Here is a 72,089-nt window from a genome sequence, read left to right on the forward strand (position 1 = left end):
TAGAAATCGTGACGTTATCTCGATATTTTTTACACAGAACCGTTTGGCATATTAATATAATATTTTGTTGTCATATCTTATAATATTATATATTGTAAAACAAAATGAAATCAATCGAAACCTATATTTATCCGTGAATTCAAATTTGTAATTGTATATGCTAAAATAACATTATTCACCCAATGCCATACGTTACAGTATCAACAAAAAAAAATATTAAATAATAAAATTCATTAAAAGTAAACGATTTATTATTTTTATATGATAACTGATGAGCACCTGGGTAGTTAAATATTTTTAATTCTGTAAAAATAAAATAATAAAACGATATGTTGTGAAAAATATCTATTTGACTATTTTCTACCTACATATTATTTAATTTGAAATGGAGCATAGTTTCAAATGTTTTTTTGGCCAAATGAAATAAATTAACAATGTTTGTTTCAATTATTATTATATAAAAGTTTTTTTTACCACGTTTTCTATTCGTATGCTGCTATAATAATGAATATAAATTGAATTAATATTGTATAATACATCAATAATTATTTAAATTAATTTCGTGTGGCCTAATACTATAGTTTTTATTATACTCAGTACCTACTATACATTTAATGGTTATCCTTAATATACAAATATGGTTTTAATATACTAAAAGGTATTACAAAATGATGTATTTTAGCCAAAATATATATATGTACCTAGGTAATACAAATACTTTATACCTACATATAGTATTTAATATATATTCAATGTAAAAACGTGGAATTTTAAATCCAGTAGTTTATGTAATTGTATATTATAAATTATAGATTACCACGAATTTATTAGATAGTTGTGCTATTCGCAAAATTTTTTATAAATATTAATGAGCTCGAAAATAATATACCACGATATACTTTCTATTGTAAATTTGTAAAGAAACGCACAGTAAATCAAAAAAAAAAAAAAAAATGTCGAAAAACATATTATATTTTATTGTAAAATGTTTACAATGTAAGTTGTAACAAACATAACACAACATACCATGTTAAATTCTAGATAACATGTTATGTAGATCAATAAACGCATACACATACAAAACAAATGAATAACATTTACTCACTCAATCTATTATACATTTATTATAATAAGTAATCCGCTGAATAGTGACTTGACGCGATTGTGATTGAACCATTAGGAGGTATACATCAAAATCGTGCCACTAAATTACATAACATAAACGTTATTTTGTTTCAGAATCTTGCCGGAGGTAAAAACGGAAAAAAAAACGTTAACCGACGAATAAAATTAAGGCAAAAACAAAACTACTCAACTGCGGTTAGAGAAATTAACTACACATAATATTTTGTAATTCGTTTCGCACTCGATTTTTTGTGAACAAGACATGGAAATTAAATGCTCCCATTTATTGTCCTTGCTCTCGTCCTATTTTTACGCCCACAATATTTACAAACTTGTAAACACACCGATAATGTTATAATAATATATTTATACTGTAAAATCGATCTTAAATTAGTAAAATATTCAAATTTTACACAACGAAAAATAGCTGTAAATACTGAATAGTTTTACTATACATAAATATATAATTACTTTTTATTTTTTATTTTTTATACCACTCGTTCATTGGAAACCATATTTTTTCGTTTACATATATGGTTATAACATTTTATACTTTATAATCCAACATTAATTAAACCAGTTGTAGTATTACTAGAATATGCTACAAAAATAATTCAGCATGGAAAATCAGAAATTATATATTGTCGTCATAATTATACAGTAAAATAATGTATACGTTATTAAAACGAATAACGGATAATTAAAAATAATTTTAATTTTCTATAAAAGAAACAATTATAAAATGGGAATGAATAATAATAATCGATTGCATAAATTAAACAATTTTAAACTAATCTAAAAATTAGCTTTTAGCAATAAATATCAAATGATATATATCATATGAAATTAAAAATCGTAAAATAATGTTTAAGGCCTTATTACTCATTAACTCTTTTTTGATTCATTATTATCTTTTAAGTAATGTTTAAACTACCTGCGGTATTAACTATTTTTCATAAATATATATAGTTTCATAAACTAAAATAGTTTAATTAAATTGATTTAAGTCATACCAATAATATTAGCTCATACATTGTAGTACATACATCGCTATCAATAATATTATGTAATTACACAAAATAAGAGCTTAAAAAGTATATTATTTTATATTTTCCTTTAAAATTATAAAAAAAAAATTGGAATTATGTAAGCAATGATCTTTTTTATAACAAAATATATTATTGAAACGAATAAGTGTATAAAAACTATTGATTTTTAATTATAATTATTATGGTTCGAATTTAAATCCCCTAAAACACATCAATCAAAAATGCCCATTCGACGCAATAATGTCCTTAAAAAATAACCTACATTTTTTTTTTTTGGCACACCGTTTAACTATACGCAATGACTAGGAAAACTATCTGCATTAACACTTTTATATTCTAACTAAACTAACTGTATTAAGAAAAGAAAATACCAAACTTAGGCACGCACAATAAATAAACATTATACTGGAAATAAATGCGCTCGTGATATATCTCCTACTGACTTATTAACTGTTAGAGTTCAGGTAAGACATCATATCCTAAATCATACGAGATAGATGAAGACGTTATCGTATTTATATACAGAACGAGTAACATTTGGTACGAATGAAAATGTACTTAAAACTATTAAATCAAACACCATGGAAACAATATATTTTATTGATGTACGAGATACTTGTATATAATATACAGATATATATATTTCTCTTAAAATTTTGAATTTTATAATTACAGTGTAAGCTTATAAAATGCATTAATATTTACACATTACACTAAACTTAAGTTAAAATGGTTCTAAAAATAAAAGATTATCGAAAAATATAAAATAAAAGTTTCAGCTTTGAAATGTCTATCTATTATACATGAAACAAATTATATACTTTGAATACATTGTCCTAGAGGGCGGTGGTCGTTTGGGTGAAGGTAATGATTTTGATTTTTGACCTTCCGGGCGACTGTCATTTGTACCATTTGGGCGAGTGAAATTATTTTTACCTATACGAGGTAAAAACCCGGTGACAGATACGGATAATATCGTTAAACATTATTAATCACTTTTATTAAAAACAAGATTATGATTCAGGTTTGATTATGTTTAATTAATTGTAGAGTGTATGTTATAAGCATTTTAACCCGAACGGTATTTTTAGTTGTATTAATTCTCGCCCAAATGTCATAAATATATATTCCCCCAAACAGACCATATTTTGGGTCGATTCGCCATTCTACGTCCATTCTGGAGCACCCAAAAAAATAACGCACTTAGTATTAAAATCTGGGCCCTAATAATCACATATTCTAGTTTATTTTTTATAATTTTTTACATTTAATAGATCATTGTTTTTTTTTTTTTTTTTTTTTAATCAAAATTCGAAAATCACATTATTAAATTATACAGTTTAAATATTTAATATTAAAATATCAATGTAATAATATTCAATGTTATCAGATTATTTCATTTAGGTATTACATTTGCTAGATCAGAGCAGTAAGTTCATTTTTTGATTTTGATTTGTAAAAATTCTAATTTCCAACATTTGTAAGTTGTCTATGTTGTCTTTGAAAAATAAGATACAATTAAGAATCCTTTAAATTCGGTTTTTATCGAGCCAAATGGAAACTTTACACAATTATAAATAATACATCTGATTATACGTATTGTTTATTATATAATAATATTATACTACTGACTGCTATGCGTGGCGACTATAGCTATATTTAAGTTAGAACTTTTCGTAAATTAGGTAACTGTAATGTTTACATAAAATTTACATCATACAACTCGAGTCGATAACGCCCGAAGGTCGAAAGGAGCAAAAATCAAAAAAATCTCGACATTCAAAAAGACATTCAAAAAATCGACAGTTATTATAACAATATCACTTACAATAGAGTTTATACAAATGTATTAAAGTAAAATATAATATACATACACCACTCGATCAGTTGGCTATACAACCCAAATTGATTTGTCCTTATATGTTTCTAGGCCCAAAGAGTTTTAATGTTTGTAGTTCATATTATTTAATAATTTAAGTATATAGTATGATTTATTATAAATCATGAAGTAATAATCGTTTGTTTGTATGTTTTCTTCGACAGCTAAGGTCATTAATTACACACGATTTTGCTTAAACACTAGTTTTCCCCCTTTTAAATTACATGATATATAATTTGATTTTTCTTAGTAATTATGAAATATTTCATTTTTTCCAGGTCCATGACTTAGGTGCTAACGTCACATTTAAAGTGCTAGGTATTTACATTCTTCGAGCCCCACTTTGTATTTGCGACATTTCGTCAGCATCTAAATGCTGACCATTAATGCATTAGTGTAGGTAACTCCACGGGTTTCGCATTTAGGTTAGATTTTCCTTTGACATTAGAAAACTAGTGTTGTTCTGGTGTGTACGTTTTTAGTTTATTTATTACTTTTATTTATTTATTTTTTTTATAATTCAAGGCCGTTTGATGCTATTAAAACCTTATCGGACATTATTTTAAACGTTAATAATTTATTATTTTGTCATTCAATTTTGTAAATATGTATTTACTACAGTTGTTGATAAATGTCTGTTTAATCTGCGTTGGAAAATTAAAATCCATATTTTGGCGTGCTCGTAGAACGAGTATCCGAGTTTAAAATGCATTTCCAGGACCGAAAGATACCCGTACAAAACTATATGTGTGTGTATCATATACTGCAGTAACAGGATCTTCGCGTTTATTAAATATTTCTAGATTTATAACATTACGATTAATACATCGCATACACAGACACACAGCTATATTGCAAAGACGTATATTCTTGTATACAAGAAGCGATTAATTTGTACGTATTTTTACGGGTTGTGTGAATCGGTGAAAAACTTCAGTTGTAAATCATTAAAAAAAAAAAAAAAAAAGATCGGTGTGTATAGATAACCCGTTTGGTTCACGTAAACAGCTTCTCGTGTTGATTGGAATAGGAAATCGTTTTTATATTAATATTATTATTATTATCTGTCCCTCCCTGTTGTACACCTCTTGCGCGTGTTACGTGTTGTTTTAATTGCATTCCCGGGGGTCGCTTCGTGATAAAGCTATTAAACCGTTTCGGTGGCATCCAATGCGGGAGCTTCCGTAATGTTTTTATTTTCTCTCTCCTCGCCGATATGATTCTTTATTATTTTTATTAATATTGAGTATATATAAAAAAAAAAAAATGTATAATTACCGCCCGCTAATAATAGACTAGCGCATATCTCATGGGGATCCGCGTCGCGAGTGCATAGTATACCGCAGCTATGTGTACGCGCGCCGTGCATACACTATATACGCGCACGGTAAAAATAATAATATAATATAATATAATACGCACATAATATTATTACTGCGAGCGCGTGTGTGCGCGGAGAAAAGTTTGTGTGATATTATTACGATATTATTAAATTATTAATTATTTAATAATTGATGGGTGGTGGAAATCAAGCCGGACCGACGAATGGAATACGGTCCGAGGCCGATAGCAACACGATATTATATTAGTATTGTTGTTATTAAATAGGCAGTACGCCGGCGGGTAGATTGACTTGACTACGGCAAAGACGGACACCGAAATGGCAAGTCATCAACCGCGCGCGCCGAGAGATGGTAACGTGCGCTATAGAAAAACTCCCGGTCGGCGTTTGTTATAATATTATATTATTATTATTATAGACAAGTACGTCGTATGTACGTGTACGCGTATAATACTGTAATTATCGGGAGGTATACGGCCTACATAATTATTAACGCGCGTTATGATTTCGGTTATTTATCGTTTTATTTAAACAACGCAATTACTGTATGATATGGCCGCGCGTTACACGCATATAATAGCTACGTATCATACGTCGTAACACTGCAAGTGCGTCGGATCTCTATAGAGTATGAGACGTGTGACCAATAACGCTGCACAGTGTGTGGCGCATATTATATATGAATAAAATGAAACGATAAAAGCGAAAAATAACGCCGATGAGCACACTGTTGCATACTTATTATGTCTCCTCGTAATACGGCTGCTATGTGCATAGACGATAGATGCCTACCGCGCGTTGTAAAATATGTATTTTCAGATGGCGGTTATCAATTAAGGGGCAAAGGTGAGGCAATCCCTATCACTTGGATGCGCGGTGAAAAGTCACCGTAAAACAATAGGAATAATAATATTTTTGCATTGATAGTAATTTTTTTTTATCGCGTCTACGCCAAAAATGAGCTGTCGATGCCGCGGTTTAAGCGTTGGAAAATGACAATGTAAGCGATTTCAAAAACGGAAATCTCCCACTGCGCGGCGGTCGGAAAAGTTACCGTCCGAATCGGATCATATAATACACGAGAATGTATCGATACGGTACCTGATGGCCAAAGATGGGTCACTCCCGTGCCAATAAACTGTTTGATGAATTTAGATACTGAGAACGGCAAAAACAGTTCATCGCAGGTTAACGCAATATCTATAGGGTTCGGAAGTCGATGCATTTTGTATTATTTTTTTTTTTTTTTTTTTTTTTGGAATTTTTTAGACGATGCTCTACAAATGTGTTTTATTAGCATGTGAATCTGAACAACTGATTTTTATTTTAAATTTGTTTGCATTTTTTGGTGTTCATTACTTTTTAAGTCATTTTTTGACATTTCTAGGTCATTTTTCCACAATTTTAGTCATTTTTACTGATTTCACATTAGGTTACTTCTTATTGTTCCTTGTCGACCATTATAAATTAGTTAAAACTTTGAAATTACCACGGACTAAGATTAATACCTATTCGATTTTATCTCACTGATTACAGTCGTCGTTGACGTGCTGTGGTGAATATTATTGTTCCTAAATTTTATCAGTTTTTGGTAATATTTTCGAAATTCCGAAAATTAAAACGTCGGTTATTGTTCGTCCACGTCTACTATATTTGTAATTTTTTTCATTTAATTTTTAAGGACATTTATTTTCATTTTTATGTCATGTTTGGAGTAATTTGAAAACTTTAATAAATGCATATAGAATTTATAGTAAAATAGAGTTCAATTTTTTAAAGAAATACTTATTTGTAATTTTTTTAGGTCGTTCATTTTTAAAGACATTTTCTATTATTTTTGTGTCATATTTGCATTTTTTTTGGGTAATTTTTTTAATGTTTTTAAGGTCATCGACTTTCGATCCCTCGACTAATATCGATAAGAGAGTAGATTTTATTATATCAATAAATAAATAGATAAATAAGCTAATTATAACTTATTAAAATTAAATCATGTTTTTATTTGCTTGCCGTCGTAGTAAATGTTTGTGTTATTAAAGGTTAAAGTTAAGACAGTGTTTAAAACACACATAAAATGTTAATACACGTTGTGGGTAATACTCTCGTGATTTATATTGGCGGTTTCAATGGCCCTCAAGTTTAAATATGTGTCATAGGTTCAGTACGATAATAATATAATGTTAACAAGTATCAAATTATAAGTAATAAATAACAACTTTTTTATGGACTCGGATATGTCGTTGAATTCAAACGGTACACCATATACAAAATAAATAATCATACTAATCGTATATACGTTTTAATTTAAAAAAAAAATAAACTGCACGAGATAACTAATAAGCGCTTAGTTAAAATAAACATTTATATACTGAATTTGATTAAATGTTACATAAATCTAAAAATATTAAGATTTATAATATACTAATCGAAATTTTAATTGAAAATTAAATCCAATTATTAATAAAACATACTTCTGCTCGATATCGTAATAAATTGTATACCGCACAACATTTATGTTTTACGCTGATATTTTAATAATAACCGATAATTAAAATATATTTCGTAACCCTGAACTTTCAATTCACACCATTCGAGTAAAATACCTATTGATTCAAAGACAAAAACAAGTATAGCATAATGTTATTTGATACAACTTCTTGTGCTATATAGATGCAACACGACTCATCAAATGAACTCAAAATATTGTTATTTTAACGCCTTTTATTATTTCTACTAATACACGCGTACGGAGAGTTTTGGTTCAGAAAGTGCATAGATATTGAATTAGGACCTGAAAAATGTTTAAAACCATTATAATTATTACCTATATTGTTTTGTTACCATACCAAAGTTGTATATACAAATTATATTTTTCATTTTTATAAATACGTAATTTAATAACAATGTTATTTTTCAAAATGTATAAATAAAGTTATTATAATATCAATAGGTTTCATTAGGCTTATATTTACTGGTCTACTAAAATGAACTTATTTAAAAATATAACTAGTTCACTAATTAGCATGGATTTGTACGACTATTTTTGGAATTCGCACGACGTATATTATTTTTTAAACTTGAACTTTTTCAATGTAATGTAGCATTTAATGTAGATTTTGTCTAGTTTATCTATCTTTTATGACAGCTAATATATTATCAACAGATTGAAAAATTTTGACATAAAGGTGAGCTTCAAATGCATATACAAATTGTGTGTAACATGTATTTTTATTTTTTAAATATGCATATAAAATAAAATATAAAAAATTATGAGAATTTCATATGTGTACGAATAACTGAAATACATTATGTTTAAATCTGTACTCTTATGATTACAAATAGTACTGATTTAGTAATGACATATTATTTCGATTTTCAGGTATTATAAAATTTAAATAGTACATGAAATCATCTGATGATATTATTAAGCTAAAAAAAGATAGTAATCGTTTTAATACAATTTTAAATAATGTATGAACTAATCGATTTACAAAGTGAACGACCAAATATTATTTTGGAAATCAGTGACTTGAAATGTTGTCATGACCTAAAAATATCTTATATTAGAAACATCTGGTTCGATAAATGCAACAATCAATTGGTATATCAATGAACAAAAACAAAACAAAATAAAACAAAATATGATTTGTTATCATCATATTTTATAATGATAAAAAATATTGGAGTACTTTTTCAAATATAATTTATTGACTATCCCTTGGCTTTTACTGATTCAGGAGTTTGAGACATTTTAACATTTAAATTATGAACCGTTAAAATATTTTTTGATAGTTAGCTATGTGACTTAGTCGATATTTTTATTTAATTTTTGCAATTGTTTTAATAAATATTTTATTGTAATGATTCAAATTTTAAAAATAATATAAAATTATGAAGTCATACACTATTTTAATTTTTAATTTAAAACAAACTTTACATATTTGATTTAATATCATTTAACATTTGATGAGGTCATATAATATATTTATTTTATAATGATCGAATTACAATATTGCTTTACTTACTTATATATTTTTTTCTTTCGTTATGAAATACGATTATACGGAATGAAGTATAGTATTTTAACTATTGTAATAAAAAACTTTTTTATAACTAACAAGGAAGTTCAAAATTTCAAACTCAAATCCTGAGTTCTGGCGTGATGTCACCCAAGCACCCCGGTACCCTTTAAAATGATTTTATTGATTCGACATTTTGTAACCATCTTGTAACCAAATTTAATCCAAAATTCAAGATCCCTGACTTGACTCAAATCCCATGAAAACCGTTTTAAGTCAGCCGGTCATCACAGTGACGTCACACGTTAAGCTGGTATCTTTCAAAACAATAAGATTGATTCGAAATTTTCAGATCATTTTGTAACCAATTATAATTCAATATTCCAGATACCTGATTTCACTTTAATCAATCTATTAAGGATCGCTCTAAGTGACGTAAACATCGTAATATGTACTTACGTGTTAAAGGTTTTATATATTTATTTATTGGCCAATTTTTTTGCAGAATGGTGTAACATTCAGGTCAAATAAAAAAAAGCGGAGTCATATGTCTTCTCTTCTTTTATTTGGTCTTGTTATATACTTGATCAAATATTTATACTTTGATATTTATCTAAATAGTTTACTGAGTTGCTCATGAAAACAAAATATACATTAATTTGTCATTACCTAATAAAACCTTTTGAATAATATCGTTGATGAACACTATTATTTTTTATTATTCTTTCTGTTTCTCATTTACTTCTGTTATTACTGGTTATGAGTTGGTACCCATCCATAAAAATGGTCAAAAAAATTGATATATTAGCTATTTTTTTTATATTTAATTTTATTGGATTTACCTATGCTGAATGTTAGTAATTTTTTTAAATAATTTCAAATCTTACTATTTAGAGTTAATTTTAATTATAAATGGTGTTTGTATTTGGTTATAAAAAAATCTAAAAAATAGTTATCAAAACTATTGCATGCAATAGGAACTAATGACAGTAGGAATCTATTGAAATGTTTTGTTTCTATTTAATTAAGTAATATTCAAATAAATTGTTTTTGTTTTTATAGATAAACGTAAGGCTTATTTAATTAGTTTTTTAAAAATATTTTAAGTAACGGCAATTTTTTTAAAAATTTAATTTATTATACTATTAATCTATTAATGTATTGTATATTTTTGTAATAATTACACGTTATTATAATATATATATTTATATTAAAATATATTATACATATATTCAATATGAAAAGGATATACATGATATATTTTTGTGTTACGAAGTTTCAATATAAAATTTGTGTTCAGCATAACTATTTTAGTGCACTAATATGAAAACTTATATTGGTTAATGAGTTATAAGTTATAACTCACAACTATGAATATGTATATAATACACAATTTGTTCTGCTGAATTACGAATGTTATATGGTATTTAATTCCAGGATTGTTGTAATATCCTTCAACATTTATTGAACTTATAAATTAATATATTTTTTTATTAACCATTAACTATATTTTAGAGGAACTATTTGATGACTGCTGCCGTAAGTAATTTTATTTTTTTAATGCACTAATCACTTCTGTTTAATATTGAATTACGTTCATTCTGAAGACATTTTTAATATATTAATATAATTTTTATAAAAGTTATATGGTCACTTAAAATTCTTAGCTACATATCTTTATTTATAATTTATATAAAACATATTGGGTACACCTAGTAGCTATTGCAATATTAATGTAATCAGTTTCAAACAGATCTACCTTGTATTTCAATTCTAGTTTTTTAAATTACTCTCGTATTAATCACATTAGTACTAAAAGTTAAATTTTCGATACCGATAAACGCATTGGGAAATTATATTTTTATAGATAGTAAACAGTTGGTTACTGAAATGAAAATCTTGGATACACAGTAGTCGGGTTATTTATGTAGGTAGTTAAGTTGGCAAGTGGGTTACTAGGAAGGTAAAATGAAACAATAAAAATCTACTATCCTTAATGCTTTAGTAACCAATTATGTTAATATTGAAACTTAAAAGATATATAAGCTTCCACGGACAACTCTCTAAGGTGTAAAACGTTTCGATAAATTAAAATAAATAAAAGCTAAAATAAAGCTGGCATGCTAAGAACACCGGAATTATATCATCAGAAATTTAAAGATTTAGCAAATTTCTCACAATTGAATTTACTATTATCCCGCACTTTTCTTACAATACACACACAATTATTTACTGTTATTTTATGATTTATCCCATTGCAGGTCAAATGAAAGAACATGGAAATATAAGTATGAGCACTTTTACAAATTTACTAAAACACACTTATTTATACCTATAGTAAAATTGGTTGTGGTATGGATTTGCTTGCTGTCATTTGTATTTCGTCACTCTATAAATGTATCTCTAGAAAATTTGACGATCATTTTAAATGGTTACTGACATTTGGGCTGTAATTTTAAGAACCGACTTGGTGATAGTTTACTTTCCATTTATACTATTTTACAACATTTGTAGACAACATATCAACTCCGTTTCTGATCAAATATCACACTTTATTTTTTTACAACCCAATGGTTCTATTTATTATTTTCATTAATTATTTAAAAGTTTAAATAAGGAATATTAATTATTAATATATAGATACACAGTTATCTGTTCTCGATTAGATGAATAAAATATAAAAATGTTAATAAATTGAATTATATTTTCATAAATTCTGTTTATTTTTATATAAGTAAATTGTGAAAAGGGCATGGTACAGAACGCGAATTACTGGGGCAGAACAACTTTTTTGTTAATGAAAGGTAAGTACATATTATTTATTATTAATAATATTTTATTTAAATATTTTATCCGTGTTGTTGTTTTTTTTTTTTTTTATCAATTTAGATGTAGGCGATTTGAAAAGTAAGTTATTATCATCATATTTTAAAGCATGCTAATAGTCCATGTATATTTTCGACTCTATAAATACAAAATATATCGTTAGTAAATTACATAACAATGATTTGAATTACTTGATACTAATTCAAATGATTACAGATCCAATATTTTCTTTTGTAAAGCAATGGGCAACCCCAGATTCGGATATGGGCTATGGTAATTATTAATCTGGTTAAAATACATAAATCTAACATGTAATATAATTAAAACCCATTTTATATAAATCAAATAAAACTGTGAATCAATAATACAGTTCTTTTTAATCAATAATAAATCAAACTGTTTATATTTAGCCAGACGAAATAATTCAAGCCCAAGCGATTATTGTCATGACTTCGCAGAAACGACTAAAGATTTAGAATTATGTGAGAAAATTTTACACCGTCACAAAAATAGAGGTCGAATTATTAAATTGTTTCTTTTTATTATTTTACAGACAAGGAGCCCGAGGAGAGTATGTGATATTAAATTAGTTCATTATTTACAAAAATACATAATATGTAACTATTGTTAAAATTTAAAAGATATTATAAACATAAAATCCGTCATATTACTAATATACAAAAGTATATTATGTAATTATGAAAATTATTCTTTGACTTATCTGCGGGTAACACACCCAAAAAAAAAAAAAAATCCTTTTCTTACAAATGAAAATATCAAATCAAATTTGTAATCAACATAAAAAAAAATGTTTATGATAATATAATCTAGCAATAATTAACTCATCATTAAGCTACTATTAAAAATTATAATGGTATGTATGTACCTCAATTATGGAAGCTGGTTACAAAATGGGTTCTGCTAAATACAAATTTGGTATATAGTACACTTGTGCGTTAGTAAGCTGGTGTGACCTTCTCTTAATAGTTTAGTACATTGTCTTTACACCTGTTAACAAATTTAAATTAAATCAATCTATTATTATTTTCGTTTTAGGAGCACCATCTTCAACTTAACTACAAATTGTACTTTGCAGTGTACATTGGAATTATTTTTATATGTTATAATGATAAAAAATTGATTTGATTCTACATAGGTATTAACTTTTAATTACAATGTTTCAATGTAAAAAATTATCCTTAATAAACAAGATCATGTTTAAAATATACGTTAATTTATTAATATTTAAATAACATTGTTTTTTTTAATGAATTTCAATTTTTCTATATTTATGACTACAATATTAATACTTAAACTAAATATTGTTTATCAATATCATACAATATATGTAAAAAAGATTTTTTCTTCAATCATTTTACTTTGAATTTCACAATAAACTATATTATAGATATTTATTATATACTACATCATATATTTAGTAACAACTGAAGACATAAATATACAATCGAATACGTATATAATGTTATTAGAGACTATTTTAATCACGATACATAATGTTTTGAATAAATTATTAAAACGTAATATCCCAAACATTAACTTACTATTTAACCCATATAACCTGTAACGAAATAATGTAAAATATTAATAACAATGCCATAGTTAAAGTTCTAGAATCCACTATGTTCATAATGTCATTTACTTTATTAGTCAATTTTATTAGTCTGTGGTCTGTTGGTGTATATGAAAATTTAAAATTTTAAAATTTCAACAACTAACCATTTTGGTCGCGATGAAAATTATATTTATCAATAGTTGATAAATAGTAGTAGATTTTTAATTTTTCGATAATGAATGTCTTGTTCCAATTAAATATTGACATTTAAAAATACGAACTACTTGACTTAAAAAAATATGTTTAGCTTAAATTATTTTAAAATTCGGATTAAAAATATGGTTGTAAAATGGGTATTGTTCATCTGAACCTTCATTGGTATTGAGTGATAAATGAGTCACTATTATTATAGGTGTATTACATTTGAATTCAATGATACTTTTTTCACTGTATACGAAAATAAATTTGATGCGTATTAAACTTTCGATTATAATATATCCATTGTGGTGTCGTTATGTCCAAACTTAGGGTAGTTCAAACATTCTCGAATAAAAACCACTCATTCACTTTACTAAATTCGTACCAGTATCATATTATTAACCTATTTAATTTGTGTTTGTCAATACTAAGATATCCTGCGCACGGGCCTGTTTACGATAAACTAAGTTGTGGGTTCTATTCAAAGATAAAAATATAATTATTTATTTTCGCTATTAAACATACTCTACTGAACAATTATCCAAAGATTATAATCTTTTAATCTAAATCTTTAAAGTGTATATGTCGATTATCAAAACTGTAGTTAAGTATACATTTTATACCTTAACGAGTTCAACACGTATAATACGTATTTAGTACGTAAAGTACATATAAATTACATGTCAAAGAAGAAAAAAATTAGAGGATCTATTGAGTACTGTGTTTCGCGTCAGTTAAATATCTAAGTATCTATTATAGGGTCCAGGACTTAACCAGTAATGAAGTTTAATACAGTTTTAATAAGTCAATTTTTTTCACAATGAAAAATTGTATAATATTATATTACTTAATATAAAAAAATGTATAAAAAACAAAAAATCTATTTAATTAAAAACACGTTTTTGAGAAACTTTAAGAACGTTGAGATTTGAGGAGGGTGTTAAACTTATCTGAACAATCGTTAAATTATTTTTTATTAATTTTGTAAGTACCTACTTGATAAAATTGAAACGAAAAAAAATATTCTGTTCTGTTATAATAGGTATAGTAAATTAATCATTCTCTGTAATTCTAATCCGTTCTAAACTTCTATACTTCTTTAATTTTACCAAAATATTTGTTAATAATTGTATATTGTATATTATCAATAATAAAATATACCGTTGCCTATTCACGATAGGCGAAATTTCAACTTTTTTGCTTGAGGAGACTGAACACGTGTATGCCAAACTTAAGCATGAGAGCGTTCACTATCCCCTTTATAGCCTTTATTAGCCTATATTATTCCCAGCCTTTATTTTTTTAAATGTCTATTTAGATTTTACAGTAATATACTTATATATTAAGTATTTTAAATTGTAAATCTTTAAAAACTCGAATACTAAAATACAGATAATATTCTGAACGTATGTTATTGGATATTCTATTTAACGTAAATGATTCATGCACGCAAAAACAGCAGACGTGGTTCAGATATAGAGGAAACAAATATTAAGCTGACATCATTTTAATAAATAGAATATTGACAATAATGTTATATATTTTAAATGATAAATAATAATAGTTAACACCTAATCACAATGTGCCTATTGTCGTTTGTCTAATTCTTATAGCTACCAGCTGTAGTCAAATGCGTTACAAACCTTACGGTTTACAACAACTTTTTTTTTCAATTTCAAAAAGTTGATTTGCTATGAACATCTTGGTGGAGCTAAAACCTCTTATTTCTATCCTCCTTCCTCAACCCAAATAAGCCTTATACATCATAATAACTCCACGACTTCACTACAACGAACCGGTATAGATACGATATTCTGTTGTGTTTAGATCATACAGTCATACGTATTATTCAAATTCGTCAAAATACTTTGTAGTATTTTAACTTTTTATATTATAACTTATAACAATAACCTAGTGATGCACAACAAAAAAACAATCGATATCGATATTTAATTTTTAAAACTAAAAAAGTAAAAATAATAACAATACTGAATCTGATACTAAATACAAAATGTATCACTACTACCCACAGGTAATGGTACTATCTTAAGAGGTCGGTACACTGTTCATTTTCAGCGGTAAAAACTTGTCTACGAAAAACAAACAAAATGGCAGATTTAGAGTAATGGTATGAAATTTATAGAGAACAATATTTAATAGGGAACTTTATTGGTTTGTTTTTTTTTGAAATTTTAAATATTAAACAAGTTAGAGTTAAAAAAAAGTTTTTTATAACTTTAATAACGAGATGTGTATTTAGATTATTGCAAAACCCTCATAACATCTCTATAATAAACTCGTTATTGACGTTGTGATGAACTTTGTACTTGTAGTTACTAATGCCTCACAGACGTAATAATCTGTAGGACAAACACCTTTGAGTAGCTATAACTCAAGGTTAAATGAAAAATAATAATTTTAACGTTAAATTTTATAAAAAATTGCCCTAATATTCTATGTCATTTTAAATATAGGTTGCTGTTTGGAAATCAAAAGTTGATAATGATTTCACTATTTATTATAAGGGTGAAAAAAATAAGAATGGTATATAGTTATAGAAAAGCATGAAACTAAAAATTTTGAAAAAAAAAATTGAAAAAAGTTAACACTGAAATAATAAGTATTTAATGATAAAAGAATCACTCGGTATATGCAATTGACGGGAAATAGTGATATTTTTAACATTTTAGGCGCCGCAATTTTCACTCTGCCCCGAGCCCCGCAAATCATCGGGACGGCCCTGTAGGTATTTTTAGTCTAAAACCACTTTTTGATGCCGGGACGGATACAGGGATACACAGATACATGCCGTTTGTTTTCCGTAAACATGTTTACGTCGTTAGATTTAATTTTTGTTGCCGTCATGTGCTGCTACCTGCTGGACGTTGTGACGGCGCCGCGATTTCTCCAACTTTGAAAAAAATATAAATTTCAACGGTATCTGGTTCGACACATGCAACAATCAGTTGGTATAACAATAAAATATAAAAAAAAATCACGATTTATAATTATCAGATTTCATGATAATAGAAAATATTTGAGTACTCCGTAAAGCATCATTTATTGACTATACCTTGGCTTTTCTGAACCAGCAGGATACCAATAATAAATTGTCCTCGATTTGATTAACCGTTCTGTCAAATTTTTTTGCTTTTATTAATTTAAAAAATAGACCACGATTCATGAAACTATCAATTACAGAAGAAACCCGTTCAAGCTGAAACTCAATAAATCGTTTATCGAAACACATCAAGATAACTCTGAAACCATATTGTCTAGTTATTAACTTTAGATTGACTAAACTCTATTAAATTTGTATTGTGAAATAAAAATTTTTTTTTTTTATGTTGAATTGTATTATATAAATATATAATATATATATTCTGTGCAGCACTGGTGACAAAATTATTAAAGTAATCTAATATTTCTTTTGATATATCAGAGACGTGTTATTTTTACCCGAGGAACTTTTTATGGATTGGATAGGAATTTTATTTTTTGGGTAGTTAGCAATATTCGTATCTTCAATTATTTACCAGTTTAGTTTAATCATTGCCGGCTTTGTTTAGTTTTAATTGAGAATATATATTTTTTTAATAATTTTATAGTATTAGATAATCTATTTCTATATTTTAGGTATTTATTTTTTAGTTTAATATTAAAATGGGTTTTCTTCGTACATAACTGTAATTTATCCCTACGACTAATTGATGAAATAATAGCACCGATTGCAAATGTTATTAATATTTTAGTTTTTGAAGATCAAATTTTTTCAGATGTGTCTTTATCTGTTTCGATTGTAATTTAACAATAACAATTTTTGTATCTAAATTGACACCAGAGTTTTTAGTTATTGCGGACCAATTGTATATGCTTAATGTCGATGATAACTTGGAGCAGTCCAATTTTTTTTTATTGTAATTATATATTTTTTTGCCATATTTGGTAACGTCACGACAATATTTTTGCGTAATCGTGTTACGTTCCGGTCATATAAAAAAAGGGGTATATTGTGCCGAATCTTTTGTCTTCTCCTCTTTCATTTGGTCTTGTTATACAGTTGATAAAATATTTATACTTTGATATTTACCTAAATAGTTTACTGAGTTGCTCATGAAAACAAAATGCACATTTATTTGTCATTGTCTAATATAACCCTTTAAGTAACGTTGTTGAACTATTATTTTTATCGTTCTTTCTGTTTCTCATTTACTTCTGTTATTACTTGTTCTTAATTTAAAGTTGGTACCTATCTACAAAAATGGTCAAAAAAATTAATATGTTAGCTATTTTTTTTATATTTAGTTTTATTGGATTTACCTATGCTGAATGTTAGTAATTTTTTTAAATAATTTTAAATGTTACTATTTAGAGTTAATTTTCATTATAAATGGTGTTTGTATTTGGTCATAAAAAAATCTAAAAAATAGTTGCCAAGACTATTGCATGCAATAGGAACTAATGACAGTAGGAATCTATTGAAATGTTTTGTTTCTATTTAATTAAGTAATATTCAAATAAATTGTTTTTGTTTTTATAGATAAACGTAAGGCTTATTTAATTAGTTTTTTAAAAATATTTTAAGTACCTTAAAATTTATATAATTTGTTTCAAAATATATTTATTATACTATTAATCAATCAATGTATTGTATATTTTTGTAATAATTAAATGTTGTAATAATATATATATTTATGTTAAAATATATTATACATATATTCAATATGAAAAGGATATACATGATATATTTTTGTGTTACGAAGTTTCAATATAAAATTTGTGTTTAGCGTAACTATTTTAGTGCACTAATATGAAAACATATTGGTTAATCAGTTATAAGTGATAACTCACAACTAGAGTATGTATATAATACAAAATTTATTCTTCTAAATAACAAATGATATATGATATTTACTTCCAGGATTGATGTAATATTCTTCAAAATTTATCGAATTTATAAAATTATATAAATTTTTTTTTTTATCAACGATTAACTATATTTTATTTGTAGTGGAACGATATTCTCAATGCTGCAGTAAGTGATTTTATTTCACAATGCACTAATCACTTCTGTTAAATATTGAATTACGTTTATTCTGAAGATAATTACAATGTATTAATATAATTTTTATAAAAGTTATATGGTAACTTAAAATTCTTAGCTACATATCTTTATTTATTATTTAGATAAAGTATATTAGGTACACCTAATAGTTATTGCAGTGTTAATGTAATCAGTTTCAAACAGATCTACCTTGTATTTTAATTCTAGTTTTTTAAATTACTCTCGTATTAATCACATTAGTACTAAAAGTTAAATTTTCAATACCGATAAACGCATTGGAAAATTATATTTTTATAGATAGTAAACAGTTAGTTACTGAAGTGAAAATCTTGATACCCAGAATTGAGGTTCTCAAGTATTAGTTAACGGGTGGGTTACTTGGAAACTAAAAGGAAACAATATAAAAAACTACTATTTGTAATGCCTCAGTAACCAATTATGTTTATATTGATACTCAAAAGATATATAAGCTTTCGCAAACAACTCTCAAATGTGTAAAACGTTTTGGTAAATTAAAATAAAAGCTGGAATGCTAAGAACTAACATGATATAATCAGAAATTAAAGATTTAGCAAATTTCGCACGATTGAATTTACTAATATCACGCTCTTTTCTCACAATACACTTATATAAAAAAATTTTACTGTTATTTATGTTTTATCTTATTGCAGATCAAATGTTCTATAGTAAATTAATGAGTATGAGCACTTTTACAAATTTAAAAAAAAAATACACGTATTTATATCTATAAATAAAATTGTTATTAAACTGTGAGTTTTACTAATGACTTATGAGTATTAACTATGAAGGGAAGAATCTATGAATGTATTTATAGTATGCAATAGTTACTGGTAACAAATGTGTTAGCGGATGACGAGGATCCGGACGGACAGCTTAAGGTTTTTGCAAATATTGCACCGTATGGTAGGTGAGCAAGTATGAGCAGTGTACACTCTATAATATAGAGTCTATATATTCATAATATAAACTAGAATTAAATGGACCGAATATGACTATCGTTTCCAGTTCGCTGTTTCTTAGTCCGTAGCATTAAATAACTATAATTTAGTAAGTGCTGGTCGTCGTGTCGTCTGTCCAATGTAATGGACCAGTAAATGAAACACTCAATTAATACGATTTATCATATCGCTTTCGATGGCTCAAATGTTCACAACTAAAAAATATGAAATATTAATTATTATTTTATTATTAGTTGTGGCATGGATTTTCTTACTGTTATTTTTATTTCGTCACTCTAGATGTATCTTCAGAAAATATGACGATCATTTTCGATAGTAGCCGATATTTGGGCTGTAATTTTATTACAGACTTAGTGATAGTTTACTTTACATTTACACTATTTTAAAACATTTGTAGACAACATATCAACTCCGTTTCTGATCAATTAGCACACTTTTTTTTTAACAACCCAATGGTTATATTTATTATTTTCATTAATTATTTAAAAGTTCAAATAAGGAATATTAATTATTAATATATAGATACACAGTTATCTGTAGTGGATTAGATTAAATGATTTAAATATAAGAATGTTAATAAATTGATTTGTATTTTTATAAATTCTGTTCATTTTTATAAAAGTAAAATGTAACATTGGCGAACCATTACATTCATTAAACGCGCCAGATTGGTATGAAAATGTTATTACGAGAAGTGTATGTAAGTAGATATTAATTGTTATTAATAATGTTATATTTAAATAGTTAACCGTGTTTTTTTTTTTTAAATAAATGTAGCTCTTAAAGGTTTGGAAAGTAAGATATCATTATCATATTATAAAGCGTTAATAGTCCTTATATATTTATGACTGTATAAATAAAAAATATATCGTTAATAAATTACATAACAATGATTTGAATTACTTATTGATACTAATTTAAATAATTTCAGATCCAATATATTCTTTTATAAAGGAATGGCACTCTCTAGCAAAAAATCCGGATTCAGGTATTTATTAATCTGGTTAGAATACATAAATCTGACACGTAATATAATTAGAACTAAAAATTTTTTTTAGATAACCAAAATTAAACTCTATATTGAATTTATAGTTCTCTATAGTATTTAACCAATAATAAATCAAACTGTTTATTTTTAGTCAAACAATTAAAATATAGCCCATCTACATTTTGTCAAACCTACGCAAATACGTCTAATGAATTAGAATTATGTAAGAAAATTTTACACCGTCACAAATTCAGAGATCGCATTACTAAATTGTTTCCTTTTTTTATTTTACAGACCCGGACCCCATACCGAGTAAGTGATATTAAATTAGTTAATTATTTACATAATTACTATTGTTAAAATTTATAAGATATTTTTAATTATAAATCCATAGTATTATACTATATAGTATATAAAAGTATATTATATAATTATAATAATTATTTTTTGACTAATATTTTGTCATATACAAATGACACATCCAAAAATGATATCTTTTTCTTACAAACATAAATATTATATTATCAAATTTGTAATCAGCATACAAACAAATTGTTTTTACTGACATGATATAGATATTAAATAACTCATAATAATAAGATATCATTAAGATAACAATATTATGTCTGTATCTTAATTTAAACCTCATGGCTCATATGAGCATTTTACCTAACATAACTGTAAATAAAACAAAATGTGTTGTGCTAAATACAAATTTGATGTGTTATACACTTGTGCAATAGTAAGCAGGTGTGACTTTCTCTTAATAGCTAAGTAGAAATGTCTACTTAGAATTTTAAAACTAATATATTTATTATCAATTGTTAATATATTTAGAAAAATTTAAAAAAAAGCTTACTGCAAGTATGTTATTTTATATAACTTAAGTTTTAGAATAAACTTTTCAAATCTTGTCCACTTTGAATTTGAGAACAAATATATTTAATATTTATTATCAATTGTCAAATTATTTAAAAAAAGTTGAAGAAAACGATAGTGAAGGTAAGTTATTTAACATTTCTTTTTTAATAGAACAACTTTTTCAAATCTTGTGCACTTCGAATTTGAAAACTATTATATTTATAACCAATTGTCAATATATTTAGAGAAAAACGATACCGCAGGTAAGTTATTTAGTAGCAGAATATACTTTTAAAATTTATAGGCATGCTAAATATCATGATTAAAATTTTCATCGACAGGTATGGTTGATTCTAAATAATCTGAATGTAATAATTATTGAAACTGATTACAATACATAATATTATAGTACCAATTAAATGTATTAGTTTAAAATATTAAGTAATAATCGGTATTCGGTACTATAACAGAATATAATATATTTATACATATATTATTCAATACAAAATAACAAATTTAAATTAAATCAATCTATTATTATTTTCATTTTAGGAGCACCATCTTCAACTTAACTACAAATTGTACTTTGCAGTATACATTGGAATTATTTTTATATGTTCTAATGATGAAAATTGATTTGAGTCTACAATAGGAATTAACTTTTAATTACAATGTTTCAATGTATAAACTTATCCTTTATAAACAAGATTATGTTTAAGACATACGTTAATTTATTAACATTTAAACAACATTGTTTTATTTAATAAATTTCAATTTTTCTATATTTAAGACTACATTATTAATACTTAAACTAAATATTGTGTATCAATATCATACAATATATGTAATAAAGATTTTTCCCTCAATCATTTTACTTTGAATTTCACAATAAACTATATTATAGATATTATATCAGTTTCGTTTATCAATACCTATTCGTCGGGATGCTATTTGAATAAAATGAACAACGAGTAAGACCAAAGTGTATCATCGAAAACCAAGTTTTATACAGCTTTTGATGTATTACAATATACAATGCAATATAGCAGTATTCATAAATGTGACATTTAATATTCATGTACTAATTGAATAAACCCCTAGGATTGTATACTGTAGTATTACATAGATTAACAAGAACATTTTCAAATGAAGTGTAAATTAATTTCAAAGGAACACGCTAGGATTTCGCTAGAAGGACATTGAGTAACAACGGAAGACATAAATATATAATCGATTACGTATATAATGTTATTAGAGACTATTTTAATCACGATACATAATGTTTTGAATAAATTATTAAAACGTAATATCCCAAACATTAACTTACTATTTAACCCATATAACCTGTAACAAAATAATGTAAAATATTAATAACAATGCCATAGTTAAAAGTTTTAGAATCCACTATGTTCATAATGTCATTTACTTTATTAGTCAATGTTATTAATCTGTGGTCTGTTGGTGTATATGAAAATTTTAAATTTTAAAATTTCAACAACTAACCATTTTGGTCGCGATGAAAATTATATTTATCAATAGTTGATAAATAGTAGTAGATTTTTAATTTTTCGATAATGAATGTCTTGTTCCAATTAAATATTGACATTTAAAAATACGAACTACTTGACTTAAAAAAATATGTTTAGCTTAAATTATTTTAAAATTCGGATTAAAAATATGGTTGTAAAATGGGTATTGTTCATCTGAACCTTCATTGGTATTGAGTGATAAATGATTCACTATTATTATAGGTGTATTACATTTGATTTCAATGATACTTTTGTTACTGTATACGAAATACGATTTTGAGTGGAGACGATCTGCAACACAAATCACTTTAACTATATTTTGTGATATGTTTTTTTACCCACATCATATTATCTGATGATATTATTAAGCTAAATAAAGGTTTTTTTTGTTTTAAAACAATTGAAAATAATATAAAAGCTAATCGATTTACATAGCGAACAGCTAAATATTATTTTGAAAATCGGTGACTTAAAATGTTGTCATGACCTAAAAATATCTTAAATTCAGAAACATTGGTTCGATAAATGCAACAATCAATTACTATATCAACGAAGTATGAAAAAAAACACGATTTATTATTATCAGATTGTATAATAATAGACAAGTATTGAACTACTCTTTTAAGTATCATTTATTATTATTAACTATGCTTTCAATTTCTGAACCAGAAGCTTATAGATTTAAGACATTATAACATTTAAGTCATGGGCCGTTAAAATATTTTTTGATACTTAGCTATGCAAATTAGTCTATTGTTTTACTTAATATTTGCATTTGTTTAAACAAACATTTTATTTGAATGATGATTCAAATTTTAAAAATAATATACAATTTTGAAGCCATTCACTATTTCAATTTTTAATTTAAAACACTTTTTAAATATTTGATTTAATAATATAATTTAATGAAGTCATATAATCTCCAACTTAGATCCGTCTAAACACCTCTTCGTTGAAAAAAACTTAATACATTATTATAGTCTACGATTAATTTCAATATATTAAATAGAATATTTACAGCTTAGAAAATCAATGAAATACCACAAACGAAAACCGCTTCAACAAAAACAAAATAATCTCATTTATAGAAAACGTTAATCAGTCCCTGTTATGGTTTTTTATAAATTACTAATAAACAAGAGTCGTGTAAATCTATGCTAATTAATGACCTAGTGTTTTTTTTTTTTAAGAAGTTCTTTGAGTGTGGCAGTGTAATGTACGTTTGATATTTATATCGTATCAACAAATCAGAAAACCGATAATATTAATTATCATCACGGTAAATGTTAGGATTAGGCAACCAAATTTAACATACATGCATTTGTATGGCAAAAAAATGCACGAGGGTTAGTTAGTATGTTATATATATATATATATGTCAATAAATTAATAATTTAATATTATAAAATATTCATATTTCCTATAATAGGTAGTATAGTTTTTGTCTATGCTATTCAGTTCTCGAACAATGATGCGGATCAATTATTGTGATTGTCCATGTGCTTGAGAAAGAAAGAGAAAGTAAGACAGAGAAGTTTATTTATATGTATTGATATTTAATATTATAAGTTTACACACCGGAAATACAGATAATCTCACTTTATAATCAATAGACTTTAAAATGCATGATATTCAAATTTGATGTGTATTATACTATCGATTATAATACATCCATCGTAGTGTTGTTATGTCCAAACTTAGCCAAGTTCAAACATTCTCGAATAAAAACCACTCATTCACTTTACTGAATTCGTGCCCACATCATATCATTTACCTATTTAATTTGTGTTTATCGATACTAGGACATCCTGCGCACGGGCCTATCTACGATAAACTGAGTTGTGGGTTCTATCTAAAGATAAAAATATAATTATTTATTTGCTATTCAACATACTCTACTGAACAATTATCCAAAGATTCTAAATCTATTAAGTGAATACGTCGATTATATAAACTATAGTTAAGTATACATTTTATATAGTAATGAGTTCAACGCGTATAATATGTAGTACGTAAAGTACGTATAAATTACAGGTCAAAAAGGAAAAAAGTATAGGAACTGTTGAATACCGTGTTAAGCGTCAGTAAAGTATCTTTTATAGGGTCCAGGACTTAACTAGAAATGAAGTTTAATACAGTTATAATAAGTCAATTTTTTTCAAAATTAACTAGGAAATAACCACTATTATGGTTAAGACGACATTCTATAAATGACATATTAGCACACTATATTATATTTTTTTCCCTCCCCATAGACAATTTTCGTTTGGCTTAACCAATCCTGTGTGTTTATCTGTAAGATAAGAGTGAATTTTTATATCTTCAAATTTAAAGTTAAAAACACAATGGGTTTTTGTACATTGTTTTTTTAAATGCTTATTTCGATTTTACAGTGATATACTTATATATTAAGCATTTTAAATTGTAAATCCTTAAAAAGTCGAATACTAAAATACAGATAATATTCCGAAAGTATGTTATTGCATGTTCTATTTAACGTAAATGAGTCATTCACGCAAAAACAGCAGACGTGGTTCAGATATAGTGGAAACAAATATTACGCTGACATCATTTTAATAAATAGAATATTGACAATAATATTATATATTTCAAATGACAAATAATAATAGTTAACACCTAATCACATTGTACCTATTTTCATTTGTGATTTGTCTAATAGCTACCAGCTTTATTTACAATTGGTTAGCAATTTACCATTTATTACCGTTGACTACAATTTTTTTTTTTTATCAATTTCAAAAAGCCGATTTTTTATATAGTATATTTTAAAAACTATTATGTTATAATATAAACGGTTTTATCAGCTATAAACATCTTGGTGGAGCTAAGTCCTCGTATCTCTACACCCCATACGTGCCTTTACATCATAACAACTCCACGACTTCACTACAACGAACCGGTTGTATAGGCATGATATTATGTTGTATTTAGCTTATACGTATTATTGAAATTCATCAATATACTTTATGCTCTGCAGTGTTTTAACTTTTTATGTTATAATAATATACAAGTATGTATGAATATACATATTGTATACAATTGTAATATACATATGTTCGTGTATTCACATAGTACGTCAAAATTTAAATTATATGACAAACACTCTTATACATTACCTTTTTTTTTTTTTTGTTTAAAAAAAAAATACTAATTTAGTGATATTGATGCGAGTATAAATAATAGTTTTAATATTAACGACCTGCAATGGTTACATTATAATATGTGAGTATCGTGTTGCGGCAATTATTCGTCCTTCAACTATCATGTAAAATATATCGTACACAAAACTACAAGTGCACATATTGTACATAAAATAATAATGTAGCAAGTCTATTTGTAATTATTTAGCAAAATAAATACTGCATACTACATAATCATATACTTGTAGATATAAACAAAATAACGATGGATGTGATGTATTACGTTTTTAATATTTTAAACTATTATAGGATCCCAAACCAACAACGAATATTATGTGTTGACAAAATCACTTTCTTAGTACATATAAATAAAGTATTTGTAGGTATTATATTAATGCAATATGTTGTAACTCTTAACTGTTTATTGGTAAGAAGTTAATAACATTAGTTAATACTATTATTCCAGTTTGTTTTAACTAAATTAACCGTCACCTATAGATATAACACTCTATGATATTATATAATAAATAATAATAAATAGTAAATATACCTTCTGTACGGTTTTTGTGGTTGAGTGGAGTGGAAAATCGCATAACATATTATTATATTAATATGCTTATCGTCTATTAGGTATACCTGTTAACCAGTTACATTAAAAACATATTTGAACTTTAGAATATAAAATTAACATGTAACGTATATGAATGTTAAAAAAAAAATCGTAATATTATCGTATTAAAAATGTACAAACTAGATTTTCATGTTGTTTTCGTGCAATGTCACAATAATAATAATAATTAGTATAGCTGATTAAATTGATTATCCCGTATAACAATTTTTCGATACCAATCAAGGTTTTTTTTTTTTTTACATATTATTGTATTAATAATTAACCGTAGACTTAACTCATTATTAATAATCCATACTTTTAAGGAATATAAATTATTGAATTTTATAAACGCACGTTATAACATAAATCATTATAGGTTTGATCGAATCTAACTCGTACATTATAATACAAATTTATTATTTTTAAATTTAACACTCAATGTTTCTAAAACTATTCAAATTTTTAAACTATGCGAAAGCAGTCGTAGCATCGTCGGTTCAAATCGGAAGAAAAAGTGTTTACTTTTTTGTATAAAAGCATAGTAATATATTAATTATAAGTATTTAATATTTTGATGAGTGAAATAAAAAATTTTTTCAGTATAACAGGGATAGCACGAAAAATTTAAATCCACTGACCACTACCCCATTCATTTAAATTTTCTACCTTTACCTATAATTTACCACTCATTTTAAACTCGACATAAACTAAAAATATATTAAAATACTCCGAAAAATATTCAGCTTCTAAATATGAAATTTTAAATGGTAAGTTGTCATTAGTCATTCTTTTAAAAGTTATAAAAATACATAATATTTTTTTTTTATCATATTTTAATAAAAAATATTTTCAAATTTTTATTATTTTTTGAAGTAATAATAAGTCTATATCAAGAATATCTTATTGTAAAATGTACATTAAGATCATAAAGGCACTTGTAACTATCGTGTATGAAGTGTACTCCTTCAATTGTTTCAACTATATGTCCGTCAGTTATTATAGTATAATATTATCTTGGAAAAAAAATTCATCCACAGACTAAAAAATTAAAATACGACATGCTATCGTATACATACATATTAAGTATAGGGATATTAACTACTATTAGGTAATTTCTCAAACAATACCTATTCCCCCGGGGGCCTGTTCCCAGAGAAATAGAAAACACATGTTCGATCGAAAGTCAGTGGAATACACCATATACTCTACGTGTGCACCTATATTTTCGATTTTCAAGACATATTAATATTCAAACCATTTTCTTTTAACTATTTGAATATAAACATAATATATAGTTCGCTTATATTTTATTATTATATCGTGCGTGCTCTGCGACGATTTGTTATCATGGCGATCACCCGGTCGCGTGTGAATCTGCGACGAATTGTTATGGTATAAAACGTACGAGTATTGTATATATTACCACTGTTACCAGTAATTATATATATATACTATATTGATTTGTCCGGTAATAGTGGGATACGTTTAAGACACAATTTTTAAAATCGACCAACACTTAATGTTTTGTTTTTCGTAAACCATAACAGTTGGTGGCTATCGTAATATGGCGTATAGGTTACTAATTATTGTACACTTAAAAATTTCAAACAAAATCGATTCGATTTCGTGACATCGGATTCTCTTTTGCCGCGCTCTTCTTGCTCGTACAAGTCACGCGCCGCAAATCGGTCCACCGGCCGTATAGTAGTAGTAGGTATCTGCCAGCTATAATATAATTACCATCGCTATATTTATACGTACAAGCCAGCGATCGATCGATCAATCGTCCGGCGAAATAGTGCGGAGCGCGTGACGCGAGTTTCCGGTGGAAATTTCAATTTGTCGGACGGCCTCCACGCGATGGCACCCGATAAACGGCCTGCGGCCATATCGCCCGTCCGCCGTACCTATTATGTCCACACGCGCGTGTGTATATATATATACGTATTGCGTCGGATGTTAAATAATATAATAATAACGGGTTGTGTCGCGGACCGCGGTGTTGGCTCTCTGCGCGCAGTTGTTGTTCTCCTCAGCACTCGATCGTCTGCTTTGCCGCGGTCGCCTCCACCACCACGACCGTGGTATATGTACCGCAGTGGTTCATCGTCGTCGCCGTCGTATATACCTACTACATATACATATAAATATAAAGATCGAGATCTAAAGATACGCTGCAGTCCTGTCGGGAACGGCCGCCGTCTCCGAGGTCAAAAGGTGCGCACAGTCTCTGAGAAGAAGAAGAAGAAGAAGAAGAATATAACACTGCCATCGCCACTCCTCCTCTCTCGCCGTGATGTTCACCGTCACCACTGCACTACGAATAGTTATACTATGTATTATAATACGTATAGGTACCGTTCGCACGCCACCACATTAGTTATGCACCTCCCCAGCATCCGTCCTGCCCTCTCCCCCGTTGGACCGCGGGAGCCTCGGGACGTGCACATATGTTCTTCGTATTATACCTGTTTAGAAATAACAATAACATAACATGCGTTAGACTGTTAGAGAGACACGCGTGTTCGACGTTCGTATCTATAGCAGCTGGTGCGACGACGTGACGCGGGAAAACGTATTTGCGTCATTTATATAATACAAATTATCTATATACACACATATAATATGATAGATGTATGCAATACAATAATAATTATCGTGAATATACCCACACACGTGCAACAGGTGTGCGAGAGAAAATCAACGAAAACCGCGCGATGTTAATATAGTATATTATTATAGGCGGTCCTCGTCGACGAGGCCACACACTGAATACCTATATATGTATACACAATAATAATATAAGATTATTGCCAAACATTGAAATAGTTACGCATATTTTGAGGTACAATTTCCGAGCCACACCATATTGAATTTTCGAAAATTAACGTTATTCATTCGATTGCGTGCTATACGTTAATACCGTTTGTACTTCCAAGTAAAGTCCCGAGTTTGTACTAAGTCACTACTAACTCAAAAAAATCATAAATATATAGTTTATATATTATATATCATAAAATATACTTGTTAGTAATACCGCATTACTAAATATTCGTATTTGCTGACATCTCGTCCTCGTTGAGATTCGTTTTTCATTGATTTATCGCTGAATTCAAATTTAACAGATATTGCGGCGACTTACTCAATGACAAATATTATACAGCTAAGTGGTTACCTAATCATCCAACTACTTTGACAATAATATTTAAAATTTAACTATCGATTTAATCTATGATAACTATATCTATATCGCCTCAGAAAATTATTAATGCATAATGATGATGAATCATTGACGATAAATGATTTGGTAACAATAAACTGCTGAACTGTGTACTTAAAGTAGTAATCTTTTAAGGAAAATGTATATATGTTAGTTCGATTTTTAATAATTATTATTTGTTATTCGTGTTGTTGGGTTGTTATTAGTTGCGTCCCGTGGATAGCACAATGGCTTTCTGCTTATTGAAGTTAATCATTTATTTTAGCGTACATGCGAATCTTACATATTTTTTTATGAAAATATACAAATTAAAGATTTAATTTTTATTATATATATATATTATGTAGGTATTTTAGAACTTCATTTTTCTTCCCATTTTTACATAAACTGTATTCTGTAACATTTATTTGGGTTAGTATTCCCGGGAACAATCCCGCAAAGGAATATTCTCAGGAATATTAAATAAGTACCGTAAAAATGACAATTTTTCAGTAAATATTGTTCATTATTATTAATAAAATAACTTATTATATACACAGTGATCGGTGTTAGTGTTAGTCACGTCTCTTAATTTAGATATTGTTTCATAAATATAAGATAACCAAATTATTTTATTTATTTCAATAATTTCAAAGTTTACCTAGGTATTATAAGACCAAACTTTGGATTGTTACTACTGTAGTTAGTCATTATTAAGTAGGTACCTACCTAAGTATAATTCAAATTTTAAGTAGTAAAATGAAGTAATTTCGTTCAGTGTATATAATATAGTATAATATTTAGCTATCTTTGTGGCCATGTACTCATAGGTACTACTCAACTACCTACTAATAAAACCTTTTAATGTAGTTTTTACTTTTTTTTCGGAGTGAAATTAGGAAAACATAAAATAAAACAATTTTTTTTTCTATACCTACTTGAAATAAATCTATTGGTAATTTTTTTAAATTTATCATAGTTTAGACTTTCGGATCCGGACTGATGGCGCGCTCTATTCATGAAATGTAGTTGTTAATAACTTATTTATAGAATGTTATATTATATTATAATTTAATCATTCATCATCATGGTCAGATTATTTATTAATTAAGATTAACGATTGAATGATAAATTATAATGTTAGTTATAGATATTGTTTTGTAATTTATTTGATTTTTCATTACTTATTTTACAGTTGCCGATGTTTTATTGTAATTTTACCTATTTGGTTTTTCAGAGTTTAGTTCTTTAGTATTAATGATTAAGTAGCCACCAGCTTAGTAGCTTATAATAGGTTGTAGGTACTTTAAATTTTAGAATTATTGTAGTTTTATCACTTAATCAGTTTTAAAGATGTTTAGATAATAAAATGTTTAAATTAATATATTTTCAAATTAGGTATTACAAGTACTGGAGGTATAATCAAAGTAAGATATTTAATTTAAGTTGAAAATTTTTAAGCAATACAAAATTGAAAATTATTAATTTTTGTATTTTATTTTATTTTTTCTTGAATAGATTATGTACTTTGTGCACTTACCTACTGTCTTTACTAGGTATGTATTAAATATAACGATTATATTATATAATTTTCAATAAAATGTATACAATATTGATTTAAAATTTGTTGTTGTTTATGGTAAGCAATTTAGAAATTACTTAAAGTAACACCATTATAATTTCGTAAAATATTAATATAAAGAGTTTTTAAAACAGATTATAATAAATTAATTAATACTATTGAACCTGTACTTAGCAATGTCACTTTTTATCATGGTTTTATTAATAGAGAGCGCCACTTAACTGGACCATGGAGTATGGACAATAAATGCACATACTCGTTAATAATACACATTGATTATACATCGATTATATGATCAATACCTAACAAACGTGTTTAAAAAAAAACGATATTTTGGTAAAAATATATTAAGCAAATTATTAATTTTTATGTTTACTTAATTGTAATAGAAAAACATGTGCATTTAAAATATGCACATGTCACACAAGACACAATGACTACCATAATACTGGTTCAGTACTAACCTTTATAATGGTAAGTGAATAATTGTATTTACTTATCTTAATATCAATAACGAATATTAAATACTAAATATATTTATTGAAAACATTAAAACATTTTAAATTTTCTATACAAGAAAATATTTTAATATGTATTGTATTATTGTTTTAATATCAATAATAATAATATCCATTCAATTTATAGTATCATGAACTATACGCCAATACTTTTAGACAAATGTGACGATATAGATTTACGTAGGTATGTTACACGCATTTTTCGTTTAATGTGTAGAGTCGATTTTATTTTTGTAAAGAGTGTATAGTTTTTTCATATGAAAATTAATTTAAATCTTTTTTTTTCTTGATTTATAAGTATGACAACATTCGTGCTGAATAATCTTCAAGAATATATCGTGATTGGATTTGAATCATTCTGGTTTTTTGGTTCATACCTTTCTAAGTATGTTCATAAATCTAGCTATTAATTTCAAAAACGACGAACAAGATAGCCAATTATAGGTACAATGAATACGTAACACAAATTGTCAAACAGTTAAACTTTGATTAAATGAAAATCGTTGAGTTATGAGGATAGTAATAAATGTTTAGTTTAAAAAATATTAATATTTATTTTTAGAAATACATTTTACCTATTCTAAACAGTCTTAACCTGCAAGTTAAGGTAATCGTCTGTACTCGTATTTATGTTTGTCTCCGTTGCAGAATAGCCATATTATTTTTATTAAGTAAAGAAAGGTATACCGAAAATTATTGTCGACATTGTCGTCACACCTTAACGTAATATATGGGCAATTGATGTATATTCGTCGCCGATAAGTACGCACACTCATCCACCCACACACACACAAATACGTACAGGCATAATAACCTAATTACTAATTACCTATCTGCTTTGTGATGTATTTTAAGTATTGTGATAATTATGTGCAGACGTGCAGTATACATTCTGTATAATTATTGTTATATAGTATTAGTCAGTTGTGTTCAAGAATAGGGAGAACTATAAAATCGGTAATCGATTTTAATGATTATTTACAACGATTTTAAAAATAGAAAGTAAGGGATACAAATCTAAGTTAGGTAGGTAGAAATCTTTAGTAACCAATATAGTATGATATAATGAAATATAATATAACATAATTATTAATTTATTAGTCTTTGTATTCCTAGTCTTAAACATTGATTATCTATACTCAATGGTCTTAGTTTTTGTATATCAAAAAGTTATACAATTGTTATAGTTAAAAGGTGTCCACAAGTGTCGAGTTTCCCGGAGTTCAATCGATTGTTTAGTTTAAGAATAGTTAGCTGTAATATATTTTTGGGTCAAAAGACGAATAGGTACCTATTTCACGAATAGTATACATTTAATAATCATCAGTGGCGTGCTCAGCTTTTTTGAAAGGGGGTGATATTTATTTTTGACTTGTCACAGACCCTAATTTTTTTTTTCATGTAGATTATTATCATAACAAAAAAATCCAAAGATGGAATGTGACACCCTGATCTCTCCCACGTGAGCACGCCACTGATAAACATTAATAACCTTATCAAGTTTTGAAGTTTATCAATTGTATAACCTACGTAAAGATTAAAAAAAACATCATGTACAATATTTTTCATGTAACCATATATTCGTGTAATTTATACGTATATCTTTCATATGGGTATATGATTGCCGATCTGTGTAGAATGTATAGAAACAAATATTTACAACGTATATTTTCCGTGTAAAATCGGTATAGATCCAAATATTTCCTACGTATTTTTTTCGTATAATATTGGTATAAAATCCAATATTTCCTACGAATATCGATCGTTCTGTATACACGTAAATTCGACCAACCCCCAATTGTCGACGTTAAACACATGTAGATATCAGAGCCGTAGCAATGTTCATTTGCGCTCCTGGCCATTAAACATATTTCCTCCCTTTTAAAAATTATTTACCCCCTCCCCCTCCCCCCATTTACTTACACATATGAAGACATTCGTAATTTTATTTTGTTTTTATTAGCTATTATAATAATTATTATATTTAATAAGAAAAAAAAACACTGCCAAACTTATTATAACCTTTTATAATAATTTAAAAAATAATTGTACTTTTATACATTTTAAAATTTCACTTTTCGTGCTTTTTTAGTAGCAAATTCATCTATAACATTTTTAAAATTAATGTTTGAATGTTTCAATTGATATAACACTCATAATCGTCAATTTTTCTTGTAACATTGTAGACCTTAGATAGTTCTTAATAATTTTCAGTTTACTAAAACTTAACGACTTCACATACCACGAAGTACCTACCAGTGTACAGTACCGTATTTTATATATAAAAAAAAAATAATAATCATAATCATAATTTATAAAAAAATGTATTAAAACGTCCGAAAAAATTTAAAATAAAAAACTATTTATTTATTTATTCAACTATGAATTACACTAATTTCATTTTTTTTTTTTAATATATCAATTTTTCCCGATCGTACCACATTGCCTAGTTATTAAGTACAATTTTCGAAAACATATTATTTAATTGATCTTGTCATGTAATATATTTTTTAACGATTTACTTACACTTTTAAAATATTATAATTATTTTTTTTTCTACTACGTGAGAAATTTCACAGACCCTATTAAGCCCACTGAATATTTGTTTACTTTTACTTAATAAAAATCTATCTGAACTTATTTAAGGTCGATGCATTTGATTATGTGGGCGTAGTGGCTCATGTGTCGGGATATGTCAGACGATGGTACATTATCGGGCCAACTTAGAGATAGCGAAGGCCATGAATCGGTAGTGTATATCTATTACGATTCGGAAACTCTAGATGATAACTTCCCTCGGGATTATTCTGATGAAGTTCCGAACGATGAGTCCATTTTACGCAGCGAACGTTGTAGACAAAGTACAGTACATGCAGTAGTATATACTACTACTAGACAGTCACTATAACTTGGTTATTCGTTTATATCATTGTAGTTTATAAATAATAAATATGATTTTTTTTTCCTAATCATCAATATACAATATATATATTATATATTTTTTACCAAATCACAAAATACTATACACATTATTTAACCGTATAGTATGCTGGATATTTGGAAAATGTGATCGCTTGGAATTGTGATCCAACGATTCCTTATGCGTATAGTTGGAATAATGACGAAAGTGTTATCCGAGGCGATGATATTGGCGTCATAATAGGTCTTACAGTGGACGATGACATAATTACCGTTGTGCGTAAGTACATAATTATGATATATTTTATTAATACTAATATCTAAGTATGTTTATTTTAAATATATATTGTTTAGATTTTCGTAACCCAGTGCACTCAGGGTTAGTCACTTTTATATAAAATAGGAAAATAAATATGTTAAATACAGACATTTTTACTCAAACCTTTTCATGTAACTTCAAGCGTCCCTCGAGGTCACGCATTGCACTGCTTTTATTTAACCTGTTCATAAATGATATTAATTTGCCAATTCACGAGGTATATCATTACTATATGCCGACTACTTTAAATAATTATTTCGTATTATTAAAACCTTCATTTATATTACTACAAAATAAATAAAGTATTAATATAAGTTAAGGTCACACGTTTTCGTTTCGTCCTTTAATTATTGTATGATATTTATATATTTTTTTTTTATACTTTTGATTCGATTAGATAAGCTCGAGTGAATTGTCTACCGTCATTACGTCGGCTAGTCAGCATATGAAATACATCTTTAACATCAATGTAGACGATACAGACTCTGATGACTCTAGTTCTACAAAAGTATGTATATTATAATATTGTATAGCCATATAAATTGTTTACTTTTTTATTGTATTGGATGATTCACCTGCTGCTCAATCGACCATTCAAAAATGAGTAAGTTTATTATATTTATCTGATATTTCTATCCATCCACCCATTTTATAATCAATCACCACAGTGCACATATTCTTGTCAAGTTCCTTGTTCCAACCTATTTAACGCCTACGGAAATACAATAGATTCAATACTTTAAATTTAAACCTAATTTTAAGTTTCTATATTTTATCTTATAGTTGTGTACTTATACACTCTTACTTATTTAAAAAATAACAACAATAATAGTTGATACATCTATTCTGTGAAATAAAATAATTCAATGGCATAAATTAAAAGACCCATAATATTAATCCATCAAATATTATATAAATGTATAATACTGATAATACTTTTAAAATTGTAAGTAAAAGTTAAAATTATATTAGCATTAAAAGGAATTTACTAAAAAAAAATACAGTTTAATAATTGAAAATATACCTAGATTAAAAAATAAGTTCAAAATGCTATATCTAGGTACTCATCTATAAGTGACTAACATAGGTACTTATTTTATGTTTGAATGACTATAATTTATGTAAATTTTTTTTATTTACAGGGAATGGTCCAATTTTTCGTTTTATTAAGCCAATTAATCCTGCCAACACCTAAATTGTCACTATAACACAATATAATTGCAGTATATTTACTGGAAAGATCAATTATCTATAATATGCACACACAGAAAGCAAAAATTCAATAAATATACTTAGATCAAGTTTAAACAATTTTTTTTTTAGTTTCACAAAATGCCCTTGCATTAATGTAATTATATATTAAATAAATAATTATGTTATATATTAAGTATATATATTTTTTGCAACTGAGCTATTTTATAAACATAACTTAAGGAATAACAACTATAAGAGCATCTTCAATAAATAATTTGCATAATTCACGTGTTCTTGATCATCATACATTTAAACAAATTAAAAAAGTCCACTAAACGCCACTGTGCCACTCATTCCTCACCTTATATAACTATACTGTGCCTACCTGTGCCAATACAAACAAATAAACTTAAATAAAAAACTGTATACATCATGTTTTGTCTAGTATCGTACATATTACTATATAATAGTATTTATTGTTATCTTAGGCTAATGATCATTGTCATTGATCCTTAATATTAATAACAAAATAAAATACCCATGTATTGGATAAAGTAGATTAAGAAATCATAATATTTAACTCAAATTATTATATTATATAATTGATTTTAAATGTGTGAACAAAACAGTATAAATTATGATTTGACAATTTTTTTTTTTAGTCTAACTCAAAAGTAAATAATTGTAGTTACCTTGAAATGTTTACCAAATGTTTGTATTAGTATTATTCCATCTATTTAATACATTATCATGTCATATTCAAAATTTGTTGATTAATATTAATAGAAAATGTATTTATGAAGAGTGTGTTGTGTTTACATAAGATTTGAGTTATTGTGTTATAAATATATGAATAACTTTAACAAAACATATCTAAACTTCTTAGAATTTGATATTCAATAAAATATCTATTGTGTATTTGTGTGTTTATAAGATTATTAATTATTCAATACTCAGTGATTGCTATAAACTAGGTATGTTAATAAAAAATAAAAAAAATGAATAAAACCACACATTATTTTTATCAATTTTAAATGTACTTTATTATTCAATAGTACAATGAAAATTAAATTATGTGTTTTACAAAATTTTTTATATATTTTGTATAATAATATTAAAATACATGAAATCTATTTTTGGGTAACTTTGATTTGTTTAGGTTTAGGGTCTGGAGCTTTAACTGTTTGTGCAACTTGTTTCTTCTTTTTCGAAAGAAACACTTTCTTGTTATCCATAGCCAATGATCTTAAATCCTCTTCAGCCATTTTGTTTACATTTTTACTTATCATACGTTTAATCCGCTGACCTTCTTCATATTTGTGTTTTTTTGAAGGCATTGGACATGCTATACAATAAAATGCATACAATTAGATAGGAATGCAACTTTGTATACAAATATATAATAGGTATGTAGAATAATAATAATTATTAATGAAATAGTTAAGAGAAAAATTACCTTTTCTACTTTTGTTTGGTTCGTTCTTCTTTTTCTTCGAAAAAGAGACTTGTGATTTATTTTTGAATTTTCCCTGTGGCATAATGAATAAAACAACCAACACTAATAATTAATTAACTTTTTAATAAAATGTTGCTTTTGTACTAAAAATTAAACACTTAAGATTTTTTAAAGATAACAATAATCTTGCTAACAGTAAGTCATCACGATTGTGATTATCTCAAATCGTGCATTGAAATTTATAGTAAATACTATAGAGTAAGAATAGCACAGATATAAAATAAATTTTATATATTATATTATATATCTGTGAAGAATAGTAAGCACGGACTTCTCTTTTTCTTAATCAACAAAAACACGTGAATTGTTATCAATTTTAATTTATAGTGATAACAATAATGTAACGTTGTACCACGATTATTATTATTATTATTATTATCCGTGATGTACAGCGAAACTAGGCGGGTGACCGCCGCGCACCCGGTGGCAAATTTCCAATAGGGCTTCTATGACTACTTTCCTGCATAAAATAATTTAAAAAGCCCGCGTGTCCAAAGTCGTTACAAAGACTAAACACTAAATATTTCTGTATTTTAATTTAATTATTTATTTATTATTTTAAATTAAATGAATAATACGAATATTTTAATTTTTTTACACAATTATACATGCAAGTACATTCAAAAACTAAATAAATAATAAAACTTACAACTATTATTAAAATATTTACAAAAAAAAAAAAAAACGTATTTTTCCGAATTAAATAATTTAGTAGTCCTCATCGTCGTCTTCATTTTCGCTTAAACTGCTTTCATCTGAATCAAAGGTTAATATTATTGGTTTTAATATCTCATCCATTAATCCCGCCCTAAGGAAATCTTCCTCCTGAATTTTAACGCAATCTTCTCCATATTTGGCCCAATCGTCCAGAGTTACTGCATCAATTTCTTTATGCACAAGTGCTTCGACATCCCCAATTTTGAAAGTACAATTTTTTTCGGCCACTCTGCCTTTAACTCGAGCCAAAATGAGTTCTGTCGGATTGTACGTACAGTGATAGGGGGGAAGCCTTACTACTTCGTGACCCATTTGGAATGTTAGTTCATCAAGTACATACTTTTTTCCGCGCGGTATTGCGCTTTTCACTTTTTCCCGTAACTCGGCAAGCGATTCTAGAGGAGAAAATTCTACATTTTTCTCTCGTAACCACTGTTGAACATCTGTTTTTTTACTATTGATTGTCGGATAGTTCTCGATTAACGAAGAGTGATGCGATATGTTATCCATCACAATAATACTTGGCTCTTCTAAATGATGTAACATTTGCGAAAACCAATCTTTAAAAATTGTTGCATTTATTTGAGTACGATAATCTTTTTTACTGGAATCGCATCGAAAAATAAGTTTCGATTCTTTGATGAATCCGAAGGAAGGAGATCCGGCGTGGCAAACGATGAGGCGACTGTCTTTGCCCGAAGATAATTTTGAACCTCTCTTTTTGTTTTTACTATTTTGCAAAATACGGCCACCTGTATAATTTAGATCAACACACGTTTCGCCTATGTAGACTACCGGCCGGGTATCACCGTTTCCACGAAATTCGTTCATTTTTCTAAGAAATTTAACGCGCGCAGCTGCGGTATCCGACCGTTCCATTAAAAATTTGCGACCGTCATTACATTTTTTGTACTTAAAATTTAGTTGTTTTAAAATTATTTTCAACGACGATTTCGACCCCTGGTAATTTATTTTTTCGCACAATGCCGCTAATATTTTAGAACTCGTTGGAAATTCGCCCTTGTCATAACAGTTATGAATAACTCTTCTGACCATTTCATTGTTAAAATCGTCCAATTCAGTGACACATTTCTCGCGATTGTGATTATTTGTTGGTGATTGAAAATTAAGGCTATTGGAACTTCCCGGATTTAACACTTCTGCTTGATTTTCAGTAATTTCATTTTCATTACATATTTGCTGTACAGTTTTCAGACTTACCCCACAAGCCTCAGCCGTCCTCTTCTGAGATTGTCGACAATAAGCTGCCAATGCCGGCTTATCTTCGTGCGTGGATAAGTCTTTAAAAAATTTATACACGCTGTATATTGTGTTTTTTGCTTGGGGTACAAATTTTTCATCGGGACGAAACGACATTTCGAAAAAACTAAAAGTTAAACACAAAGAAATAAAAAAAAATAGTGTACAAAATTAAAACAGGCACAAAAAAAAAACCCACTCATCTCAAATGATAGCAATCAACTTTGAACTCATACACGAAAGGCTTCACTAATAGCAATACAATGTATAAATTATATAGACAAGGTGGATATATACCTTTAATATAACCGTGATTAAGCTGTTTCTTATCTAGTGTAATCTAGAAGTCTGTGCTATAAGCAAACACATCACAACAAAAACACGTGAATTATTATCAATTTAATTTATAGTGATAACGATAATTTTTTATCTTTGGTTATAAAATTTCAATTTGAATTTATTAAATTAAATATTTTAATATTTAAATAGAATTTGATTTTTAAAAGTTTAAAACCTTATTTATATTTGTATTAATTTCAAAAATTTGGCACTCAGTACATTTTTATAAAAAATAATTTACTATTAACACAATGGAAGTGAATGTTGATAATCATTTAGATTCAGAGACTAAGGAAATTCAAATACAATCTGAGGAAAAAGTAAATGAAATCTTACCGGTAAAAAAAGAAAATCAAACGGAATCAGTAGGTAAGGAAATTCAAATAAAATGTGAAGAAAAAGGGAATGAATTAGAATTAGTTAAAAAAAGAATGTTTTTCAGAATCGGGAACCGAAGAAATTCAAATAAAATCTGAGGATAAAGACAGAGAAATAGATCCAGAAGAGAAAGAAAATAAATCTGAATCAGTCGTAAAAGAAGATCCTTTTGCTTATTTAGATCGGGATGATTTTACTTCTGAAAAGTATAAAATAGAAATAAGAAACCTTCCAAAACATTATGGAATTGCCGTAAATACTATAAAAACCTAATTTATGAAATATGAATATTAAAGATCAAAATTTGATTATAAAAATGTATTTTATTTTTAAAATATTTTCAGGAGTTCAAGAAATTGATCAATGTTAAGTTGGAATTAAATTGCTCCAAAGTTAAAACCCCTAACCGTAATGGAAAGTGGCTCTATATGTGTTTTCGTTCTGAAGAAGACAAAAATACAGCTCTGAGTGTTTTAAATGGATATAATTGGAAAAACACAAAGTTAGATGCTAGTGTAAGTATTCTATACAAGCATAATTTTTAATTTTTTTTTATTAATTTTAAAACATTTTAGAATGCCAAAGCTGTACCTGATCCATTAGTAAAAAAACGTAATGAACAATTTGATGATTGTTCAGTGCTAAAGAAAATTAAATTGGACAATATTGGCGCGGAACAACAGATGATAAGTTCTGTGACACCTCTATATAACATATCTTATGAAGAGCAAGTAAGTGATAATAATCAACCTACATTTAATTTGAAAAATAACAAATTTAATGTTATAAATTTGTAAAAAAAAAAAATAAAAATTGCTATAGTTGTTGATTTTTTAACAAAATTATTCACTTGTTTTAAATCATTTTGTTTGTTAATTATTAGAGTAAAAATTAAAAAGGATAAGTTTAATTATATTTCTTATTTTTGTATAATTTTATCAATATAATCAAGTATATTTTTTTGGTTTCAGTTAATCCAAAAAACTAATTCAATTAAAAATGTTCTTATGGATTATAGTAGACGGTTGAAACGAATTAAGTGTGGTCAAGGTATACTTGATTGGTTAAAAAAACAGCAAAATTTAAATAATGGTCTTCCATGTGAACTTTTGGAAATACAAAGTCTTAAAAATGATTCAGAGAAATGTGTTGGTTATAGAAATAAATGTGAATTTACTATAGGTAAAGTATTTGGTATACTATAAAATAAGATTTAATAAAATATATTTATATAAATAAGACTAACTATAAATGTAATATAATAATGTGTTTCAGTATCAAATAATATTATTATTAATTATTAATTATATTCAAATAATACTTAACTAGGGAATTAATATTTTGAGTTAAGTAATAAATATAAATTGGTTGTTTTTTTTTATTAGATAAGAATAATAGTTAACTTTATATTGTCCCATTAATGGTTAAATATTCTATGTAATATGTAGTTGATTCTAAATAAAATTAAGAACTCTAAAAAAGTGTAGAATAAATTAAGACAAACCACTTTTTAACTAAACTTTAAAGTTTTTAATACATGATTGTTTATTGCTTTAAAACTGAATAAAAAAACATACTGCTATTTTTTATTAAGAGTTCATGACATGTTTTCTCTGTCTTTCAAGTACATAACAGGAAATTGTACGTTCTCAATAATCAATTTAACTCTTTTATGTTTATTATAAAAGTTAATTGATTTGTAATCAAATGAAAAAATTAATAATATTCACTAGTAAATTGCATAGGTTTATTTCATATTTTATTTTTAAGTGAATTATGAGCATTGTTTGTTTTGGTCAATTCACATTGATATGAAACATAACAGAGTTAAATAGATTTCTATATTATGTATTTGTAAGACAAAGCAATATTTAGAGGTATAGCATGAGCGTCTTTTTAAAGTTAACATAGATATACAAGGTCCTGTGTTCTGAACTACATTTGTATTATGATATCAAAAATGATTTGTGTCCCAAGTATACATGCAACAAAATATATATTAATTGGTTAATTAATGTCTAATAAAAAATGTTTAATAGTTATTTTTAAATTATTAATTAATAGTTTAATATTGTTATTATTTTCAACTATGCTCTTAAATCATTTTGATGTTTAACAGTATTTTTTTTGAAATTAGTTTAATGTTTAAATACTGGCAATATATTATCTATCCTTTAAATTTTATAAATAGTGAATATTAACCATTTTTGTATTATCATTCATTTAATAATATTTATAAATAATATATTATCATTTTAGGTATGGATGTAGAAAACAAAGAACCAATTGTTGGTTTTCGTGTTGGTGCTTATAACCAGGGAAAAACTAGTGTTGCTCCTATTGATAATATTTTAAATGTACCTCAACGTATGAAAAATGTTGTTAAAGTAAGTTTTTATCTTAATTGTTTTCTTTTATTTTTCATTTTTATTTAGTGGACATAGGAATAAGGTCAAATTTCTAATACTTTTATTATTTAGTGTTTTCAAGATTTAGTCAGATCTTCTAAAGTTCCTGTATTTGATCCTGAAAATTATACAGGTCATTGGCGTCAGTTAACTGTAAGACTGAGCCTAAAAACTGGACAATTGATGTTAATTTGTGTAGTTCACACAGAAAACATGGAGGACTCTGCCATAAACTCTTTAAAACAATTAATCTTCAGTTATTTTACTGAAGGGGCTGGAATTGATTGTAAAGTGGATTCTCTTTACTTCCAAAAGGCAAAAAAAAGAGCGTAAGAAATAAGTATTTACTTTTGACCCGAATTCATAAGTTAACATTAGAAGTAACTCCTTTCTAAAAATACTGTTATACCTTTCAAGCTAAAAATTAATTATAAATATAATATTTAAAGTTCTTATTTAAATTAAATCAACTCATTCAAAATATTTCAGAGAAATATCTCCAGGGGTGTTCCCATAGGGTAGACTACATATACGTCGTATACTCTCAATATTTTTTTTCAATATTATGGGTATACGCAGTACACCCATAATACTTGCGTATTTGATGATATAGTTTAGTCTCAAAAAAATTAATGGGAACACCACTGAATATCTCTGATTTACAACATAATATTTGTAATTTAAGATCATTTTTATAATTTATTATGAAATATTTTTTAGCGCTGGGGAAGGAAATTCATTTCCCTTAGAATTGTTACATGGACAAGGATATATCATCGAAGAAGTGAAAGGTCTTAAGTTGAGAATTTCACCTGAATCGTTTTTTCAAATTAACACAGCTGCTTCTGAAATATTGTTTGATGCTGCTAAAGATCTAGCTTCTATTAATTTACAAACTACAGTTTTAGATGTTTGTTGTGGTTCTGGTACAATAGGTCTATCTATAGCTAAGGTAATATAAAATTTTATCTGTATTTCTTATATTATACGGTTGAATAAATAGAATTTATTAAAATATTAACCAAATTAAACATAAATCATTTTTTTATTAAGGATTGTGCTCAAGTAATTGGTGTAGAAATTCAAGAAGAAGCAGTTAATATGGCAAAATTAAATGCCACTGAAAATGGTATCACAAATGCAATATTTTTTGCTGGAAAAGCTGAAGAAGTAATGAACAAACGTGAATTTCAGAACCCAGAGAACGCTAATGATGTAGTTGCAATAGTTGATCCACCCAGAGCAGGATTACGTAAGCAAGCCACTGGCTTCATATTTTGTTAATAACAAACTATTAAATTACTTATTCAACTTAATGCATTATAGATAACAAAGCAATTTTGCTTCTACGAAGGATGACACATTTGAAACGATTAGTATATATGTCGTGTAACCCTAAAGGTGCTATGCAAAACTTTTTATCATTGTCTATGGCTGAATCTAAAACCAAACAAGGTGCTCCATTTGTACCAGTGAAAGCTGTTCCTGTTGATATGTTTCCACAAACACCACATTGTGAACTAATAGTGTATTTTGAACGACTTGAAAATTAAATTTTTTTGGTGGGCTAAAAATCAATTATAATTGCTTTATTTATAAAAAAAATAAATGTTTAAAAATTTAGCCCTTCTATTTAATTATATTATTCAACTGTCCACTGGTAATTTTGACTAATGAATTTTTTTTATTGATTAATAATTTTATAATTTTATTATTTTTATAGAAATATGAAAATAAAATATATTAGTTTTGTTAAATTTTTTAAACTTAGAACCTTTTTAAAAATCAAAAAATCAAGTCTGTATAATATCATATTAATATTATATTATAACACAAACAGGCTGAGGTCTTTAAAAGAATGATAAACCTGCATATTGTGTTATCTTCTATCTATCTGTCTTACAAATGTAAAAATATAGCAAAAACTGTGTTGCGTGAATTAGTATCACTCAGGCTGCAGTAATAATTAAAACTCAAACCTAATATAAAATATAGTTGAGAACGTAATCTGTGAAATGTCATTTTTTTTTTTTTGTTATCACTCATACGAAAAACGTTTTTATTGTTTCAAAATCTATTATTTTTGTGTTTTTCAAATTGGATTAACTTTTTTTGTAGTTCTGATATTGAAAAAATAGAAACGATGTTTCACAGCCAACATTTTCATTTTATTGTGGTGAAAATTTTGTTTCTTAGTTATGACTGTAAGTCTGTGAAGATATTACAGATAAACATATCAGTTTAATCTTTTTGTACTTGATAATATTATGATTCTATTTATCTTAGTGAATTATGCAGTGTTCAGAAAAGATTCATTTCACTGATACACATTCTTTGCTGAGAATTGGTATTATACAATTTCTATCAAACTTCAAAAAATTAGTCAAATCAAAAAAAATACATATTATACTCTAATTTATTTATACATTTTTTCATTTACATATATTTGAATTTTTTTTTGTTATTTTGTATAGTATTATTAAAGTGACATATATTTTTAATTTAATAATATTATGAACAAAGTTATGTAGTATATTGATTTTAAAGGACAAACAATTAAATAAATTTATTACACTTATTAGGTAAGTAACTTATTTTTATTATAAACAAAATGTTTTCATTTTATAATTACAAAATTAAATACTAGTATATTTTTTGTTTGAACTAATTTGCTTTTAATAAGTTTGGTGATGACTTCAGGAATGAGTAAAATGCTGAACAAGACGTTTTAAAGTTAACTTTTGTAAACACCACTGCTTTTAAAACTGACACTTGAAGCTGTGTTTTTCGGCCGTCCATTAACTGTTCAATGTTCATTGATAACGTGACCATACGTCCCGCTTTTGAGTTTTGTGTCCTGCTTTGAAAAAAAATTCACAACCAAAAATATTATATTAGTAGGTATATCGTATACGTAGTATACTGTAGATACCTCAACACTGATATACACAAACATTTTATACTACAGTCAGTGAGTTCCATTTCCAAGTGATCACTGGTTTATGGAATCAAGTGAATCAACCGTTTATATGTTACAAACAGTGATTGACTTGTGGTGATGGGGGGACGCAGGTGGACTGAGTACCTCAACTAATTTTTGAATACAATAGCGTACCCCTTCTTCCTAGAGTGAACCCCCGTGGATATGTGAGTTATATTAAAATGATAGGGATGCTACTTGTTTAAAGTAGCTATAGAGTAGATACCTCTACTACTTTTTTTCCAAGTCAAGTACTGGTTACTAATGTTAAATTAACCTTTTATTAGACTCACCAAGTACCGGATAATTGAATAATTTTTAAGAACATTCTATCGTTTTAATGGTATTTCAAACCTTCACTAAAAAGAAACAAGAATATTGTTTGAAAAAGTTAAAAAGAGCTATTCAAAAATATGTCAAAAACGATACTTTTTAGTTTCAAAAGTTATAGGTAGTAGGTACAATATACATTATTATTTATTTATTTATAAATAATTAAAAATCATATATATATTATATTATCTGAATATGGATTTTAATTTCAGACTAATATGAAAATGAAATTAGTAGATTCTCAAGTATAATCAAAAATAGATAGTTTCTTTACTTTATTTTAAATTTATTTTGTTTTGATCTAATATTAGACTTTAAACATACACTTAAATATAAGCTCATCAATAAAAAAAAATGTTTTATGGAATCAACCGGTAATAGAATCATAATGATCTGACCAATGTGATCACATTATTCACATTAAGCGGAACTTAATGTATAAACAATAAGGAGGCCATATGTCCCGTTTTCAAATGATGAAAAAAAAAATAACGAAAAACAATTTTTGTTGACAAAATATCATTTTTATTATATTTTATTTATTTTATGTGCGTGTGTGGTGTGTGTTTTGTTGTTTGACGGTAATGATCTAAATGGATAATCGGTAAAAAAGACCAAGGAAAACAGAACAATTTTTAAAAATTTTAAATATATTAATTGATAAAATAAAATAATTATCTCCCAAAAAATTTGTAGATAGGTATCAAATTATTATTATTAATTATATAAGCGTAATAAATATATAAATATATAATATAAAAAACATTTTGCATATTGCTGGTAACATTTGTTCAATTGGTCATAAAAAAGCTCTAAAATAATTATATTTTAATGTACATTGTTGTAATAAAAATGTATTTTACTCTATAATCTATATTATACTAATTACTAAATTAATATATTGTATTTAATATTTAAAAATATATTAGGTTTATGAATATACTATCTCGATATAAACACGAAGAATGAAAGATACCTTTTTTATATTTTTAAATATATTTTATTGGAGGAAATAAAATACCTACCGTCTGTTTTTGAGGAGTTCAATGTAGATAATTTCTACGTATGATCATACGGGTCATGTAAATATGTGCGCAGTAGGTAAGTGATCATTTTTAACTTTAATATTCAATTAATATATTTTTAAAAATTGTTCTTTTTTACCTTGGTCTTTTTTTCCAGGATTCCCGTGAATGGCATCTGGATAGATAACGAGAAAATATTAAAATATGAAAATAATAACTATATTGTCGTGACTTATTAACATTGATTAATTTAATATAATATTATATAATCGCTGTGATATCAGTATCAAAAAAAAAAAAAAAAAATTACCCAAATGACTTGCAAAAAAAAAGAGAGGTTCAAGATGAAGAAAACTTGGTACGTGAAATCAATTGCTTCGGATTTTTAAAAAACAACTAGTGCAGCAGTGAACTTCGTACAATCAGTCTGAATTGCAGATATTTCAATGGGTTGATTTGAGAAAAGTTCTAACCACGTATTATACGCATAGACTATAGTATACTTAGCATTTCGAACCATAGTCAACTCCTTATTGGTTTATTTTGTCCTGTTATGTTGTACGCTCGTGACGAACTCGGTCGCATTAGATTTGACCAAACAAATTTCCAATATACTCATGGCTAGCATTGACAAGGAAATACAAACAGACAACAGTAATTGATTTTGCACAGAAATACGACAATGTTTTATCTCCTCATTCCAGATAGCCCGACGACTGCGAAAACTCGGCGTCCATGTAGTCGGCAATAACACCGTCCACCGGCACAGGAGCTCTCGAGGGTGGCCGAAGATCGCCGAAATCTCGTCGATGAATAATCGGCTGTGTGTATAGACTCTTAAAACAGAGTCTTAATTTTATTTTTAAGTTTTACCGTCAGATTTACGTTGACCGTGGACACGTCTACCACTGCGGCTTCCGACGGTGTTGGATGCCCGGCGTGACGGTCGATTCCGTTGACAAGACGTCAGAAATCCGTGAATTACGGCTTTTTCGGTTGACAAAAAAAGAAGTGTGCCAGTAGTCACTCCCGAAACCAGTATTGCTGGCACTACGGACGCCGAGCAAAGGCGTAGAACTGGTAATTATTCTGCAAACTGTGTGTAATAAGACTTCATTCGGTACTCCGAAAACTGTACCTAACCTCAAGAACTGAATCCGGTGCAGAGCCGTGTAAGGAAGGGGGCAATTAGGGCAAGAGCCCCAGGGGCAAAAGTAGCAATGTTTTATAGGTAGGAAAAAAGCCCCTAAAGCTATGGGGGTGGGTATCCCAATGACTCCAATTTCCAGTATCTATCTAGACGGTTAGACTATAACTTATATTCCCATAATCACACTCAACAAAACACCCGTACCTAAGTAGATATTAGGCGTGCCTAACATTATATTATTGAGAAATCATTTAAAATGTGAGAAAATATTGTTGAATGGGTACTTATTTAAGGTAGTTGCTTTATAGGAAAAAAGTTCACGCCACCACTGTCACGGGCCATCGTATGGCTGACTGCGATCGGACGGCATAGGCTACCGGTATGGGTGGCTGCGATCGGACGGCATGTTCTACCGGTATGAGCGGCTGCGATCGGACGGCATGTTCTACCGGTATGGGCGGCTGCGATCGGAGGGCATAGGCTACCGGTATGGGTGGCTGCGATCGGACGGCATGGATCGCGGGAATTTTGGTCCACGCGTCGGTCACACGGACAACGGGTATTGGCGGCAGCATGGCGTTCGCCAGCCGCGTCAATCTCTGCGAGACGTCCGTTTCCATCGCGTCATCTGAATTGTTCGCTATGATTACCGCGGCGGTAGCGGACGACAGATCTGCCACCGCGATTTCCGCCGGTGACTGGCTCGAGGCTACGACCGATTCCATCGACGGGATTTCGCCGATCTGCGAATTGCAGTCACACTCGGCAGCTCCTGCAGGCTGTCCGGGACGAGGAGGCATAACATTGCCGTATTTCTGTGTCAATTCAATTAGTGTTTGTATTTCCCTGTCAATGGTAGCCATGAGTGCATCGGATATTTGTTTGGTCAAATCTAATCCGACCGAGTTCGTCACGAGCGTACAACATAACAGGACAATATTAACCAATGAGGATTTGACCATGGTTCGTGATTCTGTACTGTAAATTATATTCGTGTTCCGTAATTGGGTTCTTCACCGTGTAGAAAACAAACTGAGAAGTATTGTACGAAACAATTAGGTAATAATAATAATAATATAATAATATACTATTTCAAGTCCCATAGAAACACTGCGATGTTATATAATTGTCTAAAATAATTGCAGTGAATCTGTAAGGTTCTTATGAAACATACATATTTAAAAATATTTTTTCGGCCATATACCTTTTCTGTGGCGGCATACACGATAAAAATGCCAATGCGTAGTTGCGCTGTATCGTTACAAATACGTGTCGATTTTTTAATACGTGAGTACGTGTCTTTACAATACGGATCATACCCTTAGTCAGTGACAAAGATTAATTATATTAAGGGCTCCCGTTTTCTGCTCGCGACAATCTGACCGTTATTTATTAATCTATTATATGTGTATGCTTGTTTGTAACAATGATACATCAGCATATATTATTACAATATGTCAATATCGATGTTTAAATTAGGTAATTATAACTATTAAAAAAAAAAAATAACAAATCAAAAGTCGACACTAGATAGAAGTCAATGCTATTATAATTACCGATTAACGCCGAGCTTTTATTATTTCATATTTGATATTAGTAAGATTGTTTAGAGGTTGAAAAAAATTAAGAAATTCTATTGCATTTTATTCCTTAGAAAATAGTTGTCCTTTCGTGTTTAATTGGTTATGGAGTAAGTAATTTTTTTATTTTCTCAGTGTAGGTTTTTTAAACACAAGTATAAACTAGGTATCTACAGAACTTTTCAATAAATTTAGACAAACATATTGTATATAATAATATGTCCATCTATATGCATAATAAATGGTTTTATCCTGATTGATAGAGAATTAATGTAGTTTCTTCACTATCGCTTGCAATTTTGACAGTTATTTTGTTTCGTAATTTAAGTGCACACTAACAATGCATTTTGTGCGATTCACATTTTAAAGAACGAATAAAACAAGGATTTGTTGGCTCACGACAAACGATAATTTTTTTGTTAATATTGGATTGTCAATACCTTATTGTTTGATGTGTTTATAATATTATCAAAAAATATTTAAACCATTTTTTATTTTTAGCAAATTAAAGCAAAATACATTTTATATAGTTATTATTACTTTTTGTTTTGTTCAGTAACAATATTGGTTGAAATTCAGATATTTTAAGACGTTATTTCTTAAAATAAATAAATTTGGCACCAAGAATTGATAAATGTCTGATTTTCCACTGTGTAAGTTAGGCATCATATTATATATTACCATAATAATATTCAAATACCGAATAATTTATCCATTTGGATAAAAGCTCTGTCGTGCAATAGGGATGGGTTCAAGCTTTTGATCTTACACTTAAGGATTTAAAAAATAACAAACCTTTAATTCATTGATTTATTTGTTAGAAATATTAGGGTCTTAAGTAAACATTAACTGTCATACAAGAGACACTGGCAGATTATGTAAAGCATATATTAAATCATCACGTTTATAACTTTGATTAAAAAAATGAAGTACATATCTCTTAAAACTAATATGAGAGTTTATTTAAAAAATGATTCTTCAATAGGACTATTTTTTTAAGCTTCTACTTAAAATAGGAAGTAGGCAATATCCAAAACAAATAGAAAAAATTTTAAGACCGATAACTTAAAGAAAGGTAGGTAATAGTTTAAATTACTCTATAACATATAAGTACAGTTTATCCTAATGTTTCTAGAGTAAAAAAATAATAATAACGGAATGGTTCAGTGAACGACGAGCGTGCAATTTTAACTCTTATAAATAACTGAGCATTTCAGATTAAATAGATTTATGATCAGTTGCTTGGCTCATTTGAAGGAAGTGTAGTGGAAATGGAAAAAAAATAAGTTGATAAGGTAATATAAAAAGATAAAGCAGATCGATAATCACCTAGTAGAATTATTCAATTCGCTTTACCCACTCTAGTGTAATATATACCTATTTGGCTACTTTGTCTTCAACTAGAAACGTCTTTGATGTCTTTGTTGTTTTAAAAATCTCAATTCTCTAAAACTATCTATATGATAAAACTGGACTATATAGGTAGGTGTCAGCTTCTTTTCAATTATCTTTTCAGCAACTTGAACATATACATATGTATTATATATATATATATATATATACATATAGTATTTGTAGTGATATATTTACTATATTTTTTCCACGAACATTTTATAAAATAAATGAATACAAATTTGAATGTAAGTTAAATGCAATACATATTATGAAATGTACAATACATATAATTAATACGTTAAATATTAAATTAAAACTAAATTTAAATATTTTCTTCTCCCCCCCCTTTTTTAAATTTTGAACATCATTACACTGAGTATTTAATAAAGAATTGAACAAAGTTTGAATCATATAATAGCTGGAATATTTTTATCAATTTCATTTTCTAATTTTCTTTTAACTTAATTTTACCGTGTATAGGTTAGGTTAGGTAAAAATTTAAAACATTTCCGAATGGCCAATATTATATTGACATACACAAGGTGATTTTGGTAAGTACGAGTAATATGTGACGTGTCATAGTGCGTCTGGTATAATTTGAATGATATTATAGTTTAACCGAATAGAATTTTCTAATGTTGCAATTAAATTTTAAAATAGACATTGCGTGCTTACGAAAAAAAGGTTTTTTACGGAAATTATATAATACTGTGGCAGTAAAAATGAGTGATTCGTTAAAACAAATGGGTCTAGCTTTTTTTTTCAACACAATATATTTTACTATTTTGAATATTTCGACAATTTGTATCTAAATTGAATAGAAAAAACTTTAAATTTATATAAAAAGAAACCATCTATATTTGTATACCACCAAAATTCTGATTAATATTTTTACGAGTAAAATAAACAATCTTTATTCATTATACATATTATATTATAGACGAACATAAATCGTGTATACAAAATCATGTTTCATTATAAATGCAGGAAAAAATAGCACATAGGTACACCAGGTATTGATATTGGATCATTAACCATGTGCATGAGATGTGCCGTTCACAGATTTTAGCTTGCTGTTCGTGATTTATTGTGAGACAATTCTATTCAAGGCATTCTGATTAGATCTTTTAAAGCAATTTAATTGTATACCTAATCAAATGATTTATGTAGAATTATTTATTTATTTATGATCATGTTATAATGCTAATTACTTTATTGAGTACATAATACACTTATATAAAAAAAAAACCCATTAATTGTATTATTTTGGTTTAATTTATGATTGCATAACATAATATACATCTATACTTATAAAATATTAAAATTTTAAACATTTTTAATTGTTTTATAAAGGTGGTAAAAACTTGAGAATGAAAATATAGATAAACTGGTTGTAATAGAAAAGATTGAAGTAAACATATTGATATTTGTACATTCAAACTTGGTGGAATAACAAATTTAATATGTTGTGCAGATTTATATTGAACATAAACTATTTATATGACTAATTAACAAATTATTTGTTATCATTTAACGATTGAAATTTGGTTAAAAAGATAATAAATTGTATTTAAATATTAAAGTTGTCAATGACAAGCAAAAATTAAAAAATTATAATATTAATTAATAAGCATTATTAAAATATATTTTAATATAATTTTAGTCATTTTTTAATTGTATAAACTTACATTTAAAAAATTGAAAAAATTATGAATCTATCGGGTTACAGTTTTATAGATAGCTTAAATCGATTCAGAGTCCAAATTAAATACAACATAATATTAAATATTGGTCAATAATGATGCATTTGGTTAATAATGAACTACGAAATGAAAGATAAAGGCTCTATGTCCTTATTATATATCCAAATTATATAGGAACTATAAAAATGATATAATATTATATAATTATTAAAAAATATGACTGTAAGAAATCAAAATAATTAGAACCTTGTATTTTAATCAGGTACCTATAATATAACAAAGTAAATTAATTAGTTTAGTACTCAATAATTCATTATTATTTATCTTAAATCTTAATAAATAGTACTTAATTATATTTTTTTTTTCAAAAATTATTTTAACAATTTATCTTGATAAATTTTATAAATATTTAATGTCTGAATCCGCAAATACTAGAGGTGCTGCATTTAGACAACAGTTTAACATGTACTATTTAATAAATTCAATTTAAACAAAAAAGAAAGATAGAAAGGTAATGAATAATGATAAAAATCTAGAGCTTGATGGTTTTGAAGTCAATAGAAAATTAAATTATAGAATGAAAATCTGAAGAAAACGATTCTACTGTTTTTCAGTTGTGACAACATTGTAAACAATTAAAAGCGTTATTGCGCCCGCTCGCGCGTTTACTCGAACATTCTAGAATAGAATATATTCGTCGAAACGGTCGAAAATGTTCGGGAGTGTGCATGGGCGAGAACGATCGAGAACAACTCTGCCAACTATGGCCAATACTGAATGCCCTAAACTATATCAACTTTCACAAGTAGGTAGTTATGAATATTCCTTAAACACAGGTTATCATTTATCATTATGTTTATCAACTATAAATGATCAATTGTATAAATAAGTTTGAAATTCATGTGTTTAAATTATTTTTATATACCATGTGTAGGTAAATATGAACAAAATAATAAAATGAACATCAATTATTTTTATTTTTTTGATTGAAGTATCAATAGAACATTAATTTTCATCTCTTTAACATGTGTTTGGATATTCGGGGTAAGATTAGGTTCAGAGGTCTTAGTGAAAATAATGCAAATACGACTGCAAATAATACAAATGACGTTGATTAATTATTATACCTACTCGAGTATTTAATATATAGTATAAGTATTTACAAATTATTTTAATATTTTATTTGATTATGATAATATAGAAACAACTTTTTTTTTTTTGGTACACCTATTTATGTGTAAACTATAAAGTAAAACAGATAAATGAATTAAATTTAACTACAAAATAAAATATCTATTTTCAAAATAAATAGTTGAGCAAGTTGACATAGTTCTGCTGTACTAACTATTTATGAGACCCATTTTTATTAATTTTTAACTAAAATAGAATTTGTAAATATTCGTGATAATGATGAATTTTGTCAAAATTTAAAATTCAAATTTAATTTAGATGATTACAAAAAAAAAATCGTGCCTATATATTTTTAATATTTTTAAACAATTATAAATATAATAATAGATCATTAGAAACTTTGTATTCATTCGAGCAACAAATTGGAAATTGAATACAACAAGAACTTAGAAAGTGAGACATCATTTCTGTCAGTAAAAATAGTTTAATTGTATATTAATTAAAGGTTCCGAGTGAAGTTAATCAATTTCCAGTTAGTGTAATGTAAATTAAAATTAATAATAATTGTATATTAATTACAATTAATTATTCATGTATCATGTTTATGATGATCAGTGTTTAGTAGTGGACTATATATGCTAGGGAAAATATGTAATTAAACGAGACTTCATACGTCATACGTGTAATTAATAATTGTTTTTAGGGAGTATGATTTTTTAAATATCTACCTATAGTTTGGATTAGTGCTATAATACTACGTGGGATTTATCAATGGTAGGAAAGGCTTAAAAATAAACAAGTAAGTACTCAGTAGATATATAATTCGGTTTGAAATAATAGAGTGAACATAAGAGTAACTTCTTTTTGCTGTAGTTTAATAATTATTTAGCAATTCTCATGAGTCATTAAAATAATCGTAATTGTCAATATTTCTTTCAATATATCCTTATCTCGAATACTAAAAAAAAAAAATTATATAAATAGATATTCACCATTAAAAAACTGGAAAAATCCAAATTATCGGTTAATATAAAGGTTGTTTAATATTTATATTCTTTTTATTTATTTATCCATTACAAGGGTAGTGGCTCGAAGCTAAGTAAAAAAAATCGTTGAGGCCACGACCAGGTATATGAACAGGAGCTAGATTAAAGAGTTGTCCAATGGAAAACCGAATTAATTCGTGTTAATTTATTGCCCAGCTCTACAGGGCTAACTACTAACATTAAATACATTAATACATCATATTACAAGGTAGGTATCGATCGATCAGAAATATTGTGTGGATGGAAATATAGAGTAATGACTCGAAAGCAGATTAGTTGGATATAATACTATAATAGATAGCTTAAAAGTTACAACTAAAAACTTTTTATGTCTGAGTTTTCGAATATTATGACGAAAATATATCGTTTTCCCTTCGATCTACCACTTATCACCCGACAACTCAACAGCGGCAACGGCCGACGACGTACGGCGAGTGACGACGTATTAGATGCGACGACCGGACGCCCGGTCGCCCGGAAGAGTGACGGGCGACGGCTACAACGACAAACTATTTTATGTCTTTCTTACTGTCGTTTAATAATAAAATACTAAATTTTATTATTAATTTATTATCCATTTCGAAAATAAATTAAGTTCGATAGAAAATTGTATGTTTAATCTTAATGCTGTGATTTGTCGCCACGGTCTACTCGATCTAGGTTATGAACGTCTACAACTATTGAAGAACGCTGGTCTCATGATAAGAAGTCTACATCATCATAGTTATGAAAAAAAAAATATTTATATAATGATTATAATGTTTAAAGTTGAAAAGTGTTGAAACGTATACTTTGCTTCTTACAAGAAAAACACTTCTTTATAACTTAGTGTAAGAAGAAACTAAGTTTAAAAAATGTCATTTAGTGAAATTACATTTAGTATAATGACTAAACCTTTGAAAGACACGATATAATAATATTATGCATTATATTATCTAGAAACTTAAACTAAAATTTAATAGAACAAAGAGGTATTTGATTACTGAAAAATTATAAATTAAAACGCTAATTTCTATTTAGTTAAAATACAATTAATACTCATGTGTAAAATTGCAGTATAACACGCAGTCTTATGCCAAAAATAAATTAATAGCTTTGGTAATGTTATTTGTATCGTAATTCATACTATACCTATGTCTATAATATGGTATGACATACATAATAAATTAATAGTTATAAGTTTATAACAATTACGTATTTTATTTCGCGGTGAATATATTTGCAACTATCGTTTTTCATTTCATACATATTAAATAAGTACCATATAGGTAGAAATTCCGTAAAATATTTAGAGAGGGCTTAGGTATTTGGTAGCAAGCAGATCTATGTTGGCCTTGCCCTTACATTCCTATCCGTCTAACCGTTAAAACATATTTTTACCTTTTTATACAATTTTCTGTTACGTTTTAGATGTGACTTGAACTGAATAAAATAATTAGTTTATAATTAGTTCCATAAAATATTGTCTACATTTTTTTAAAATACCGTCACCTTAAATCATGGTGTAATTTGTATTCAATAGTAATGTTTATCTGTACAAGTCCTAGAATATCAAAAGTTAAATCAGAAGTTTTTTCAAATTAAAATTTTAAGACTGGACTAATCATCTGAAGTACAGTTTAGTTCAAAATTTGAACCATCCATTTAAAATTTTATACAATTCTTCGAAAAAATTACCTTCCCCCATAATAGATAATCGATCGCTAGATATAGTAAGTCATCACAAATTTCTCTATGTATGGTTTAAGATCCATAAATATTAAACAATATGTTTTGTACATTAATTTTTCGTATACGTTTAATGTTTTTATTTTTATTATTTTCAGACATTTATTGATGAGTGTAAACATTTTAAGTCTTTAGACCAGATTATTTTTGGAGTTATGACCTAATAAATAAAATAAATTTAATGATTGGCCTTTCTTAAATACCAAGCTGAGGTGGAGGTTTTTGATCTAAAGAAAGGTATTGATTCTGTACTAAAAATATCTATGCTATAGATGAACATTTTGTATTGTTATATCTACACTAAAATGTGTACGAAAATAAATAAATACGTATTATTCAAATGTTCAGATTTGCATATAATTATTATTATTATATTGGATAATGGGAAATGTTTAGATTAAGATTGTTAAGCCGATCATATATACTGTACAGTATGCCATGTAGCAATAGCTGTATAATAGCATTATATTATGTGTGCTTGTGTTTTACATTGAGCCAAAAAAAAAAAATCGATGTCTGGAATCTGGATGACTAATACGCAGTTAAATTGACTGCTTAAAAGTCAGTTCCAGCCCATTGCCAGGATTTATCCAAAAACGGCCAAAACCAATAATTTGCTTTTGTCATACCGCAAACGGGCTTAATGGCTCTACAGTATAATCTGGCACCGATCCAATTTGGGGATGTCAAGGCGGCGGACATTTAATGCGTGCGTTTCCATATAAGTATGAGCATACAGGGTGATTCTTTTATCAAAAAATATGAATATTTTAATAATGAGTTATTTAAAAATCTATTAAAGTTTTTGAAAATATTTTATTATTATTTTCAGTCGATTAAAAAAAAAAAAAAATGATATTCTTTAATATTTTTTATCGTTATGATTTTATTTAAGTTTTTTTTTTTACTTTTTACTTTTTTGAATGAATTATATTATGAATTCAATATTTTGAAGCAAAATATTTTTCGGAGTATTTTGGTATATAGAAATTGAAATTTGTACGTGTAGTTTAGAAGTTATAAATATTTAAAGTTTAGACGGAGTATATCGTAAATCAACATTTTTCGTATCACTCTACTCCACTCACCAAAACTTTAAATATTCATAACTCATAAACTACTCATTTGAATTTCGATTTTTATGTAATAAAATACTCTGAAAAATATATCTGCTTCAAAATATGAAATTAAAAATATTAGTAGTCATTCAAAAAAAGTAAAGACTTAAAAATTATAACGACAAAAATATGAAAAATATTCCGACTGAAAATTATGTAAAAAAATATTTTCATAAACGTTAATAGATTTTTAAATAACGATTATTGTTCGACAAAATAATCGCTCAACATAATAATAATCTGTCGGCCATTTTTCGACACTATAATGTTTTTTTACAGTAGGAATATTTCATTTTAGTGCCTATAGGTACAGTGGTGCCCAACCCGCGGTCCCGCGAATGTATTCTGTGTGGCCCGTCACAAATTTATAAATCATTTATTTTTCATATTTTGATATACTGATCATTATATGTACCTACGATGTGTATCTCAATCCGTGATCTTTTTAATAGTCAATAAAAGATAAGATATACGCCATATATGTTGTACAATTATTATGTATAACAAAATTAAATTATTAGATTAAGATTGGGATTATTTTGTACTTTTATATTTGGTGGTCCGCTTGGAGATGATACTAAAGTGGTTCATCGAACAAAAAAAGGTTGAGCATCACTGCTATAGGACTTTTGACTTTTGAATTGTTTATTTACATTAAAAGACTAATATGTTATGCAAAAGTAAATTCTTTTACGCTTCATGTTTTCTGTAATTCTGCTTAAACTTAATTAAATGTTTAAAACTTTCTATGTAACATCAATCAATAATACATTTTTATGCTTATAGATAGTCGTGTAATTCTGAAAGTTTGTCTATTAAACTGCTATAGATAGGTACTGATATTAGATCTGAATTTTCAGATTATCGTGAGAAATAAATATACTCATAGCAGAGTACCTACATGCCTATACAAGAGAAATATCCTTATCTATTATTTCATTATATTATTATTAATCGAGATCATGATCAATTGCATTCATTTGCATATATTATGTGCAGATAATAATATTACTGTAGTATAGATGCATTTTTTTTATTTACCTATAATAATTTAAGCGAAAAAGTAAAAATTAGCAATCGTGTTGTGTCACATAAATAAGTCATAAATATTGATTCCACATAATTTGTTATTTTTCTAAAAAATATTATTTTAGGTCATTTACCATCTAAAAAATGTGTCTATCCCTATCCTGTAGATTAAGTAGCTAATGTTATTTAATATCAACAGTGTCATAATGTAGCGCAGTATGTTGATTTAATTAATATTTTTGTCATCGGGTCGACCAGTAATATTTTTAAACATAGGAAATCAAGTATTTTACCTAAAATTTTAACGAAAATAAGTCCGGTAGTTCAGAAGTCTAAGTATAAATTAGATAAAAAAAAATCCAATATTTATATTTATAATAAGAGCCATACGGAGGGACTTTTACTTTTTTAAATAACAGGATATGTACATTTTAACATTTATTTTATAATTTTATTTGTTTAAATACCTAACCTAAACTGACACTCGGTGACCGTTATGATTTAAAAAAAAATAGTGATCCAAAAGTTATAATATAAATTCAATGTATCTATTATAGTTTTCAGACCATCGTTTATTTAAAATCGTTACGGTTGCAGAGTGCTAGGATAAACTGGATGGATTATATATTGTATTAGCTGCATTGATGTTTTCGTAAAAAAGCTATAGGATACATGTTCGCTTATAAATGTAACGCAACGATACAATGAATATTGTGATTTTATATGCACAAACATTATCAAATGCAATCCTTTAAAAAGCCGCTCTCATCGCGACCAGGCCAGATGGTCCACGGGTTCGCAAGCCCCCAGTCAAATTTTACGTCATCATCCGAACCATTCGGAACAAATTGGTATACTTCCGTTCGTCATTTGTGGATTCGGTTTTGGTGCTACTACTGCGTTGGTTGTGACTAACGGTCGAACGCCGTGCAACGCAATGTCGACCAACCGTATAGATCCCAACGGCTGCCTGTTTCGGGAGCAGACGAAAAATATGACTTTGTAGCAGGCGTTTCCAGTATAGCCGGAGCTAAGGATACCGTACCGGATACTGAATAGGTTACGAACTGTCAGTCCTAAGTCTTCAGATAGGTATACATCACTAATATTTTTGGCTCCCAGAAAAATATACCTATTCAATATTGTTCTCAACATATTATTATATATTAAAATCAATCGCCGCTGTCGGGCTGTTCAAATTTACCAAAGCTCTCGTAATTAAATGTAAAATCATGAATTACTGATATAGTGTATCCAGTTCTGGTTAGTATTTCATATTTATCGGGCTAACGACGCGTCCAGTTAGACGTTTTCGGTGGCGTATAAGTTTAGGACGACGATCGAATATGATGGCTACCTCCGCAGGTCATGATCATCCAAAGTTAGGTTAGGATGTCAGACGACAAAATTGTCTCCGCAGACGCAAAACTCGATGTCACTATTGCCGGAGCGGAGGATGGCGTTGAATTGGTTCCGAATGGTCTGGGTGTAAGGTGTAGTAATTACTATTTAATTTAGTATTGAGAAATCTGGATTGGGCTGTTTGAATAATTTGCTATTTTTTTAATACCGCAGCTGTATAAAATTAAATATTAATTCTGCGTTGATAATTCTGGTGAGTAAATCGTAAGTTTAGTCAACCCTGACTGATTCGTATACGTCATTAGTGTGTACATATTAAATAAAGAAAATTAACTGTTATTTTATCTCTTACTTTAGTTCAAATGATGTCTACTTGGCTATACCTAAGCCAACAATAATACTAATTATGGGAAGTGAACAATAGAAAATTTTACGATCTTATAGAAATGAATCAATAAATTTTAATAGTATTTTTTCAATAATAATAAATAATAATATAATTTGATATATTGGTTAGATACATGTCAAGAATAATTTCCGTATGCATATACCATTCACAACTCATGTAGGAAATCAAATTCTCCTAAATTTCAATGGATATAAAATATAATAATAAAAAAGTACACTGATGTATATTATTGTGAGAGAATTAGAATATAATATAACTATTCATAAGGAAACATGCAACGTGAACTATTAACTAAGCTTAAATAGATAAATCTATTTCATAGATAGGTACTAGTGTTCGTTATTTCATAAATTATTTAATATCTGTTGGTTTGTCTGTAAGATATCGTGGTTATTTGTTACAACTTGGTGGACAATATTGGCATGACAAACTTTTCGATCAATAACAGTAAAATGGAATATTATATCCATTTATTCTGTTATTCGGAACGAATTGAGGTTGGAACTTAAAGTCAATAATCGCTGCAGGTATTTATATAATAATTTAAATATACCTTTGATACAGTTGACAACGCAACGTAATGCAAACAAAACAATTTTGAGAGTTTCGTAATAATATTGAAGATATTGAAAATTAATAATAAAATATCCTGAATAGAAATAAAAATATGTAAGACATCTTATTATATGTCTGGTTTATATATAACCCAGACATCTGGTTTTCTAGCAAAACCATTTTTTTGTTTGTTTTTGAGTTGTTATAATATGTACCTACTTTAACTTTCAAAGTATTACCGTTTTAAATTAGGCGAATAAATAAATAAAACGGTTTAACGTTTTTGTTTTAAAATTCGTGTTTGAACGATACATAGAATGTTTTTAAATCAAAATAGTTTTTGAGTTATAAATTTAAATTACGATTTTCCCAAACTGAAAAGTAAAAGTTTCATTATATGCACACTTCACTAAATTATCTGAATAAATTATGTTGTGTTTCCTTTCTTGTAATTCAATAAATAACTTTTTATTATTTAACTCCAAATATTCGAAATACATATTTAAATCGAACAACTATTTTTCAAGAACTTAAAATATTATTACTCGCAGTAACTCTTTTCTATGTTACATTTTTAGAGACTTAAAATAATAATAAACGTATATTGTGTGTTGCTTTACTACTCTTTTAAAATGATTTTGTTTGATGTACCTTAACTTACCAGAGCTCGTAGAACGCTGCGCAGATTTATATATATATATGTTATTATGTATATAATGCACTGACGCTTATCGTTACAACTATTTCGTTTATAAATAGTAATTTCAATGGCGAGTAAACTTATTGTTGTAGGAGTAGTTTAAAAGTATAAACTCGCGCTGTACTGTAAGTTGTATAAGTTGTATATAGTATTACTTGAATTAGTATTTCAAATTCCCAAACTTGTTTTCGGTAAAACTTTTTATACCCACATCTAATACTCACACACATACACACACACACACACACACAAACAACACAGTAATGGAACACGAGTAATATTAAAAATTAAAATCAATAGCTGTTCGAATGGAGTTCATCGTGCACAGTCATGTGTCGAGGCATGTGTCCGATTTTCGTTCGGTATCGTTCGCCGCAGCGGTATAATCATAATAATATGATATGCGTTATGATATCGTATATTATTGTTTGTCGGACGTTGTTATTAGTCCGATATCTTTCCGTGTGCACATTAATAAATCGTAGAAATCTTTCTTTAATGTAGTCAATCATTTTTATCGTTAATTCCAAAAGGAATGTATTTGGGTATACCTGTTTCTGCAGGGCAGTGTGTTTTACAGTCTGTGCATAAAGTTTTCACGAGTTATACGGTTTATTAGGCCATTAAAAACCAGTTTTGCAGCGAATCCATGTTGAGATTAGAAATTAATTTTTAAACAACTATTATGGTATTTGCTGTTGTTCATCCCACAACACGATGGTTAACCGATGCATTTTTATTTCATTCATTAAATTATAATCCGCAGGCCGAGTTCGGATAATCTTTAGCTTATAAAAGGTCATATAGAGTATAACAATATACGTGAAATTTGGTCACTCGACATTTTATGTTATTTCGGAAAAATTATTTCACCAAAGACAAAGTTTAGGACGCTGTAACGGGTTAGGCATACGTACGCGCGCGCGAAGAATTTATTTGCACCATGTCGAACTAAATGTCTATCTGCCACGTAGATAATTGATTACGAATAAAGGATATTATATTATTTCCGTGGAGTTCTAGGAGACCCGCACATACGAATAAATCGTCGGTTTTTTTTTGTTTTTTTTTTTTTTTTTGTTAGTGGACGTTTTCGTACAGATGAACAATTCTTTGAAGCTTAAGGTTATAATAATGTTTACGGTCGACTTCCCAGTTGGGCAATATGTCATTTTGATGTTATTTGTTATAAGACTATTAAATTTATGAACACACGACGCAATTTATTGGCTTATGATTTATTCGTTTAAACGGCATATATAGGAAAACAGACTATTCGTATACTTTGTACCTAGCTGAAAATACGTTACAATTTATAAAAACCTATAACTCCAAATGTACGTAAGGCGTATAGTGCAGCTTATATAATAGTATATGAGGATATATAGAGCCATATTACGACCATAAATACAAATTGTATTTCACACACTGGGCGTACTCTCATATATCTGAAAAAGATCATATAATATAAATGTATTTGAAAAACATTTCAATTATTATTATAACAGCAGTGTAATAATAAATTGTACACTTACACGATTTATATATATTAATTAAAAATTATGGGCAGTGTTCTTATTATTGAACATAATATATTGGCGTTTTTTCAGAACAAAAATTAGATAGTTTAAAATATATTTTTCATATTTCTATTCAGCCACATTTTGAAATGTTAAAGAGATGCACTCAACAAAGCTTTCACAAAAATTCCTTTCTGTGTTCCTGCCTATAACATAGTTTTTAAGCTCACACATTATACTTGTTTTTGTAAAAAATATGTAAATGAACACCTGGTAGAGTTGGGAACTTAGACCTACATTATTATTAAAGTTAAACGAATAACTTGAATATTTTAAATACTTAGTTTTAAACTAATAGTATTTCCAAAGAATTGCTTATCGAAAGCAGATAATCACTAACTAGTCAGTAACTACATATGGTTAGCGCCAATGTTATTCGATGTTTGGTAAATTGTACTAATTAAATATTAATTATTTTTGATAATTGTACGCATTATTTAAAGTAATATAGGCAATATAGTATAATAGTGTATTAATTATACATTTCAGAACAATATTTTAATCCACTGTAAGGTATTATAATAATTACAATTTACTACTCAAAAATAAATATTAAAATTTGTGACTATACAATACTATAAAAAGATATATATTATTATTTATCATACACAAATATTTATTTAAAACATGTACTCTGTACATGATATTGCCATCAATATTTTTTTCTGTGCGATTTTGAATTTTTCATTTAGTTGATATATAACAATATAATATATGATAAAGTAATAAAAGCTTATTTAACACCATTATAGAGTGATTTATGCCAAGATATGGGTCAAGATGGTAGTAATAAGTTATGTAATAGTATATACATAAATTATAATTAACTGGCATCTACAAGAAATATACGAAAAATACGATATATTTATATTTTTGTTACAATAGGGTCTGAGAGTGATAAAAAATGCATATATTTTCCCCCTACTTTTCAAAAAAACTAAGTACGCCATTAAGCGTACTTATAGGTCATATACTCATATACCTATAATAATTATGGTTATGAGTTATGGCCAAATATTAAAATTACTTTTAATTAAGTATTTTTTTCAAAAATATATACCCAAATTATCTTTACAACTATTGTATATATATATATATATATATATATATATATATATATATATAAAAAAGAACGATTTATTTCGATGAATCATTCATTTATTACTGCCACGATAAAATATTTCCGTTAAGAATTTTTTTTTTTTTTGTAAGCACGCAATATCCATTTTTATATTTAATTGCAACATAGTAAAATTCTTCATTGCTATAGGTAGTCTATATCATACCGGACGTAGGTACTTTGACACGTTACACCGCACTTGCACTCATCAATATATATTATTATATCCGACATTCCGAACTCCAATGCCGTTGTAATTTGTAATCACCTTATTTTTATTTTTATATTTTAAACCGGCCACAAAGCAGGATCTGTTTGATCATTATAATTTTTCAATCACCTTATGCGTGTCAGTAAAATTTGTCATTCGGACATGTTTTAAATGCTTAGGTACAAGTAATACACGATATGTTAAGGTAAAACAATAAAATATAGGATTGATTATTAAATTTGATTCATGTTTCAGTACGATTTATTAATTTTAATTGAATATTTATCATAGTTGATTGACAATAACTAAATAGTTGAAAAACTACAATAAAAAGTATTACATATTTTTAGACTGAACGTTGTAAAGGAACTATTGTTGTTTAATACAGATTGTGAATGTGTGTGATTTTTCCGGTATTTACTTTTTCAAGTAGCTAATTACGTAATCCAAAAGTTTCACGTGTGAATATAATATAATATATGCATATTATATAGGATGTTTAAAATAAAATTCGAATACAAATTATATATTAAATTATGTAAATTTTTAATTTTATTACAGCAGTTTAAAAATGCAATAAAAAACGGTGAAATCTATAGCCAGACCAGTGTCTATACTAAGTCTGTTGGTATGATATTGAATTAATGATGTACCTATATATTATGTTTTTTTCTATATAATAATGTTTTTTTTTTTTTTTTTTAATCTCGTTTTTTTTCTATTTGTGTCATCGTGACAAGAAATTATGATATCTTACAAAAAGATTAGTTCTGGTTTATTTTCTTTGGTTTAAAATTTGTTTTACATATTTATCAGTTATCATTTAAGTAAAATATATTCATAGTTATAGTCCTACCGGTAAACCTACATAGAAATATACGTAATATAGTTAACAAACATTTTAAGTTGTATTCATGTTTTATTCTTTGTATACTGAGTTAATTTAATTTAAATATACTTTTCGGTAAATCATTATTTATTACTCGAATTGAGAAGGATGGTATTATAATGTATTAGTATGTATAAATAAATAAATATATATATATATATAGATATTATTTGTCTAAAATATTACTTTAAAAAATACCGTGTAAGTTAAATATTATTCATAAATCATAATGATTCATAATGCACCGGATATAATGATTATAATTTTAGTTTTTTTGGCTTCTGTAACGAATTGAGAATAATGTTTGTATAATACTATAATTTTATTAATGGAACGTTCGGATTATATTATATTATATGTATAATATATAGTAGTGCACTCTACAAAATGTTAACATAAATATAAAATTCGAAGTAAATACTATTATTTTATCTAATGTTAAATACATCAGAGGTATACAACTTTTATTAACGGTAGATCGAATCTGAGATACATTTCGCCATATCGATGACATCGAAAAGAGAAAAAAATAATGTTAAAGCCATTTCATTATTTTATTTTAACATGATTTTACGAATGAATAAAAAAAAAAAAAATAATGAACTCTTCATAAATCATAATTATCTGGTTATACACAAGATGATTCACCATAGTATAATGACATTGTAGTATATGCTCACTCCTGTTTTTTGTCTTAATGTGTAATGAATTTATTCAATCTCTGATTTTTAGAATTTTTAATTCTGCTTAAAGATCATATTGTCAAATTCTTAGATTTTATATCGTATTTAAAGTAATCTTGTAATTTTCTAAAATTATTTTATTCAAACGAGAAGCCATCATTTTTTTACGGTAAATTTTTAATCAGATAAATTTTTTGAAAATATTGATATATCCAAGTCGAAATTTGAAGGAATAGGTACTGAGTTATTTAAGTTAAATACTAAGGCTGACAGCCTATGATAATAGTTTTATAAGTTATGAGAGGTTATGATTGGAATTTAAATTAATTCATATTATAATATGTAATTTACTATAAAATTGTAAAAACTGTCCGGGTATTATTGTCCTATATTTAATAATTTAGATTAAATATTATATTTATTTTAAATTTTATGTAAGGATTATTATCCTTGAAGTTTTTAAAGATTAATATCTTTAAAAATGATCTCGCACGAATTTTTATTTAAATGCATTAAAATATCATTGACTTTACAATTTACAATAGGAAAAAGGGTCCTCGTGAAAAAAAACGTTTATCCCTCTAACCTGACCTAGAGCAGTCTGTAAATGGTTATATTCTAAAACTCAGAGTGCTTGGTGAATCTCACTGTTCATGATATTTACTTAGGACGTTTCAAGAACAGAACATCAATCAGATTGGGTGCTCAATGAACAGGTGCAATAACAGCTTGATAGTTGGTATACTTTTTTTTGTGAGTAAAATAAAAAACACGAGATACCTACTTCAAAGCACATCATTGTTATAGGTATATTATATATCACGCGTTTTATAGATCACTCTGTATATGTAATGTTCTGCAATGGTTACTATTAATGATTATAAGTTACAACAATGTTATGTCGTTACGCGAGAAAAGGTATATATTATAATATAGATGTATACAATATATGTAGTGTATATACTACAATTTTAACGTCGTTTATCGTGTATGGTATATTGTCAATGGTGGATTAAGTAAAATATATAATATATTATACAAATACCAGGGCGATTATCGATTTTTCTTCAACAATGACACACAAAAAAAAAAAAAAAAACGCTTATTCCACACAGAATAAAATATTCTGTTTCGAATAAGTGTGTTTCGGTATAAATATATTATACATGTACATTTGCTATACGTTATTACAACTCAGTCGCGGTATTAATGTTTTATATACCAAATAATGTCGTACCTACATTACTATTATTATTTAATACCCATCTATATCTGTTTCCTTCTCTTTCTCTATACACATATTCTATACATTATACGTATATAAATTCGTACATTGAAATATCAATATAATATGTATTTTTTTTTTTTTTCGTAGCTTCAGACACGGAATGTACAATGTAATTGTTAAAGTTAACATTTAAATTTTTTTCGAAATGAAGAAAAAAAAAACAAAACAAAATTGCAATATTACTTGTATTTCGATAGAAAGCGTTTTAAATTAAATTCACGATAGTTTGTATATTATTGTACATCGGGCGCGCAGTATATATTATATTATTATCGTTGTAATATTATAAATACGCGAGGAAAATGTTGTTTTCCATAGTATAAAATATTCCGTTCGAGTTTCCGTAAACCACGTTTACGTGCGTATGTGATTGAGTAGGTCTATCCCAAAGTCCCAGACACACAACATTCATCAAACGCAATACGCAACATACATCAACTTTTTGTGCCGGTTGACTACGACTATAATTCAAATAGAACGAGACACGACTAAAACGAATTTATTATTATTATTATTATTATTATACGAGTTTATACAATATACGCATATTATATTATGTATGTATATATACACGCTCAACATACTTAACGTTTTTTTTCCCATAATTTTTCGAAAAAGTATAAATAAATACCACAGAGATTTGATTCAGTGGATTCTGGGTTATTAATTAAACTGTATATAACAATAGATTCTGGTTTTTATTTTCATTAATGCAAATTATATGATATTGATTTTAAATTGGTATATACATATTATATATAATATGTATTATATCCTTTAATATGATGTGCCTACGTTAAATACTGATGATTTAAATCCGATTTCATTTCATCTAATTTTTTCATAATGAAAACGCCATTAATAATTACCATAATCGAATTGGTATATACTGCGTATATAAAGTATGATCGATTATATAGCGGATGGGTGCAGAATCACGAAGGCATGTGTATATCGTTTTGTATATAGGCAATGTGAATTCTACTTTTTAAATATTTTAAGTAGTTTCTAACCACATTTTTAAATTAATAAAAATGTTAACAACTATTTAGAATAATTTTGAATATATTAACAGCATATAAAACGGGAACGATATTCTTTTGTCTAGTACGAATTTATTCATACAGCTGGATATATGATTATAGCTCGGTGATAATAATAAACTTTATATGTACTCGTACAATTGTGATTGATATTAATTATAACCCACCTGTTCCATACAAATCCAATAATAATAATTGCAAGCACAGCATAATGATTAAGTAATTATGAGATCTATGGCATCGAGTAATTGTTAACCGTCAATCCATTAGGTATATATAATAATATCATCGAGCCATTCTAGTCGATGTACCATACAACACTACGGCCGCCAGCTTCGGATTCCGTTATCTCGGGGTATATCGTCGTTATATTAAATAATACGGTAAACCATATTATTATTATTATTGTGTAACGGTCAGAGCAAATATATTTAATGACATTATGTAATTATTATTTTTTTATCATTGGCTCTTTATATATATTGATGTGGAGTATTTATATATATATATATATATATATAATATTATACGTGTATTATACATGTCCTTTGATTCCGCAGTGCACACACATACCTTTTATCTATATATATTATTCAATGGTAGCTGTGCGTAGCGACTAAATTATGATAAAACTTACCGTGGAGAAATGTCAACCTTCGGAATTTTTCCTTTTATCTTGCAGGCTTTCCACGACAACATACCCGCGTACACGCGCATGCGACTAAATAATGTCATATTTTATTATACTCTTTACCGATACGCGTACGATGAGTACATAATATAATATCACGCATCGTACCTACATGGAGGATTTTCGCGTGTAATGTTATGCCATATTAAACTTGCGTAACTGTCGTCCCGTGATGTGCATCTACAAACAACGTGCTTTTACTGGGGGAAAATTTAAATATTGCAAATTACCTATACGCCCATATAGGTATACGAAACGGAATATAATAATAAATAACGACGATAGGAGTATAGTGCAACAATTCATAATAACATGACGTATAAGACGTATACGTATTATATATACAAAATGATTCACCAAGCATGCTTACTACGTTTTTCTCCAAAATCTAATGCGGTTAGTTCAAAAGATGATTTTTGAAATATTTAAATACGCTCAAAGGTCATACTTGTTTTAAATTTTAAAGATTTTTTCGTACTACTCAAGAATTGTCTTGTGGAGCTGTGGAGGTACATATTTATGTTTTTTTTTTATCCCCCTACATCTTTTCTACTGCTCATTATTTAATGTATATATATTTCCATATCAAAATCAAAATTTAAATTAGTAGTTTTTAAGTTATTCAATTTATTCTGTGATCCAATTTTGTGTTCTAAAGATATTAGGTTTATTATAATGGGTTTGGAAGATATGGTTTTTATGTTTGTTACTATATGGCAGGGGTGGCGAACCTTTTTGGCGTCAAGTGCCAAATTTTCCCAATCAAAGTTTTGAAGACTATTCACGTGCCCAAAAGAAATTCAATTTTCTAAGGATAAAAATAAAGTTACTGATTTATTATATATTATTTTAATAAGTTAGCGCACCTTTTTTTTTAATTATAATTTTTAAAATGTATATAATTTGTTTCTTTGAATATCTTATAACAGTTATAATCAAAATTTTATAAATAGCGTAGTTTTTAATAATTTCAATTTTTTCATGTGTGCCATTGAAATTTGATCAACGTGCCACCTTTGGCACGCGTGCCGTAGGTTCGCCACCCCTGCTATATGTTATGGTACGGTAGGTTTTTAGAACACGTCGTGTTTTCGTACATGGGACATGGCTTCGTCGCTATAAACCCGGGTAGTAACCCATCCAAGAACTGTCATCGCCGAACGGTGCTTGAACGCAGCACTGTTTAGTTATTGCGGCCAAATAATACGCCACACCACGCCACAATTTTAGTAACCAATTGATATAAATCCATCAACAGTTATAATTTTCTTGTATAGTCAAAGTTAAATAAATAATAGATCAAATATTACGTCTATTGTAAATTTTTGTAAAATTATTTTTAAAGACCATAATCTTTAGTATAGTAATTTTGATATTTAAATTACGAGTATGTAGATAGGAATTTAAAAAAAAATCATACACTAAATAATTTATAGTGAAAAAAAAAAGTTCTTATTCGAAAAACAGAAGTTTGTATAACCTCTAGACACTTTTATTAAATAGTACAAAAAAATTTCAAGAATTTTTAAACACACCTATTTAAAAATTTTAATAAATCTACGATTAAAGGAAAAAGTGTGGGTGAGTATGCTTGGTGAAACACGCTGTAAATAATATAAATATAATATATAATACATCTATTATAGGTATACGACCGCGCTGGAGAATGAATAAAAACGAACTACCGTTACGATCAGGTCATAGATCTACATGACTATATGTAAGACCAAAACGGTATCATATATAGGTAATACCTCCATGTATTATTGTGAAGATACCCACAAAT

General features: G+C 27.2%; 2 protein-coding genes across 2 annotated transcripts; one reads left to right on the forward strand and one right to left on the reverse strand.

Annotated features, from left to right (window-relative positions):
* Positions 1–38,012: 38,012 nt before the first annotated feature.
* On the reverse strand, positions 38,013–38,751 carry LOC113555220. Its single transcript, XM_026959606.1, has 2 exons — positions 38,393–38,751; positions 38,013–38,281 (listed from the first exon to the last, which is right to left on the reverse strand). Exons 1-2 carry the CDS (start codon positions 38,472–38,474, stop codon positions 38,067–38,069), a joined length of 297 nt encoding a protein of 98 aa, XP_026815407.1. The 5' UTR covers positions 38,475–38,751; the 3' UTR covers positions 38,013–38,066.
* A 2,143-nt stretch (positions 38,752–40,894) lies between these two features.
* Positions 40,895–45,177, forward strand: LOC113555216 (tRNA (uracil-5-)-methyltransferase homolog A-like). The gene is made up of 10 exons (XM_026959601.1): positions 40,895–41,137; positions 41,211–41,398; positions 41,491–41,661; positions 41,722–41,877; positions 42,118–42,328; positions 43,406–43,533; positions 43,627–43,883; positions 44,275–44,506; positions 44,608–44,806; positions 44,881–45,177. Exons 1-10 carry the CDS (start codon positions 41,020–41,022, stop codon positions 45,105–45,107), a joined length of 1,887 nt encoding a protein of 628 aa, XP_026815402.1. The 5' UTR covers positions 40,895–41,019; the 3' UTR covers positions 45,108–45,177.
* Positions 45,178–72,089: the final 26,912 nt, after the last annotated feature.

The sequence above is a fragment of the Rhopalosiphum maidis genome, chromosome 2 (assembly GCF_003676215.2).
Source record: "Rhopalosiphum maidis isolate BTI-1 chromosome 2, ASM367621v3, whole genome shotgun sequence".
Classification (NCBI taxonomy): domain Eukaryota; kingdom Metazoa; phylum Arthropoda; class Insecta; order Hemiptera; family Aphididae; genus Rhopalosiphum; species Rhopalosiphum maidis.

Excerpts from the sequence above, each read along its gene's own strand:
- LOC113555220 (XM_026959606.1), bottom strand. The coding sequence starts at position 38,474 with ATGCCACAGGGAAAATTCAAAAATAAATCACAAGTCTCTTTTTCGAAG. Across the intron at positions 38,282-38,392 it reads ACCAAACAAAAGTAGAAAAG|CATGTCCAATGCCTTCAAAA; the intron begins GTAATTTTTCTC and ends TTTATTGTATAG.
- LOC113555216 (XM_026959601.1), top strand. The coding sequence starts at position 41,020 with ATGGAAGTGAATGTTGATAATCATTTAGATTCAGAGACTAAGGAAATT. Across the intron at positions 42,329-43,405 it reads TAAATGTGAATTTACTATAG|GTATGGATGTAGAAAACAAA; the intron begins GTAAAGTATTTG and ends TTATCATTTTAG. Across the intron at positions 44,507-44,607 it reads TAGGTCTATCTATAGCTAAG|GATTGTGCTCAAGTAATTGG; the intron begins GTAATATAAAAT and ends TTTTTTATTAAG.